This window comes from Euphorbia lathyris, chromosome 1, assembly GCF_963576675.1.
Source record: "Euphorbia lathyris chromosome 1, ddEupLath1.1, whole genome shotgun sequence".
Classification (NCBI taxonomy): domain Eukaryota; kingdom Viridiplantae; phylum Streptophyta; class Magnoliopsida; order Malpighiales; family Euphorbiaceae; genus Euphorbia; species Euphorbia lathyris.
Window position 1 is genome coordinate 39,919,793 of NC_088910.1, and position 72,089 is coordinate 39,991,881.

The 72,089-nt window shown below is 33.9% G+C and overlaps 2 protein-coding genes across 2 annotated transcripts in view; one reads left to right on the forward strand and one right to left on the reverse strand.

Annotated features, from left to right (window-relative positions):
• Nucleotides 1–3,286: 3,286 nt before the first annotated feature.
• LOC136229236 (callose synthase 10) lies at nucleotides 3,287–48,928 on the forward strand. The gene is made up of 51 exons (XM_066017890.1): nucleotides 3,287–3,750; nucleotides 5,317–5,414; nucleotides 5,585–5,751; nucleotides 6,544–6,667; nucleotides 7,104–7,199; nucleotides 7,426–7,551; nucleotides 8,220–8,309; nucleotides 11,394–11,491; nucleotides 11,589–11,706; nucleotides 13,697–13,825; nucleotides 15,301–15,377; nucleotides 15,465–15,543; nucleotides 16,830–16,922; nucleotides 17,026–17,128; nucleotides 17,236–17,359; nucleotides 17,452–17,638; nucleotides 17,745–17,797; nucleotides 19,845–19,905; nucleotides 20,019–20,100; nucleotides 25,684–25,733; nucleotides 26,019–26,105; nucleotides 26,241–26,326; nucleotides 26,859–26,895; nucleotides 27,827–27,924; nucleotides 28,016–28,097; nucleotides 28,181–28,341; nucleotides 28,497–28,617; nucleotides 30,071–30,165; nucleotides 30,258–30,348; nucleotides 30,437–30,597; nucleotides 30,715–30,824; nucleotides 32,019–32,153; nucleotides 32,305–32,373; nucleotides 32,453–32,624; nucleotides 39,417–39,534; nucleotides 40,180–40,299; nucleotides 41,389–41,504; nucleotides 41,592–41,675; nucleotides 42,667–42,779; nucleotides 44,314–44,366; nucleotides 44,445–44,621; nucleotides 44,733–44,780; nucleotides 45,525–45,683; nucleotides 45,838–45,951; nucleotides 46,056–46,144; nucleotides 46,298–46,456; nucleotides 46,579–46,681; nucleotides 47,432–47,551; nucleotides 47,929–47,979; nucleotides 48,069–48,272; nucleotides 48,495–48,928. The coding sequence occupies exons 1-51, from the start codon at nucleotides 3,543–3,545 to the stop codon at nucleotides 48,729–48,731; spliced, it is 5,733 nt and encodes a 1,910-aa protein (XP_065873962.1). The 5' UTR covers nucleotides 3,287–3,542; the 3' UTR covers nucleotides 48,732–48,928.
• An 18,992-nt stretch (nucleotides 48,929–67,920) lies between these two features.
• The window catches only part of LOC136229245 (zinc finger CCCH domain-containing protein 43), a 6,587-nt gene continuing 2,418 nt past the window's right edge, over nucleotides 67,921–72,089 (reverse strand). The window contains exons 4-6 of the mRNA XM_066017903.1: nucleotides 71,837–72,089; nucleotides 68,766–69,026; nucleotides 67,921–68,350 (exon numbers count right to left, since the gene is read on the reverse strand). The exon at nucleotides 71,837–72,089 is cut by the window's right edge and continues 23 nt beyond it. Coding sequence (XP_065873975.1) covers nucleotides 68,138–68,350; nucleotides 68,766–69,026; nucleotides 71,837–72,089 — 727 coding nt within the window. The 3' untranslated portion in view covers nucleotides 67,921–68,137. The remainder of the gene's footprint in view (nucleotides 68,351–68,765; nucleotides 69,027–71,836) is intronic.

The following is a 72,089-nucleotide window of genomic DNA, read 5'->3' on the forward strand; positions in this document are numbered from 1 at the left end:
CGATGAGTACTAAAACCGAGTACTCAGCACCACTCTCCCAATCTTTACAATTGATACAGATTTGTTCTTTCTAGATGAAGAACACTTTAGATGAATACAAAATCAATCTAGACTTTTACACAGAAATAGGATTTTGGTGTAAGTATTTGCTTTTTCTTGTTTGTATATGCTTGTATGTATGCTTTTCTCTTTTGTACTTCGGCAAATGATCCAAGTGATGAACTTGTCCTTTTATAGTGAACTCTGAGGCTTCAACCATTTGAATTCGAATGTATCCGTTGAATTCAAACGGTCTTCTTGCGTCATTCACTGATCATCATACAGTTTTGCAGGCCAATCCTGTCGTCTAAATTTAGTAGGCGCTAGGCTTGTCTTTTTCCGCCAGGTTCGTCTTTTAGCCAAAGGCCAGTTGACCCATGCGTCTCGAAACTGTCTCCTTGCGTAATTCCAAAGCTTCTGTATTGGCGCAGAACTTTGTCGGATCTTGTCTTTTAGCTAATGGATCATTGACGCTGTCCTGATGAACACTCAGCTTGACTTAAATAGATGTTGCCTTCGATCTTTCTCTCTAGCGAGGCTGAGTCACGTTCTACTCAGCTTCTTCGATCAGCTTCGTCTTCAAGCGTTTGTTCTGAAGAAGACTTTTCTTCTATGATGCTGAGTTGTGTTCTACTCAGCTTCTGTGGCTCATGCTGACTTCATTCTGTCTTACTTTTTATTTCTGTTCTCATTTATAATTATACTCAACATTGAACAAACACATTAGTACAATTAAATCAAAGCACTTAAATTTAATTATCTTAATCATGAGATTAACTTAAATAATTTTATCAAATCAAAATCATATGGAAAGGTGTTTCAACAAGAAATACCACTTTTATGGAGTTAAAGGGGTAAATAGGACATTCGATGAGTTTGATGGGTAAAATGACCAATTTGGACAAGTTAAGGGGTTGAGAAATACCACTTTTATGGAGTTAAAAGGGTAAATAGAACATTCAACGAGTTGAGGAAGGTAAAATGACCAATTTAAACAAGTTAAGGGGGCCAGGGGGAGCATTAGGCCTAAATATTATGTTGATATGTTTCTTTATTGGCCTACATATAGGCTTAAGGTTTATGGTTTAAACACATGTATTTTCAGAGTTTGAGTCTGTGTTTTTGTGATTATTGTTTGTCCATGTCTCTGATACCCTTTTGAATATCTATATTACAGTTACTACAATTAACTACATGTCTCCAAGGTTTCTTTATAGCTAAAAACTGCTCCAAATATGCTCATTCTTCAATTGCGATTTATCTCATTTCTGTCAATTTCATAATTTCCATTAGTCCATGCATTTCTCACACGCGTTAATCCATTTAAATTAATTAAATATAATTAATTAATTAATATAATAAATCAAAAAATAAATTAATTAACTTAACTAAATTATATAATTTTAGCCCTCATTGGTAGGTAATCTGTAAATTCCACTGTAAACCCCCATCGGGGTTTGTAGTTTGCCCTGACATTGGGGGTGGGTAGACCTACCCTTACCTAAACTTTTCTTAATCGAAAAAACTAAATTATATAATTATGTCATAAAACTAATTAATTATAAAATCCACCCAATTAAATTATAGATGTAACAAAGATTAAAAATTCATTCATAAATACTGACTAGGTTTGTTGATTCCTATAATCCTATTTAAAATAAGATTACCTAAACTGCTAATATAGTATCCTAAGCGTTCAACTTATCATATCCTAAATAGAGAGATATCCAATCAAACTTGAAATAGATTTAGACTTTACTTTTGTATTAATCTTATTGATTTCTAGATTTATTTGAGCGTCAAGGTGTCTACTATGTTTTATAGGTTCCTCTGAATTAAGGACATTTCGCTTGAGATTATATATAATTGGTTTCGTGCGTACATCTTTCATCTTGAGATTATATATACTTAGATTCGTGCATCCCGTCTCAAGACATCCATTCTTTATTCGTAGATTTATCTTACATTATTTCTACAATATTATTATCTATCATCAATAACATTTAATACAATAGCAAATCCAACATTGATGAATGAGGATCTATATAATTCTTAATATATGCGAGAAATTCTTTATTAGCTTACAACATTATTTAGTCATTGATTTATTAAAATATTTGTGTTTGCCTTTCTTGATATTGACTTATTGATCTATAAAAAAAAGTCGTGTTTGCATTTTGACCTATTATTATGTGACATTGATCCTTGACATATAACAATAAATCACAATCAATACAATTTAGATGAAAATTAGGGTGTATATAAGCAAATTCGTTAAATGTTTGCGTTTGATAATTGCTAATTATAACATAAATATAATAATATTTCAGTAATTTGCTTAGTTGCCTCAATTTTTATATAGTATTTTATACCTGTAAAACCACTTGTTTTTCTGCTTCTACAATCTTGAAAAATCTTAGTTTTTTTTCCATCCGATTATAATTAACGGGTCTCCTTATCTTAATTGGATCAATTATAATTAATTGCTATATATTAGAGATAAATATACTTTATACGTTTAAGATAATCTCACAAAATAATAAATCAAGATGTGAACGTATATTTTTAATGGAGCAAGTTACAAATAATGCTTTAACTTTCTTTCTTCGGTGTACTTTTTGAATGAGTAAAGTTTTTTTTTAATTTTAAAAAAATAAAAAATGTTTCCAAGGAAGAACTAGGCGACGACGCTGCTTACCATGAACAATGATTTCTTAGATTTTTTTTCCAGAATGCACTGAATTTCAACATCCATTTGCTTACGGTGCAAGTGTTTATATGACGATGTTTTCGTAATGGAAGTGTCTTACACATATTTTTTCAATCCACAATCTAAAGTTCGAAGTTAAAAGAAAAAAGGTTTAACTACTATTTGACATTTGAACTATTTACATTTTTGTTATTTTTGTTTAGAGATTTGTTTTTATTTTTTTTATCTAATTAATTATTTTGACATAAGAAACTTTATGTGCCAAGTAAACTTTAGGACGTGCAACGTGTCAAATTCATGTGTCTAAATATCATCACACAATAAAGAAATAACAGTTTTATTAAGTTTTCGTTCAAATTCAAAGAAATTTCACTAATTAGAATAGTTGAGTAATCAAATATGACCGAATAATAGATCTGAACCGACTAATAAAAATTTGAATAGTTGAAGGGTAAATAACAGTTTAAGCCAAAGACAAGTCCAAGTAGTTAAATCGGCTCTAATGAAAGAGCATACAGATATACACCCATCAGTTTGATTGAAGGACATAAAAGAAAAATCACATTTCTTCCTTCCTCTTCTCTTTCCCGCTATATCCGCGTTTCTTCTAATTCTTCCCGGTCCTCATTTTGAAATCCTTTATTCATAAAGAAAAAGATCACTTTGTCATATCCAATTATAGATCCACCTTACCTTTTGCTTAGTCGTCCTTCCAACTCCGGCTGATTCAACAACTAGATACCTTCGCATGATTAATCTAGGGTTTTGACTGCTCTGATTTGGTGTTAGTATTATGTCTAGGTCTTATGATAACTGGGAGAGGTTGGTCCGTGCCACCTTGACGAGGGAGCAGCTTAGAGCTGCTGGTCAAAGCCATGAGAGAACCACCAGTGGCATTGCTGGAGCTGTTCCACCCTCACTCGTCCGTACAACCAACATTGATGCCATCTTGCAGGCTGCCGATGAGATCCAAGATGAAGACCCCATCGTTGCAAGGATTTGTGAGTGCTTTTGTTATCTTTTTCCTTCCCTGGGTTTTCCGACTTGACTTGTTATTTGGCAAATTTGAGTTATTTTGGCATTACTTGGTAAACAGCACTGTCCACTGTTAATTTAAGCGCTAAGTTATCACTTGTAGTTTATTGTTTCTACGAAATCATACAAGAGTTGGGCATTTTAGTTACTGTTATCCTCATCCAATTCGGTGCAACTTTCGACAAAAACAATTTCTCTATTTCTTCATTGTGAAATTAGTTATTCTTGAACCCAAATGGTAGTATCTCACTCTCTTTTACATGTCACTACTTTGGTGAACTACTTCACTGATAATGAAGATAACGGATTAATTGGTTAATAATCTCAAAACAAGGACCAAAAAGTGCCATCAAAACTGTATCCAGATAACAATAACTAGGGGTGATTGGCATTTACCTTCCTTTTTATGCATAGTTCACTTATCAACCAAATGGTATGCTTTTCTTATCAAATTGTTGTGTGTAATCAAGAGACACACGTTGCTAGGGGGTTCTGTGTTTTAAGAGTTCCTGAAATGAGAAGGCATAAAATACTAATTGTGCTCATTATATTTGGGAGACTGTTGGTGCATATGGACACATTTTTGGCACTGATATGGATTTGGGGATAGCCAGATGATTGGTGGGGGAAATTGACAAGAAAGGAAGCACAATTGTTTTTCTATCTGTTTAAGAAAAATAGGCATTTGGGAAGTTTTGTATGTTTTCCATAGTTGAGAAGCATATGAAACAGGAGGAAACAAACAGTCACGTGGATGCATTTTTAGAATCTTGTACATGAATTATTGATATCTAGGATCTTGTGTCAGATGAATGCCTCATAGTGAGAAGTGTAAATGAGTGCATTTTGAAACTAGGACTTGACAACTTTATGAATTCAGGACACAAGAAAGAACATTCTTTTTGTTTTCTCTGAGATGTTCCATATTTTTGATGGAAATCAGCACATGTTACTCTCATACAGTTCAAGTTTGCATGATATTATGAGCTTGCAACAAGATAGTCTACATGTTATTGTACGTGATGAGGCTTTGTGCTGTATAAACTTAAATAGGCTTGTTATGTTAGCATTCAGAAAAACTTCATCAGATGTGGAAGTGTGGAAATAAGTTGATCAGGATGCATTTACTTTTAAATGCTATATTTTGAAGGTTGTGTTTTTATGTAAAAAAAGATATTAATGTTGTAGCGATTGATATTCTTCTTAGATTCATTAAACAAGTGATCTCAAATTTCCATTTATAATTGTCTTTGGCCTTTGAGAGTAGGATATTTTATATGGAGGCAACATGGTTGAAGTTGGTTTCTTGCAGGACTTCTTGATTTTGGTGTTATTCTATGTCTTTTTCCAATATTATTTTTTTCTACCAGAACACTGTATCCATGCTCGTGATCTTCTTATGAAGATGAACGAGTACTAGTAAATTTGCACATTTGTTTACTGGAATATATGTGGGCCAAACATGATAATGCTTCTTTTCTTAGTCAAAGCCTGTTGAACTTTTTGTATGAATTCCATTGTTTCATGTTCAGTGTGTGAGCAGGCATATTCCATGGCACAAAACTTGGACCCAAACAGTGATGGTCGTGGTGTTCTCCAATTCAAGACTGGTTTGATGTCTGTAATTAAGGTATTTTGGGCTTTCAATTTCTAATAGTGCATATGAACTGGACGTTCTTCATGATACTTGGCATATTGTGTAAATTAACACGACTCAATCAGCATTTATTTTCAAATTTGATTTTTTTTTTTTTTTTGCTATGGCCTTTTGAGTTTTGATGCGTTCATTGGTTTCTACAGCAAAAACTTGCCAAAAGGGAAGGCACTCAAATAGATCGCAGTCGTGACATTGAACACCTGTGGGAATTTTACCAACGGTACAAGAGACGACATAGGGTGGATGATATCCAAAGAGAAGAACAGAAGTTGCGGGAATCTGGAACTTTCACTACTGCTAATCTTGGAGAGTATGGCCAATTTTTTTTTTTTTGTTTTGGTTTTCAATTGTGTCAAGACAATATCCTTTCTATCTGTTGTTAGGGAATGAAAACTTCAAACACTTTCTCTATGCATTTAATGCGTGTAACAGACCATGTAATACACTAGAATACATGGGATACCATGTAGATTAAGAGTCATTGATATATAATACTTGGGAACAATACACAGATATATATACAAGTAGTAGCTCCTGATATTACTCCTACAGTCAAGGAGACATACTGACCCTACTAGCAGCCTAAGCATGCCCCAACAGCCCGGCAGCAGCCTTAGACATGTTATTCATTAATTACATTGACTTATACTCTAACAATTAAATTGACTTATACTCTAGCAATGCGCACTGCAACAATGAAAGCTTATTGAACTCAGTTTTTTCTTTGTGCTAATGAGAATTGTTGGTCAATTAAAAATGCTTCCCTGGACAGTTTCTTTAAGACCCTTGCTGATTCCTTAAATCTTATGCATACCATCTGTGATTGATCCCTTTACACCATCAACAAAATCAGGTCCAGGCTTTTTCATCATTAACGATCTGCAAAGTCTTCAACAGAATAGTTTTCTTCCTTTTTGTATTGCATGTCATACTCATCTGTTTCCAATCAATATTAGACAAAGTAAAATTTGAATGCTTCAGTATTCTTTTTTATGTGGCTATTATATGTACGAATTACACTAGAGGTAACGAAATTTTTATTAGCTTGAAGTATTTAATTGTGTGCATCAGTTATAAAGGTAAATGAACCTTTTTTTTATAGGTTGGAACGAAGATCTCGTGAGATGAAAAAAATATTTGCCAATTTGAAGGCCTTGGTGGAGGTTATGGAAGCACTTAGCAAAGATGCAGATCCTGATGGTGTTGGAAGGAATATTTTGGTTGAGGTAGTTATCCTGCCTACTGTGGATATGAAAATTTAAACTTTAAGTGGTTTGCACTTGTTACAACAGAAGACTCTGTAGCTCTCTTTTATTTTATTTTAGCTCTCTTTTATTTTATACATCAATTACTTCTACGTTATTTTTATGTATTTTAGAGTTAGCAATGTATAGGCAGCAGAACTAAATTGTTAACATGTGCTTATCCATCTGATCATTTTCTATAAATTTGATAAATTACTAGTTGATTACTGTTAATGACAAGTTTGTTTCTTTGCTGAACCGATGTATATAGTTTTTGTATCTTTTATTGGTGATGCTGCAGTTTCCTCTCAAGCCCGACGAAAGCAAAAATAAAATTACGTGTCTTGCTTATTACTCTTCGCTAATTACAAGGTCCCATGTACTGATTTATATAAATTTTTTATCTGTAATTTTCCAGTTGCGAAGAATTAAAAAGGTTGGTGAACTGACTTCATACAATATTGTTCCTTTGGAAGCACCATCAATAACCAATGCAATTGGAGTTTTCCCTGAAGTAAGTTGGTTATTAACATATCACAACCTTTTGTTTTTGATGTCTTCGGGTGGTGGGGTTATTTACCTTTTTTGCTGATGCTGGCCTCAATTTCATATCCTTTTGTCTTTCAATTTATTATATAGGATAATTTGCTTTTAATGATTTATTTATTGAGTAGGTTTAGTTCCACTTTTGAAAGAAACGCATTATATTTGCCTAAATTGTGCTTTTGCAATTTTTCCAGGTTCGAGGTGCAATATCTGCCATTGGATATACTGAGCACTTCCCAAGACTTCCTGCTGATTTGGACATTTCTGGAGATCGGAATGCAGACATGTTTGATCTTCTGGAATATGTGTTTGGATTTCAGGTACATATAAATTTCTAGTTCTTATAATGCTTTCAGATAGGTTAATGTTGTAGGTGGAGGATACTGTTAGTGATTTTTTTTTTTTTTTTTGTCTCAACTAGATTGCACTCCCATGTTTATTTATTGCCCTGTGGCTTCCATATTTTTAAATTCTATGTCCCTCTCCTGTAATGGAAAATAATTCACTGCTGTCAGCTAATTCTTATTCTTCAATACCATTTGTTGCTAAAATGTTGCATATTGATATTCTTGCTTGGCAGGGTGCATTATAAAGGTTGAACTTGCCCTGCAATTTTTAAATCACTTTTGATGCTTTATGCTTTATGATGTTATATAGTGTATACGATATTTTAATTCTTGCTCTTTTTGGTAAAATATATGCATGATTGTGTAGGTGAACATATTGTAAATAAGATATGGAAGAAGAATTAAAGTAATTTTTCTGAATACTCTTCGCTAAATTGTTATCAAAAGGTGTTTTGCACCGAGTGATTAGATTGTTTTATGAAGTTTGAGATTTTATATTGCACATAAATATACCTAGCACTTACTGTAAATGCAAATAGGTTCCTAGCTTCCTATAACCATTCTTCAAATGGTACTTATCTTCATTTGCATGTTTTTTGGATGGTTATTTTTCTAGTTAATGTTTTGTTTTTGCTGTGCAGAAAGACAACATAAGGAATCAACGGGAAAATGTTATTCTTACAATAGCAAATACACAATCCCAACTGGGGATTCCAGCTCAAGCCGATCCAGTGAGTGCTTTGAATGATCAAAATTGATAGTGTACTTTTTCATTTTGTCTAAGTCAATGCATTTTTGAATCATTATATTGTAGGAGGAAGTGATATATATGTTTTTGTTATGTGCAGCAGCCAATAGTATTATTAATATGTGAATCATGTGTCCTATGTCCTTTGCTTATGTGTCAATATGTTATGCATGCCGCTAGTGTATGTTTATACTATAACTAACTGCTTGACCCTCTTGGCAACTGTATTATGGCAGTTACTGCTGGCAACTGCTTCACGGCAGTTTAAATGGCTTGTGTACTATTTTTATATAAAAAGAATAAATGAAAGAAGACAAGCAGTATTTTCCAGCAACAAGTTTTAAAAATGATAGAAGGGTTCTCTCTAACGAGCCTTAACTTCAAGAGATCAAAGGGTTCTCTCTAAATGAGCCATTAACAAACTAACCAGAAAAATTATACCCTTCTCATAACTAGATCCTAGAACCATAACTGTTGTGCGGAATTAACGAAAGATAAATAAATAAAGAATCGAAAAACACAGATTTACGTGGTTCACCAACGTTGTGTTGGCTAGTCCACGAGCAGAAGGAGAATCGTATTATTAGGAGGCAAAAACAGATTATAAATTAGGTTTACATAATGGCGTATTTATAATACCCAATCTAACCTAATCCGACTTGGAACCCACGACCTAATTCGACTAGGAACCCACGACCTAATCTACTAGGAACCCACGATGTCCCCAGGATTCCGAATCCAAGTAGAAAACCGAAACACAATACTACTCCGAATAGGAAACAAGATATACCGTCGAACATTACGACCTAATCCTGTCGTAGTGTGTTATACTGATTCAAGGCATTACGACAATAACAGTTATCCTCTTCCAGCTTGATGTATTATTTTCAGTTGGTCTCTTATTATTGCTAGTAAACTAAACCCCCTCATAGTTGACAATCCTTAATTACCTTTGTTTATGACAGCTTTCTATTAGATATTGTTACATTAGACAGAAATACCTTTTGCTATGCATTCATCACGTTAGACAAAGCTGCATCATCTAGGCAACCATTTGGACACGAAATGGCTATAATTTAGCATTCAGGGCTACTAGTAGTATGTGGGGTTATGTGAGCGGCTATGTTGCACAAAAAAAAAAAAAACACTATGATTTTGAAGAGTTCCCACGTTTCTGAAACTGAAACTCTCGAAAACTTGTACTTTACAGTCTTTGGTCACGCTTTTGTAATGTAAGAAAGTTGGTAACTTGTTTAAAGGGCGGCCCGGTCGCATTACGCGTCCCCGCTGAGCGAGGGTCCGGGGAGGGGTCCCACCACAAGGGTGTATTGGGGGCAAGCCTTCCCTTGCCAATTTAATTGGCAAGAGGCCGCTCCTAAGACTCGAACCCGTGACCTCAGGTCACACGGCAACAACGTTTTTACCGTTGCGCCAAGGCTCGCCCTCAAAGTTGGTAACTTGTTTATTAAAACAAAATGCATTTCCAGAATCCAGACTAACACATTAATCGATCTCTTAATAATTTCATCACGCCCCAATCACATCACATTAGATGCCTATTTTTTTTTTTTTGTTTCCAAATCATTTTCTTCAAGCTTTCAAAATGAAAACCCCATTTTTTTTTTATGAAAAAACCCTTAAAACTCTTATGCAACTAGTAATTTCCAGTTTATATATAAGAAAAATTTGATGCATCATTGTTTTATAAAAATTTATAAATACATCCTCATCTTTGTTTACATTTTTCTCTCTCTCCCTTGTTTCCGTTTCCTATATCTTTTTTAAATATCATTTCCTGGTATCTGTTTCAGTTTCCATTTCTGTGCAATATAGGTGAGCAGCATAAGAGGTAAGAACTTGTATTGGTGACCGAATCCAAGTGACTTGGGCTATTTGTGTTACATGTTTTGGCTATGTGAATGTTAAATTTCTCTAGCTTGCTGTTTGATATTAAGTGCAAAGTTTCGTATAGAAAATCTTGAAAATTAGAACAAAGGTTATGTTTTAATTTTGTCAATATCACCTGTAAAATCAAAAAGAATGAATGATTCAAAATTGAACAAAAATTCTCAAAAAAGCCCATTTGTTGGAAAGTGTTTCAATATAGTCTTCCTAGTATCCTTTTATTTATTGAAAAAATAAAATGAACTTCAGTTCAATCCAACCATTGTCTTGAAATGTACATACTATCGGATTTAATATCATTTTATATCACTGTGTCCATCTCTTTTTGGGCATGCTTAGGAAATTGGATACATGGCCGCTTCGCCTCTAACAGGCTTGGAAGCTCATCTACTCATAATGTTTGAAAAAATGAGGAAAAATTAATTGATGTTATTTTTGTTGTAATTTCTGTGTTCTTATGGTTATTATTTTGTTTGTGTTTATCATTGTTTTTCTAGTTTTTGTTTATGCAACTTTTTTGCCTGTTATTTTTCTTATTAAATTTTTTATTTTGCTGTACTTACTTCTTGTTATTATTGTTTGCTTCAATATGCGTTTTCTTTTTTCTCAGGGTCTGAACTTGTGTTAGAAGTTCACATGTAGAATATTTGTGGTGTTAAGTGATCTTTGATTTGCATAAGTCTATTTTACTGCTTTGTATGTTGACCTCTTTGTTAAACTCTTTCTTTTCTTTTGTACTTATTTTCTTTTGTTCTATTTATGCATTCTTTTCACTTTACTTTTTAGTGCTTATTTTCTGCCACCTTCTGTGTTATACTGTGATTGCTACATTCTAAGCTCATCATATTCTTTTGACAATGTTTAGTAATTGTTCTACTGTCTGAAAAGGAGAAGCTGCTTATTTTTTATGATTTTATTGTTATTTCCCTTTTCTGGAAACTTCAGTTAAGCAATTAAATATGGACATATGAACTAACGGATTTAAATGTAATTATATTATTTGCTTGTCATACGTATGTGTTGATATTGCTTACTTTGGATATCATTTTTGTTAGTTCATTCTGCATGTCTATAGCTCAAATTAAAGTGGTTAGTCAGAATCTTTTGATGTGGAATTAATTTATTGTCTTACTTCTTTGTTTCCTGTTTTTTTCATGTACAGAAAATCGATGAGAAGACCATCAATGAGGTTTTCTTAAAGGTGTTGGATAACTATATTAAATGGTGCAAATATTTGCGTATACGCGTTATATGGAACAGGTCACTTCTATAACCTGCTGTGTCATTGGAAATCTGTTTTTTGTTCTTTGTATTTATTTTTCAGGACTCATTTTAAGTTGAAATCTTTATTCTTCAGTATTCAAGCTATTAATAGGGACAGGAAGCTTTTTCTGGTTGCATTATATTTTCTAATATGGGGTGAAGCTGCAAATATCCGTTTTCTCCCTGAATGCATTTGTTATATATTTCACCACGTAAGCCATCTTATCTTCAAGGTGTTTGGAGTTTCTAGTATTGTTTGTTATCTTGCTTGTTGAAGTGTAATAGAGCATCCTTACCCTTCTAGCTATAATTGTTATGTTGTGTTCTCTTCACTGAAAAGAAGATGCTTAGTTGCTGCCTTGATACTACTCTTCTGAACCATTAGTAATGTCATTGGTTTATGTAGACTATGCTTAATGAATGACTATCACACTTATGGGGTGTTTGGTTTGGCTACTGGGGGAAGCTGGTGGTTGTAACTGACCTAAAGAATTTCTTTAACTTCAAGAAACAATTGTTAATAGTTGTTTCTATTCTAATAGTTGCTTTTTCGAAAAGCTCAAAATTGGAGCTCTTTCTTGTTGACTGGTAGCTGATCGAGCTTTATTTTTTTATTTAGACAATACTACCATTTTCGACATTATATCCCTTACTCTATATTTTTTGTATTTGTTTATAATTGTCGGATATTAATATGAAATCAACCTTTAATTATCAACTTAAGCTTTTAGTTCAATTGGTTCCATGACATGGTATCAGAGTCTCTTTGACCAAGTGATCAAGGGTTCGATCCTTGGCAACCTCATTTGTTGATTAAAATTCAGGACATGGTAATATGGGCTTGTGTTCGCGTGCGGGGGTGTGTCATATCATATTTTTAATATGAAGTGGACCTTTAACAATCACCTTAAGCTTTCCACGGCAATAATAAAATATTATGTTTACATATGAATTAATAATTTATAATAAAATAAAAACAAGAATGATTAAGCTAGTATAATATTTTTAATAGAATATATATATATATGTGTGTGTGTATGTGTGTGTGTGTGTAGTTTCTTATAGAATATATTTTACTTTTACATTTTAAATGCCATATTTAGAGAAAAAATATAATGTATAAAAATATGTAGGTAACAGTAAAACTCACTTACGATTGTATCACTTTCTATTTATTTATTTATTGCATGTTTACATGTTATATAGGATATCACAATATATCATAAAGGGTACTAAAATATATCATTAAATAGAACAAATAAATTTGAAAAGAAACTATGACCTTAATTGTCATTTGGCAGATAAACATCTAATAAATTTTAGTAAGCACCAAGTACTTTTTTTTAGCAGCTGCCTGCTATCAACAGCAACTTCCAACTATAGCTATATTTTACAGCTGAACCGAACAAGCCCTTGCTGTACATTTCATGCAATTTTATATTGTTGAATCTTGGGTCTTGATCAACAAAACTGAAACTTCAGCATTTAGAGTGATATGTCTACGTAATTATGATACCAAATGCCTTAGGTGCTTAGATATGATTGAATCGTAAGTAATTAAACAAATGTGAATATTTGAATGGAGAAAATATGAATGTTCGATAATGACTGCATTTGCAATGTCAGTAATTCAGATGAAGCTATAGCTGCTCTTGGTAGTGGAAAGTGATGGGTAATGATAGTGGTGTGGTGTTGAGGAGTGATGATGGAGTTAGCAAAATTTGCGATGATAATTTAGCAGTTGTTTATTATAGTTTATGAGATGATTCATTTTCTTTACAATATTAAATTTTTAGTTTTCTTTATTGTTATTCTAATAATATGCACAGATATTAATACATAAACCTTAAAGAAGAATCTTGTAATGATTCTTTGTAACATTTGATATATATTTTTCATTTCTTGTTGTTCTTTATTCATATGCGAATTTGTTTCAAGGAGTCCCAAATTAGAATATTTTGTGCAATATATGTTATAAAGGAAGTTTTCAAATTCTGAGTAAAGAAAAGTGAAGTGGTGACAATTAATAATTCACATAACTTGGGCTAGGACTGAAACTCATATTTAAGTCAGTAGCTATGAGATTAAAATCATGCTGCACTTGGGCTTTATCTTTAGTTTGCCTCCTCTTGGTTTAGCCTGACCTGTTTGATATACTGCTTTTTAGTGATTAACAGGAAAATTTTAATTAACGATTTTCAGATGGCAAAGGAGCTGGATGCAATATTGGACCATGGAGAAGCTAATCATGCTGCCAGTTGTATAACTGATGGTGGTTCAGTGTCCTTCCTTGAGCAAGTTATCTTTCCAATATATGAAATAATGGCATTAGTAAGCAATCTTATCTTTATTTCAGATTTCCAAGTACATGAACTTTAGGTTTCCTTTTTTCTTCTTAACTTGATGTTTACTGAGCAGATCTATGTAGTGTGTCCATGGAAGTAGGGAAGGTCCTCTTTGAATTTTGGCTTTATTCTTGTCACATAATCAAATCTTCTTCATCCGAAATTCTAATAAAGAGGACGTAAGCCACAATAGTGCTCGTATTTGTGTAATGATGCATCAAATCTACTGAACTAAGAACTGCCTATCTAATCAAGATAAATCAATTTCAAATGAGGAATAAGGAATATTATTTGCAGCTGAATTCCATTGCAATGGAAAATTTTCAGCTGACTTTTGGTTTTAGCCTTGGCTCATAATAAAATTTTATGCATCCGAAATTCTAATAAAGAGGACGTAAGCAATAATAATGCTCGTAAAAAATTAATATAGGGCGAGGGGTTTGTGTTTCTTTTAATGAACTAGAGAACATGGATTGAGATTATCACATGTTTAGATTATCTTCAAAACTGGTTCTCCCTGATCATATGGTCCCTGACTGTACTGTTCTGGTCTCTCATTTTACAGAAAAGAGCAATAAGGATTTTGAATGAGGAAAACAATAAAATTATTCCATTTCATCCTGTTTGAGAACAGCGAAATGTTCAAGGAAAATGAAATGAATCATTCCTTACAAGAATTTCGTGCTAATTTGGGGAAGAATAGATGGATAAACTTTGAATTACTAAGTTTACGGAAAACCATATCTTTGCTCTTAAAGAGACTGAGTTGGTTGTGTACTAATAAAAGAGGTCATTTAATTATGGACTTAGGGTGCTTAAAAAAATTTGGTGATATTTGCATGAAAGGATTTTGCAATTTCGAACTTTAAGGATTTTGCATAAAGGCAGCAGCCATTGCTTGGGCTGTTGGAAGAAGAAGGTGCACTTTTATCCTGCATCCAGTGTGCACTGCTGTCACAAAGCATCTTTCTCCTTGAACTCTTATTTTTTTTATTGTGTTGTTCTTCCCATAAAGGTTTATCAATTATTTGGTTTAGGGAGTTGACTAGTGGAAAATATAGTTGCACAGTTAGAAATTTTTGGTATTGTGAGTACATGCTCCGTGTTTGAAGGATATGGATCTTTGTGGCAGTTGACTGGATTTGGCAGAAATAAGATTTACTTGCCTTTATAATAACCCATTCTTCATGCATGTTTTTCCTTTATGTTCAATGTTGAGATTGTGTGCACCTTTGGTTGTGGCATCTCTTTTTTATATATATATATAGCATTTTTACCTTTAGAAGTTATTCAGTATACAGCTATTAATGCTGCTAGTATGGGTCTATTTTGGTGATTTTGCTAATTAAAAATTGCCATCTAGTTAAATATTGAGTGAACTTCTTTCTTTTTCACTGTTTTTCTATCTCCAGCATGGATAGGTGAGTTATCTTAGTTTAATTTTTGTTGATATCCATCCAGGAAGCGGCAAGAAACAATAATGGAAAAGCTGCACATTCAGAATGGAGGAACTATGACGACTTCAATGAATTCTTTTGGTGTGTTTCTTTTTAGAGAGTTTCATTATAGCCTAACTACATGTACACTTTGCATTATCATTTCTTCATATTTGCATTGCAATGTAGGTCACCTGCATGCTTCGACTTGAGCTGGCCTATGAGGAAGGATTCTGCATTCTTTTTCAAACCTAAAAAACGGAAAAGGGTATGTTGTTTTAATATTTTTTACTGCCTTGGCATGTTAAATTTGTTATGAAGGACTTGATACTCAATTCTTGTTCTTTAATATTCAAACAAGGGCATCGATGTGGAAATTTTTATTTTACATTGGCATGCCATTTATTGTACACACAGTGATGTTTAGGGCAATATTTGCTTGCACTATCTATGTTATTTTCTCGTTTTTTTTTTTTTTGCTTTTGAACTGTTATTGGACCCATCCCATACTTTTTTGATGGTTTTATACCATGAGTATAAAAAATAATTATCTACTTAGCATCTTATGGCGTTCCTAAATCTACATGTTGATCTGCGATTCCACTGTATACCGTTTCTTGACAGCCATAGATTTGAATCATGACCATAGCTGTGATCATGGTCATGGTCTTGTTTTAGAGAAATGGTCTATCTCTATGTAAGTTTCTCCTTTGTTTAAGATGTCTAATTACACAAAAAAACTTATAGAATTTGAGAATTTATGCATCGAATAAATACATTGGATCAATGATTATTAGCCTTCAGTATCACTCAACTATAAGATCCTTCTTTACTTGATTTTCACCTTTATTACTATGTGAAATGAATTATTACTTTCATGCTCACCTTATAGTCACCTTTGTCACTGTATCACCTTTGAGATGTTGGCATGAAGTTTTGAGACTTGTGTCAAACTCTTTCGTGCCCATTTATGGTCATTATGGCTGTATAGTCGAATAATGTATTAATATCAGTTGGTATCGAAAAGAAATTCCTGTTATTAGCATATGCATTAGTAATGGCCCACCAAAATACATTTATTTACCGTGTTCTGTTAATAATTTTAATCCATGCTGCTAGTGGAAGAATCAACGTTGGATGTACTTGCTAGTAGCTTTGTATTTGTAAGACAAAATTGATTTAACTAAACAATGAGGACTGGTTTATCTTTTAGAATATTTATTGCATAGGTTGTGTGGAGATGATGCATTTCTTCTGTTATAACTTGTAGCTGCTGTGATATTGCTATCTAGGATTCTACAAATCAGATAGTTGTTACTTGATCCTCATTAATGCATATGTTTAGAGTTTTTGTTTGAAATAGTTTTGTTTAAGATAAATTTCTTATCTACCAGTTCTCCTATTATTATTGGATTGTTGATGTGATTATATCAGCTGGAAATTTTCTTTGAAATGGAAAGTTGGTTTTCCTGCTGGAAAATAATTAATATATCTTCAATGGTCTCGTGTTTTTTTGCTAATTATGTATTTCTTTTTACTTTTCTTAATTGACAGACTGGTAAAAGCACTTTTGTTGAGCACCGTACATTTTTCCATCTTTATCGAAGTTTTCATCGACTATGGATCTTTTTGGCTTTGATGTTCCAGGTTAAATTTTTTCCTTCTAAAGTTCAGTTTTTAAAGCTTTTTTAATGGGGTTGTGTGCTCTTTATCTTTGTATCTGATGTGCGTCTTTCATTATTGACTGCAGGCTTTGACTATCATTGCCTTCCACCATGGGAACATCAATTTGAATACTTTCAAAGTACTACTTAGTATTGGACCATCGTTTGCTGTCCTGAATTTTATAGAAAGTACATATTCTATGAATTGTTCTTGAATTATGTTTGGTTGAATCTGATTTTTCCCATTTGAGGACTCATTTTGTTTTTTGTTCATTTGTCAATTGTTTGTTACGTAGGTTTTTTAGATGTCGTGCTTATGTTTGGGGCTTACTCTACCGCCAGAGGCATGGCTATCTCAAGGATTGTCATTAGGTTTTTCTGGTGGGGTTTGAGCTCAGTGTTTGTTACTTATGTCTATGTGTAAGTATCCGTGATTGTTTTTGCTACAATGATTTTAAATGGAGTATTCTGTTATCTTTTTAATGAATAAAAAACTTGTTATTTTATTTCAGGAAGGTTCTGGATGAACGATATCAACAGAACTCAAATTCCAACTATTTTCGAATATATATACTTGTGCTAGGTGTTTATGCCGGTTTGCGCCTTGTCCTCGGATTGTTACTTAAATTTCCCGCTTGCCATGCTCTATCTGATATGTCCGATCAGTCGTTCTTTCAATTTTTTAAGTGGATTTATCAGGTAAATTGTTTCACTATTTCACTTACAATGTAACTTTCTTTGTTGGGATTTAAATGCTATAGTTTGTATTTCAAGTGATTTTTTTCACTTTTATCTATAATTTCAGGAAAGATATTTTGTTGGACGTGGGCTTTATGAGAAAATGAGTGATTATTGCAGGTTCGTTTTGATGATACACTGTAGAATACCTTTGATAGCAAGATACTTAAATCGTCCTTCAAGTTTTATTTTGAATGCAAGTCCAAAGAGTTTAATCTTTTGTTTTCTCTTAGGATTATCAGCTTTCATAGCAAGATATTCCAATCGTCGTTCAAGTTTTATCTTGAATGCAAGTTCTTAGAGTTTATTCTTTTGTTTTTTTCTGAGGATTATCATCAATATTCTGTTCATCTTAAATATTTTGTTTGTACCATTGCTGTCTTGACCCTAAATTGTTGCAACCTTTTATTATTCCAATAAATCAAATCAATTTTCCACTGAAACAACAACAACAACAACAACAACAAAGCCTTAGTCCCGAAATGATTCGGGGTCGGCTAACATGAACCATCATGTAAAACCGTGAAATCAAGTCGTGTCAGCGACACAAATTCGCTCCCTCCACTCCGTCCTATCCACTACCATATTTTCCTCAATTCCCAGTAAACTCATATCACTCTCGATCACCCTCCTCCAAGTTTGCTTAGGTCTTCCCCTACCCCTCACCACTACATTCCTTTGCCACTCTTCGGTTCTCCTAACCGGCGCATCAAGCGCTCTACGTCTCACATGGCCAAACCACCTTAGTCGGTTTTCTCTCATTTTATTCTCAATAGATGTGACCCCTACTTTTGTCCTAATTATTTCATTACTCACCCGATCCTTTCTCGTATGACCACACATCCATCTCAACATACGCATCTCCGCCATCGACATCTTATGGATGTGGCAGTGTTTCACTGTCCAACACTCCGTACCATATAACAATGCTGGTCTAATTGCCGCCCGGTAGAATTTTCCCTTCAATCTATTAGGCATGCCGGGGTCACAAAGAAAACCCGTAGCACTCTTCCACTTCGACCAACCAGCTTTAATCCTATGCGCAACATCTCCATCTACTTCTCCATCCGTTTGGATAATAGATCCTAAATACCGGAAGCAATCTGAGGCCTGAACAACTCTCCCATCTAGGGTGATTGTCCCTGCCTCCCTACTCCTATGACCGCTAAACTTACACTCCAAATATTCTGTCTTACTTCGGCTCAACTTAAAGCCTCTACATTCTAGAGTTTGTCTCCATAGTTCCAACTTCCTCTCCACTCATTCTTTCGTCTCATCAACCAACACAATATCATCTGCAAACAGCATGCACCATGGTATACCATCTTGAAGTGAACTTGTTAGTTCATCCATAACGATGGCAAAAAGAAATGGGCTTAGTGCGGAACCTTGATGCACTCCAATCGTAATAGGAAACTCTTCAGTCTTCCCAACACTGGTACGTACACTCGTGCATGCTCCCTCATACATGTCCTTTATGATGTCAATATATTTCCGCGAAATGCCTTTCCTTATCAAGGCCCACCAAAGTACTTCCCTTGGTACCTTATCATATGCTTTCTCCAAGTCAATGAAAACCATATGCAAGTCTTTCTTCTTATTTCGATAGTGCTCCATTAATTGTCTCATTAGATGGATGGCTTCCATAGTTGATCTTCCCGGCATAAAGCCACACTTTTAGAGTTCTTTGTTGTCCAACTGGTGAGTATCTGAATTGTGTTCTATGGAGATACATTTAGGTTGTATATCAATTTTGTAGATTAATAGTTAGTTTCTCTATCTGCTTTTGGATTCATGAATGATTGTTTCTTGACTAATATTCCATATGAGTGGAGACAGCTCCTGCATTACTTCCTAGTTCATACTTGATATGCCCAACTGTTCTTTGTTGTGTTCTAGAATATTTAGCTTGAACAAAGGGCCTTTTTAATTTTTGCTTCTCAAAAAGTGTGCTTCATTGAGGTGGTGTCATGATTTTGTACCTATCAACATTAACTATGTAAACATAGGTCAATTCTGATTGAACTTAATTATGAGCAGTAACTATTAAAACCATGACTGACTTCTAAAGATGTTTCTTCTTATTTAGGGGTTCATGATTTAGTTGAATGTGCTGATGTTATATACTTGATATGATTTATTCGAAATTTGCTGTTTGCAACTGCAGATATGTCATATTTTGGTTGGTGATCCTTGCCTGCAAATTTACATTTGCTTACTTTCTTCAGGTAAGCTAATGAATCTGACTTATGAATTTGATTGCTATAGTGCTAGAGTTCCATGTATATTGTCTCAAGTTGACACTTCTGAAAAAGTTTGTAACACATAACCTACACTGCAGATTAGGCCCCTTGTTCAACCCACAAATATTATCACTGGGCTGGGATCTGTGCAGTACTCATGGCATGACTTTATATCCAAGAGTAGGGTTTATCTTGTGATCTTGTTATTTTTACTTATTTCTCGGTGCGTAATCGTATTTATGAACTGTTTTTCTTCGTGTATTGCCTTACTTGCATGAACATTGGGATGCAAGAGGCCCCATTTTTGGCAAGTGTTAACTAATGCGGTTTGGCAAATTTTGGATAATCGGTGAGCTTAGATAGGAAATTTGGAAAAACGAGATTATTGCTATTTGTTTTTTTATTTAAATAGTAGTGCTTAATAATCAGCGGGGACGCGTAGTGCACCGGGCCGCCCTTTAGTAGTGCTTAATAAACTTATATACAAATCCTTATATTTGGTAATGAAGAGAAGGCTTTTAGCAAGTTTTGAAAATTAACAGAGGATGAGGTGGGTGGGAAGAGAACTATTTCAATATGCTTTTAGCAAGTTTTGAAAATTAACAGAGGATGAGGTGGGAAGAGAACTATTTCAATATGGGATATGCGAGACTAGGAAGACATGTTTTCATCGTCCAAAATGGCACCATTTGCTATTTGGATTATAGGCCTTCAGCCAATTCTAGAACTAGAACCATTTTTCTAGATCAAAAGGTTGCATGAGATCCTTGTGTTAAAAACATATACAGGTTTAATAGTTTCCTCTCTAATTCTTGATTTGGAAAATTTGAATTTGATGCATGTTCGACAATGAATTTAGAACTTTGTCAGAATGGCCAGAAGGTTGGAGATTGTTCAAAAACTTAATTTGTTCTGGGGTTTTGAAATAGGAGTTGGCTTGGCTATTAAATCACATGCTATATTATATCAAAGCTTAGGATAATCAAAGAAATTTCTCCAATGTTTTATCATGCTTTCAGTTTTATCCCTAAGTACAATTCTACTACAATGTTGATGATTATCAACCTTCCACAATGGTTACCAATTGGGATATGTACATGTGTCTCCCAATTATAGGAACCTACTTGTAAAGAGAGATGAAGTAAATATGCAGACTATTTAGGGATCAGTTACTATCTTACTAATTATGGTAGTTATATTACTATTCCTCCTTAATCTTAAGCATGTTGTCCATTGTGAAAACTTTGTTACTCAGCTACACAAAGTCATCCTTTTGTGCCTTAGAGAATGTGTCAGTGATCCGATCTCTTGAGGGTGTAAATGGGCTTCCGATCTCTCATTGTGGTTGCATTTCTCATGAAGTGTTCAATTTTAATTTAAAAACAGTGGCTAGGCTTAGAGTTTAACCTGCTGTATCTAGTACCCTGTTAGGAGGTAAATAAGTAGATACACGTCCCATTTATGCTGGGTTGTCCTTGTAAAAGAAAGATAAAATAGGGATCAATTACAATCCCACTAGTTAAGATAAAGGTTAGAATCTGATTTTTTTAACAGGCCATTAATTTACTAATTGCTTATCCATCTGTCAGTATGTCATTGGTTGATGTATAAATTGATGTCTAAACAAAAAAAATATATATAACTGTTGTATTTTGAAGTTTCTATAAATGTTTTGTTTCTATTATTGTAAATATAATACATTGTAGTTGTAAATATATATTGTATTTTTCTAGTATTATACACTGTTAATCCCTAACTTTTGTTCTATTCAACAATTGGCGCAACGGTAAAAACGTTGTTGCCGTGTGACCAGAGGTCACGGGTTCGAGTCATAGGAGCGGCCTCTTGCCAATTAAATTGGCAAGGGAAGGCTTGCCCCCAATACACCCTTGTGGTGGGACCCCTCCCCGGACCCTCGCTCAGCGGGGACGCGTAATGCGACCGGGCCGCCTTTTTTTTTTTTTTATAGAGGGACTAAACGGTTTAATACTAAAAATGTTTGAAGAACTAAACTGTTGAATAGAACAAAAGTTAAGGGCTAAACAATGTATTATTAAAATACAACTAAATAATGTGTTAGGTAAAAATGTAGGAACTAATAAATTATTACCCTATATATAACTGATAAAGAATGGCCTAGCCCATTATTAGGACTGTTCTGGAAGGGTGAATTGTCTTGGATAGGGGTATTTGTGGTATAAGTCTTTAGTATATAAGAACATCTCCAAGAGACTCTTAGTGTACTCTCTAAAACTAATATAAATAATTGACTCTTAGTGATTTAAGAGTGACTAAGACATATCATCTCCAACAATACTCCTCGTATTGGCTCCTTATTTATTATTTTATTATTAAAATTATTAATTGTTGTTATACTTACCAATAGTGAGAGGAGAGAGACTTTTCAATAATAAATTATTAATAAAAAATGAATTAAGGAGGCACTAAGAGGTGGAGAGAGACTCTCTATTAATAGAGAGGATGGAGAGGCTCTTAGTGATTTGAGGAGACACTAAGAGGCTATTGGAGCTGATTTTTAACTTTCCCTCCTCAAATTTTAACTTAAGAGTCAAACTAAGAGGCTGTTGGAGATGCTCTAAGTTGATGTTATATAGAAGGGAAAAGGGGATCAAGATTTTAGGTTGTTGATTGGCTGCTATTGCATTGGCTCTACTTAGTAGAGAGGAAGATTTTTCCTGTGTGGATTAGAGTCGAGTTTCTAACATTGGTCCGACCTGCCGGATGTCTAAAACCACCGGTGATATGGATCTACGGATCCAAGAAAAGTTTGATGCCACAGATGCAAGATTAGAAGGAGTTGAAAGGCGTCTTGCTGATATAGTAAATCAATTTACCAACTTGACTCAGACCATGGAAGCGATGCAATGGTCCATGGACGAATTTCGAGCTCAGTTTGATAGCAGGTTCAGTAAACAAGAGAAAGAGCTAGAGATGGAAGACGATTTTGTTACATGAGGAAGAGCTGTAAGGGTGGAAGCAATAGGGGCAACATTGGTGATGAAGTTCAAATAGGTGCACCTTGAAATAGTTGATGCTATGGGCTCTGATTCTAAGGATGAGGAAGATGATGGTGATGGGATGAAGAAAAACATTGCCGATACATTTGAAATTGTTTCTGCTGCCGCTGCGTAATATGAGTTTACAATGAGACCTACTGCAACAAAAGGGATATTTTCCGCGTTCACAACTAATTCAATTCCAATTTCTTTTTACACGAGTCAAAAATTTCAGACCCAAAAAAATTGTCGGTATTCTCAACCCTTGGAAACTAAAAGCGGCTCCATCAACATTTCTTATGATCGTTCATATCATATTGATGCTCCCATCAAAAGAAGTGGTCGATATGAGGAGGCGCATGTGGGAATAAAATTTCAAGTGGTGGAAAATATCCTTTTTGTCGCAGTAGGTTGCCTTCTTCCTGTTGTAAACTCATATTCATCAATAGCAACAATTTCTTACCCACTTCACCTTGTTGTATTAATGGCTCTGTTAAATGTATGGACGATGGATGATGGATGAACACGAATCAACATCGACAATGTTTTTCTTCATCCCATCATCAGAATCAGAGCCCATAGCATCAACTATTTCAAGGTGCATCCTTGGGGCAGAAGTGGTGTACTGACCCATTTGAACTTCATCTCCAATGCTCTTCCCCATATAATAAAATCGTCTTCCATCTCCAGCTCTTTCTCTTGTTTATTGAACCAGCTATCGAACTGAGCTCGAGATTCGTCTATGGACTGTTGCATCGCTTCCATGGTCTGAGTCAAGTTGGTAAGTTGATTTCCTATATAAGGAAGACGCCTTTCAACTCCTTCTAATCTTGCATCCGTGGCATCAAACTTTTCTTGGATCTGTGGATCCATATCACAGGTGGTTTTAGACATCCGATAGGTCGACCGATGTTAGAAACTCAACTCTAATCCCAACAGGAGAAATTTCTCTCTACTAAGTAGAGCCACTACAATAGCAGCCAACCTACAAACTAAAATCTTGATCCCTTTTTTCTTCTATAAGACTAACTCATATACTAAAGACTTATACCACAAATACCCCTATCCAATACAATTCACCCTTCCAGAACATTTCTAATAATGGGCCATTCTCAATCATTACCCACCCCTTCAAAACAGTCAAGCAAACTGTTTGTTGAGTGCAGATCCATCTCTCCGAAAAAAACATATTCCAATCTTGTAGTCTTCCATGCAATCAACCAGTGATCAATGTATTGTGTGGTAATTTGATCAATCCAACAATTGTTTGAAACCATAGTAGAACCCTTGGAGCCATCATAATCACCAACTTTGACTGCTTCTATTTGAAGCCTCGCTTCTCCAGAAGTCACATTTTCATGAGGCATTCATACGTCCCTGATTGAACCCTCAACCAGTCCTTCCATATTTACTTGTGAACTATGTATGCTGTCATCTCCAAAAACTTTTTCATTGAAGCATTTTCGTACAAGCTTGACAGTGAACCCCCCTTCTGGTGACAAGGCTTGCCGAGGTTTATGCTGAATCCCTGCTGCTCAAAGTAGAAGATTAAAAGAAATTCTCTCTTTGGGTCTATTTTGGAAATTTTCTCTTTGGGTCCATGCTGAACTTTCCCCATTGTTTTTGTGGGTTTAACTGTCTGACCCGCATCCAGAGAAAAATTAGAGACAAGGGTCCAAAAAGATAAAGTGGGGCAGTTCAAATAAATTAAAACACATGCCTTTATAAAAAAAGAGGCATGTAGTTAGTGGTCCCTTCCTTATACCACACATCACACCCTTGGTAAGTGAGATTAAAACACCTGTCTTTATCATTATCAATCCGACTTGATGCCAGCATGCCTAATTTTCTTTTTCAAAAAAGGTTAAGCCCATTGTGGGTTGCCTCATGAAAATCTGTTAGTAACCATAGATCAACTACAGGTTATCATTGTTATTGTTGTCAAATGTTAGGGTTTACATGTCATCAAAATTTCATTTTACAGTTTAAATTGAAAATGAAGTGGAACTTTGTGTTGTCGGTTTGGGCATTATTGTTTTTTGGTTTGATAGCTTAAATGATGAGGATGATAAGAAGGGGGTTTATTGTGAAGGGATAGGGGATGACAGAGATCAATATAAAAACTATCACTGGACCTTACTATCAACTTAAACTTTTGCTTCAATTGGTTCCATGATATGGTATCAGAGACCAAGTGGTCAAGGGTCGAGTCATGACAACCTCATTTATGGATTAAATTTCAACCCTACATTGGGTGGCTCTGTGTTCTGCATGCTTCAAGCCCATGGGTCATTCACGTGTGGGTGTGTGTCAGAGATTAATATAAAGCTATTATTGGACTTCAACTATCAGCTTATACTTTTGGCTCAATTGATTCCATGATAGGGGCCAAAGGTCTTCTCTCTCATGTCTTTTGTTGTAGGTTCCATATTGTGTCTTAGTGAAGCTATTCTTTTTTCTTTGCATGTAATGTCGTTATCCAATTTGAACTCCCAAGCCAGTAATGGAGGCTTTTGGCTAGGATCTCAAATTTCTGCAACTCATGATGTATGATTTTTTAGTTGAATGCTAATGAATAGTAAATATTTGTCTTTAGCTCTGTGTCGTTATTCTAATACATGATTTCTGTATCCACCTTTCCTTGTATATACTTCTGCTATTTATATAGGGTTTTTCTTTGCTTGGTGATATTTTGTGAAAGTTTGGTGTCCTCTACTGGTTTATTATTATTATATTTTTTTTTCAGACAATAATCATGCCTTGACGATAGCTAGCTTGTGGGCTCCTGTTCTTGCTGTAAGTACCTTTTGTCTTGCGTTTCTATTCTTAGTTTCAACACCTGGAAACAAACTTGCATTGGGTTTCTTAGTGGAAATGTGTGCAAATTACAATCCATCTGCTTTTAATTTGTTTTCCAATCTGATTCTGAAAATTAAAATAAAGGATACTGGGTTGGAACACTTGGGTGAGACACTTCTGATAATTATAACCTTGTACCAGCTATCTGAATAACTGTTATGTTAGCATTCTGACTTCATAATTTCTTTGTTACCCACTTGTGATATGTTTTTCTTGTTGCAGATATATATCATGGACATTCACATATTTTACACTGTCCTGTCGGCAATTGTGGGTGGTATTATGGGCGCACGATCTCGTCTAGGCGAGGTACAATGTATAACGATTTTGCAAATTCTAATCTAAGAGATGCTACTATTGTTTTTCTCTTGTTTGACTTAATGCTTCTTATCGCTGTCTGACTTCACATTTCCCCTTCTATGCAATTACTTATGCTCATCAAAGATACGCACACTTGAAATGGTGCATAAACGTTTTGAGAGCTTCCCAGAGGCATTTTCCAAGAATCTTGTCTCTCCTCAAGCAAAAAGGTACCCACTATTCTGCTTTCTTTGATTCTTGTATGATGTATCCGAATGTATTAATTTGTATTCAATTTAATTTATATGTATGGTCAATATCTCATCAAATAACAAATTAGATGTGCTGACTGACTTCTAAATGCATCGGTTGATCTCTTGCATCTTGTATGCTTTTTGGCTCATTGCTAGTCTATACCATTGGTGGCATTCAACTTGGGACTGTTTCTAAAATTTAGTAAGCATTGTTTTGGGAATAATGCTGATATTGTGCACCAAATGGATAGTGTACTATCGTAAATTAATCTAATTTGCTATAGGAATAGCTTCATTTTCTTTGAAATGACATTTTCTTATATCTTGCGGACTAGTACTAATTTTCAAATAGTTTGGAACCTGCAATGCTAAATTGATCATTCATTTGGTGTATTCTTCTGTACATTATTTCTTGATATCTGACTCAAATGAAATCTCAATTTGTTTTTTCTATTATCTTACTTATTCTCTTTCTCTTTCATAACTTCTCCTCATTGTACTCTAACAGGATGACTTTCAGTAGACAAGCGCCACAAGCGCCAGAAGTAAGCAATATATTTCATTCATTCCTTGTGACTTATTTAAGTGTTTCTGAAAGTATTTTGTCTAAAGAGATTCTGATAAAATAATAGATGCTTTAGTGGCAAAGTTGTTTGCTTCTTGAATTGATATATTTTGATCAAATACGAAAAAATTCGTGTAGTTATTTGTTTTTCATAGCTTCTCATTTTAGTAAAAATTAACATGGAAAATCCTTTTCTTGGTTTGTTATACAACGTTCCTACTACATTACACATTTTCATCAAGAATGTTAATATGAATTGAATTTACCATTAGGTTGACGAGTGAACTCTATTTGGAAAAGGTGGTACGGTTTTGGAATATTTGTAGCACCCGGTTTCTTATAAATGTTATCTACCAATTTTCAAGGAATTCACTATTAATTCCAAAATTTGTTCCTTGGAGTAAAAAAATTAATTAAGATTTCAATTCCTAGAATTCAATTACATGGTGTGCAAGTTCAATTGCTAATATAAGACTATTATTGTGTAAACTTTTCTTGCATGTGCATTTTAGAAATAAAAGCTAAATAACATTGATTTTTCATCCATTTGAAGCATAAATTTCTGGAATTCAAATAAATTTCATTTTTATGTTTGTGATGCCAGTCTGCCAGATATATAAAGTTTGTTATAAATGGATTCTGCATGCTATTCATTTTTAAATGAACTTTATATTTCGAATTCATTTGTTCCAAGTGATGCCAAAGGCTAATGGAGGTTATTGGGATCGGACCTGAACTAGATTGTGTTAATTTAACTTAGCATGTTTCTGATTTATTTATAGTAGATAATTTTTGTTGTTGCAATAGTTCTGCTTCTTTATGCTTGGGTGTAGTTACTTGAACTGGAAGGTTTATCTTGTAGTCATGAAAGATCTAAATCCATGTTATAATAATGTGTCTCATTTGTGCAGGAATCTCAAGATTTAAACAAAGAGTATGCGGCACTCTTTGCTCCTTTCTGGAATGAGATAATCAAAAGTTTGCGTGAGGAAGATTATATTAGTAATAGGTAACTTCAAGATACATGCTGGCCATGGTTCTGTTTTCCGATTCTTCCATTCTTTACTTAAAATGTCACTTTGTGAATGTTATGATTTCAGGGAGATGGACCTACTTTCTGTTCCTAGCAATACAGGAAGTCTTAGATTAGTTCAATGGCCTCTCTTTCTTCTTAGTAGCAAGGTACAACTTATTATTTCTAAACATTTTTTTTTTTTTGGATTAGTGGCTCTTAGTAGATGATTTTTGTTTATAAACTTGTCCAGATATTGTTGGCGATTGATCTGGCTTTGGATTGCAAAGATACTCAGTTAGATCTTTGGAACAGAATATGTAGGGATGAGTACATGGCATATGCGGTTCAAGAATGTTTTTACAGTGTTGAAAAAATTTTGCACTCTCTGGTTGATGGTGAAGGAAGACTCTGGTATGAATTTATGTTTAGCAATTGTGTGGCCTAGAATGTTTTCTTTCTTGTGTAGTAAAATTCTTTTAGGTGGATTTTTATGTATCATGTTCTTTACGTTGTAAATTTCTTATTTATTTCTATAATTTTGCATTATTCTTTTTTTTCCATGATAGGGTTGAAAGAATCTTTCGTGAGATCAACCACAGTATATCAGAGGGTTCACTTCTTGTTACTTTATCACTAAAGAAGCTTCCTTTTGTGGTGCAAAAGTTTACTGCACTAACTGGGCTCTTGGTATGTCTTTTTGTATTTGTTTTTATATAAATGAATGGTTTCAATGTTAACATTGCTTGACGTAAGTTTCCTAACTGTCCATGAGCTTCCTTCTGCATGCTCTAATTAGTTGGACATTTTGTGAAGTTGTGGGGGGGGGGGGGGGGGTGTTGGGGTTTTGTTTTATTTTTCGTATCTAAGCTGTGTAAATCTGGTGGTTTAGCACTATTGGAAAGAGAATTGTACTCTGTAGTTTATATCATGTCAATGTAGACGGATGGTATTATGGGTGTTGCTGGATTTTTCTAACCTTACAAACTTTAGGTTCCGCTTTGGTACAGAAAGAATTACACAAACCAGAGGGTGTCTGTTTTTGCTTCCCCAAATTTATAAATGACAATTATTCTTATTATCTTTATTCATTATATGACCATGATGAAGTTATTCTGTTTTCTTAGGTGCGATCTTATCTAGTGTCCTATAGTGATATTTTAGCTGCTAAATACATGTCATAAAAAATTCAATGAGACCTGAATTTTAGAAGTGGTACAAAAGCTGGAACTTGTGAATTTAGTAGCTTCTTTACATTTAAATTGGTAGTTTTTTATTTGTTTTTGAACTCTTGAGCTTATAAAAATAAAACCTTTAGAGAAATGCTAAAAGGCACCTGTACAATGTTTGAAGGTGCTTGACAAGTATTAAGTTAATAGTTTTCTGATAGGATATGCTCACAGCTTAGGGGGTCATTAGGCTTTTGAGGACAAGTTCATGGTGGAATCCAAATCTTCAGTCCTAATTTTAGTTGCTGCACATGTTAATTACAGACCGAGGAAAGAAAATTTTACATGAAAACAACATAAAGTAGATCTTGAAAAATTGTAATCTTTTGATCCATGATTGTGCTCTACTTATGCATATGTTGTTTGAGTTGAATTGCATGATTCTTTGCACAAAGGCATACATATTAGTGATTGTCAATGTGTTTGATTTAGAAGAACGTAGAATTTTCAAATTTTTTTTATATTTCTGTCAATTGGTATATGTGTTTCTCTTTCCTGTCTAGTTAATATATCTAAATCTCAGTAATGTTTGCCGTATTTTTTATTATTTTTGTAATGACCATTGTATTCACTATTTATCTTTCCATCTATCCCTAGTTGTTCTCTTTCCTGTGTCATTTATGTTCGTTTGTTTTGTCCTATAGTCAAGAGAAGGATTTTTTGATGAGACTAATTATTTAGAAATCCTAAATTTTGGTTTTCATTAATGATTCTAACTAGTGACGCTTGTTCTTTTGTTTACACTTGCTGTAAATCTGTGTCGACTGTATGTATTATTGAACTGAACATCATGTGGCCGTGCTAGATTAATTGATGTATTCTTTAGATGTTGTATATGACAATAAACTGGTCACTATTTCGAGATTCTATTTTAGTAGTGGCTCTGAATCTGTATGATCAATGGCTTGTGACAGATACGGGGCAATCCTGATTTAGCTAAAGGTGCTGCAAATGCCTTGTATCAGCTCTATGAGGTTGTGACACATGACTTGCTGTCATCTGACCTTAGGTATTTTTGTTTTCCAATTATTGCTTAAAAATCATACTTGAAACACTTTCTATTTACAGAATTTTAGTTCTATTTCTACGTCGATAATGCAGAGAGCAACTTGATACATGGAATATTTTAGCTAGAGCAAGGAACGAAGGACGCCTTTTCTCTACTATTGAGTGGCCGACGGATCCAGAAATTGTAAATACTTTTTGAAGTAGTTTTTTCCTTGGTGGCTTGTTCTGATGTTTGTATTTACATGTATAGTTTTATCCTTCTGTTGTCACAGAAAGAGCAGGTGAAGAGGTTACACCTTCTTCTTACTGTTAAGGACACTGCTTCAAATATTCCAAAGAATCTCGAAGCTAGAAGAAGATTACAATTTTTCACAAATTCACTATTTATGGATATGCCTTCTGCAAAGCCAGTGTCTGAAAGTTTACCTTTCTGGTACATATGATTTGATGCGCCACCGATAGGCTACTTTACCTCATGTTTGATTTATTTCTATGTTTCTATTTGATGCTTGTGTGTTGCATTAATTTGTGATTTGTTTTGCTTGTCTAGTGTCTTCACTCCATACTACAGTGAGACTGTACTTTATAGTTACTCTGAACTGCGAGATGAAAATGAGGATGGAATATCAACTCTTTTTTACCTTCAGAAAATTTTCCCAGGTATATCTAATCTATATCGTCTTATATTTTAATCTACCTAGTGAAGTTTCAGCAGCATATCTTATGAGAATTAAGGAAAGATAATGGACGGTAACATGGGAGGGAACTTCAAAAATATTCTGGGAGTTGAAATGAGAAGGAAGCAGCTCTCCAGCTATATCAACTTTTGAATTATTTTGGCAACAAAATGATGAAAAACAGTCAGCCTGCCTAGCCGTGGCCAATCTAGATCATGCATCTTACTAACTGAGATATTTGTATTTATGTTAGTTTTTTAAATGTCATAGGCTCTTCCGATCTCTCTCGTTTTCTCCAACAAGTTTATGAGCTCATTAGCTATGAGAGCTTAAACATTTAAGCATACCTTGTTTATCTGAACGCTTGGTTCATCTCAAGGAAAGTTATATGCTAAAGAATATAAAAGTTTGTGGTTTGCAGTATATATTTCGTTGAATTAAAACCATTGTTCTGTTTCTCTTCTATTGTATAGAGCTGGCATCTGGTTATTGCGTCCTAGTGTTTGTATGATCGCCACTTTGCTGGTTTTGTTTCTTGGGTGTGGATCACTGTTATTAGAATCTTTTGATTTGCTATTTGAATCGTACGATTCAATTTAGCTTTATTTCAAGCCGAATCTATAGGGCGAATCCAAATTACAACAGAATCTTACAATTCGCGATTCAAATCATACGATTCGATTCAGCTCTATTTTGAGCCGGATCTTCATCACCTTTCATCAAAACTTCAACAACACTAACTACTAAATTCACTCTACTCTAGTCCGATTGTTATTTATCAAATAATCAACTCAAACTAGTTCCATTCCATCATTATCAAGTTGACAACAAGGCAAAAAAACAGTGTCAGAAACTCAACTCTCCATCTCCACTCAGTTATTAAACACACTCTGATTTGTGAATTAGTTTTATTAGGATTGCATTTGCATTAGATTTGAATTTTAAGTACTTGGTTGATATGATTGCTTTTTGGACATTAAAATTGCATTTCAGACTAATATTTGGTAATATTTTGAGTTCGACATGATAAATATTTTATTTTTTTTATAATATTATGAATTTTAACCGAATCTTACGATTCACGAGTCACGATTCATGAGTCAAATCTCAATTTGACAACTACGGTGGGGATTTTGTCGTTTATCTCATGTTAATTGCTGTTTACTTTCTGTTCTAGATGAATGGGAGAATTTTTTGGAAAGGATTGGTAGAGGAGAGACCACTGAGGATGTGGATTTTCAAAAAAACTCAAATGATACATTGGAGCTTCGTTTTTGGGCATCTTATCGAGGGCAGACTCTTGCTCGGACTGGTTAGATTTCGTTGATATAAATGTCTCATAATTGTTTCATTTTGAGATCCTAATGTTTCATCCTACTGTATGTCAATGCTTAAATGGTAATGCTACCTTTGGATAGTTTTTTTTTTTACTTACAAAAAGTTTTGTTTTCTTGCGGGGATAGTACGAGGTATGATGTATTATAGAAGAGCTTTGATGTTGCAGAGTTTCCTTGAGAGAAGATCATTGGGGGGTATGCAATTTTGACTCACCCATAATGTTTTATTATATTTGAATACAGAGTGTTCACATTGTTCGATTGTTATTTGTAGTGGACGATTATTCTCAAACAGGTCTCTTCACCACCCAAGGGTTTGAATTATCCCGTGAAGCAAGGGCACAAGCTGACTTGAAATTCACTTATGTCATTTCATGCCAAATTTATGGGCAACAAAAGCAACGGAAGGATAAAGAGGCTGCGGATATTGCTTTATTGTTGCAGCGGTATAAATCTCTCTTTTTGTTCTCTATTTTTTAGATTCATATATTGGAAATAGATTAATATCCTATTGATGATAATGCTTTTAATGTTTGACCACCTCATCTGGGTTGATTAAGATTAGCATGAGTTGGCTGTTCATTACATCTGGTTTGTCGAAAATTTGTAATTCTGGCATGAGAAAAAATTTCAATTGAGCGTAGCTAAATAAAAGTGGCTATCTAAATTATTTGCAGCGACCTTTCTCATGCTTGGATGGCAAGCTCAGCTCTTTAACTTCTCTTCTAATCAGTTCCTGGGGCTGAATATCTTAGGGAAATTACTTGTATGTATTAGAGCAGAATGCGTTTTCCCTATTCTCCCTCTGGTTGTGGCCAAGTTTTACTGCATGTCCCATCCTTTGAAAAGTAGAGCATTAGTGTTCGTAAATCAGGTTTGGAGATTGTAATGAATTGTTTTCGGCCTTGGTCCCAGCGCCCATGAAACTGGTGTATAAATTTCTAAATAAAGGACACTATCTCTGCTTTGAAATAACAATGTAGCTCCAACTCAAACTTTTGATTTGAATTGGCAGAATTAAAAAAAAAAAATTAGAGAACTGCATGTATTTTGGCAAGGTTGTGTATTGGTGAAGAGATTGTTAGATTAACTCTCATTTAACCGTTTAAACATCGGACCAAACCTAGGTTTTGTTTCAACAAACTGTGGTTCTGTCGTTTGTTCAAGTCATATACTCTATACTAGATATTGAAGGGTTCCGGTGTAACCTTGGCTTTTATTCTTGTTGATACAGCGGGCGCGCGGTTGCGAGTTTAATCAAAAACCTGACGGAAAGAAATAATAAACACTAGATCGAAATCTAGAAAACACTTGGACAAAACCAAGAAAAATCTGAGAAGAACTCTCGTTTTAGTTTTTTTAATCAAATCTGTCCAATCTAATACAATACTAGGCTTATTTATAGGCTAAGATAGTCCTAAGCCTTAAAGGAAAAGGAAAACAATTAAATTTAAAACTAAAAAAGTAAAGAAATCCAAATCTGTTTTGGAATGCAATTTGCGGCAGCTAGAACTAATGTCCTTATTGCATAAGGATTCCAATTCTAGGTGGGATTTAATTATGTGGGCCCTCATCATTCACCTCCACTTTCGAAGAACTCGACCTCGAGTTTAAATCCGGATAGTCCAACCCACAATCAGGAACATAGAGAGACAAATCCGCCACATTAAAAGTATTAGAAATTTTCCCTAGCCATTGTGGCATCTCGATCTTGTAGGCATTTGCATTAATCCGCTCTAAGACTTTGAAAGGACCGTATTTCTTCAGTTGAAGTTTGGAACTCGCGGCATGTGCCAACCTCTCTTTCCTCAAATAAACCATGACTTCGTCACCCGGTTCGAACACTTGAAGTTTTCGATGCTTATCAACTTGTTCCTTCACCTTCGCATTCCTCTTTTCAAGCCTCTTTTTCACATCTTCATGGACTGCTTGGACCTCTTGAGCTAACTTTTCAGCAGAAGAACTAAACCCAATAGATTTGGGTATCTTCACAAGATCTAAAGTATGATTTGGTACCTTCGTGTACACCACAGAAAAAGGACTTCTCCCGGTAGCGCTATGAACAACACTATTATATGCAAACTCAGCTTGAGCAATTGCAAAATCCCAAGTTTTAGGCTTATCTTGACATATCCCTCTTAGAAGATTGCCCAATGTTCGATTCACTACTTCTGTCTGCCCATCAGTTTGAGGATGTGCTGTGCTGCTAAACTTCAGAGATGAATCAAATAAACTCCAAAAGAGTCTTCCAGAAATGACTCAAGAACTTGGTATCCCTATCCGACACAATAGATTTTGGAACCCCATGTAGTCTAACAACTTCTTGAAAAAACAGCTTCGCAATAGATGATGCATCTGCAGTTTTCTTGCAAGGAAGAAAATGTGCCATTTTAGAAAATCTATCAACTACTACGAAAACAGAATCCATGCCTCTTTGCGTACGGGGTAAACCCAAAACAAAGTCCATGGATAGATCTTCCCATATCGTACTTGGTACTGGTAACGGCATGTATAGCCCAGTATTCTTCACTCCACCCTTAGAAGTTTGGCAGACATAACACTTCATGACTATATTGTTAACATCTCGTCTCAACTTTGGCCAATAATAACGACTCTTTACAGCATCAATAGTCTTATCTCTTCCAAAATGACCAGAAAGACCTCCTCCATGTAAGTCTCTAATGACTTTCTCACGAATAGAAGTACTAGGCAGGCATAATTGATTCCCCTTCATTAGAAACCCATCATGTATATGAAAATCATCACATGGTTGCTTTGTCACACACAACTCCCATATGGCTTTAAAATCTTTATCATTTGCATACAACTCTTTCATAGAATCAAAAGAATCAATTTCAATAGCAAGAGTTTTAATGAGATGTACCCGACGACTTAAAGCATCAGCTACACGATTTTGTTGACCAGACTTGTGAATAAGTTTGAAAGGAAACTTATCAACAAAGGCTGCCCATCTGGCGTGCATAGCATTCCTCAATTGCTTCTGGCTACTTAAATATTTTAGAGCTTGATGATCAGTGTACAATACGAACTCCTTTCCAATCAAATAATGTTCCCAAGTCTTCAAGGCACGAACGACAACATAAAACTCTTTATCATACGTTGCCCACTTCATTCTCGATTCACTCAGTTTTTCACTAAAGAAAGCAATAGGTTGCTTCCCTTGTGATAATACAGCACCAATGCCTATTCCACTTGCATCACAGTCCACCTCAAATAGTTTATCAAAGTCAGGAAGAGCTAAAACAGGAGCAGTACACAATTTCTCCTTAACTAAAGCAAAACTCTGCTCTTCTTTTTCACCCCAAACAAAACCCCTTCCTTTCTTGAGGCATTCGGTTAATGGAGCTACAATAGTACTAAAGTGTCTAATGAATCTTCTGTAGAATGTAGCTAAGCCATGAAAGCTACGGATGTCTCCTACAGACTTTGGTGTTGGCCAATCCCGAATGGCTTTCACCTTTTCTTCATCAACTTTAATCCCATCTTTCCCAACAACATATCCTAGAAATAATAATTCTTCTAACATAAATGAGCATTTCTTCAAATTTGCATATAATTTATTTTCCCTTAATGCATTAAACACCAATTTTAAATGTTCAATATGCTCTTCATTGGATTTGCTATGAACTAAAATGTCATCAAAGTACACCACAACAAATTTTCCAATGAAAGGACGTAATACCTGGTTCATGAGACGCATGAAAGTGCTCGGAGCATTAGTTAACCCAAACGGCATTACTAACCATTCATATAAGCCATCCCTTGTCTTAAACGCGGTCTTCCATTCATGTCCAGGTTTAATTCGAATCTGATAGTAACCACTGCGCAGATCTAGTTTGGAGAAGATTATCGATCCACTCAATTGGTCTAACATATCGTCAAGCCTTGGAATGGGAAATTTGTAGCCAATTGTGATTTTGTTAATTGCACGACTATCAATGCACATTCTCCAACTTCTATCCTTCTTAGGTGTTAGCAAGGCAGGTACAGCACATGGACTTATACTTTCTCGAATGTGTCCCTTGTTAAGTAAATCTTCCACTTGTGCTCTTAAAATTTCTTGTTCTTTAGGACTCATCCTATAGTGTGGCAGATTAGGCAAACTAGCACCTGGAACAAAATCAATTTGGTGTTGAATGTTCCTCATAGGAGGCAATTCTTTAGGTAAATCATCAGGAATAACATCTGCAAATTCTTTCAAAATGTTCCGCACCTCCACTGGTAATTGGACTTGAGGATCGCCTTTAATTTCTTCGCCTTTCATAACCAACAGATACATAACTTGTGTTTCCCTGCTTTCACTCAAGAACTCTTTTCCGCCAACAAGCATAACTTGTTTGTCTGGAACTGTCTCCTGCTGCATAGTTGTCCTCTTAACTTGTGGCATTAGCGTATATCTTGCGCCATCCTTAAGAAATTGGTAAGTATTTTTCCTACCAGCATGTAAGGCATCTAAGTCAAATTGCCAAGGCCTTCCAAGCAAAACATGACAAGTATCCATATCAATAACATCACAATAAATATTATCAGAATATTTGCCAAGGGTTATGGGAACTGAACACCTTTGAGTTACTCGAATTGTACCGACATCTTTTATCCATCCGATGTTGTAAGGTTCAGGATGTGGCTCAGGGGTCAATCCGAACTTACAAACTGCTTTCCGGCTGATGATATTCTCTTGGCTGCCACCATCAATAATTAAACTGCAAAGTTTTCCTTGAACCCTACATGTGGTTTGAAACAATTGATGCCTCTGTTCCTGATTATGCTTTTTGGTGAGCATTAAGTGTTGAATAACACCTACTTGATATTCCTCCTCAAAAACACAATCATCTTCATCCTCACTTTCGTCAGCTGTACAAACGAAATCGTTTCCATCTTCATTTTGCTCTACCATATTTATTGTTCGCCTCTTTGGACACTCATGAGAGTGGTGCCCAGTTTCGTTGCACTTGAAACACTTACCAGATCGTGGTCTTGCATAGGGATCGTTATTAGTCTTAGGAGGTAGGTTGTTTCCTTTAGCTCGATGTTGCGGCTCATCACGTGTGTCTTTACCGGTTTTCTGGGTTGGTTTTGCTCCACTTGATCCCGCCACATATTTGCCCTTGTCAATTGTTCTTTGTTGATTGTTCGCAAAATTCTCGCCTCCATATCTTCGATAGGTTTCCCTTGGCCTCTCTTTCAATAATTGTTCAGCTTTTAGTGCCAAATCCCGAGCATCTTGAACTTTAATGATCATCTGAACCCCAATCCTTTCGCGAATATTTGGGTTTAAACCTCCTAAATAATGAGAAGTTTGTTGGCTTTCCGTCTCCGACAAATTAGCTCTAGCAGATAATCTATAAAATTCAGCAGTATATTCATGTACGCTTCTTTTACCCTGAACACAATTTTGGTAAGCCTCAAAAATATATTGTTCATAGTCAGGAGGTAAGAATCGTCTTTTTAGTAATTGCTTCATCTGGTACCAAAGGGAGATAGGTTCTTGACCACCCCTCCTTCGACGTTCATTCAGCTGATCCCACCATACTGCAGCTCCCCTTTTTAGCCTATATGCGACTAATTTAACTTTTCTATATTCAGGAACCTCAGCATAATCAAAGAAGCGTTCAACTTCATGAATCCAATCAAGAAACCCTTCGACATCTAAATCCCCATTGAAACTAGGTAGTTCCAGTTTAATCTTGTATTCGTCCCCTCTATCGTTCCTCCTATTATTATTTCTACGTCTCGGATAAAAAACATCTTCATCATCAAAAATATCAAAATCATCGTCAAGTTCAGGCTCTACTTCGATATTTCGTCGAACCCTAGGACGTCGATTGTGATTATTGGGAGGATTAGCTTCCCCTTCAACATTCTCCACTTGTCTTTCGGGTTGTCTGTTGATAGTTAGTTGCTCGATTTGTGTTTGCATCGCTTGCATTGCTTCACGCATCTCTTGCACGAAACTATTGAATTGTGCCATTGGAACTTGCTCACCGGTGTTGTTAGGTTGGACCATATTCTCAGCTCGTAGAAGTTTGGAGGACGACGAGGCTCTGATACCAACTGATACAGCGGGCGCGCGGGTGCGAGTTTAATCAAAAACCCGACGGAAAGAAATAATAAACACTAGATCGAAATCTAGAAAACACTTGGACAAAACCAAGAAAAATCTGAGAAGAACTCTCGTTTTAGTTTTTTTAATCAAATCTGTCCAATCTAATACAATACTAGGCTTATTTATAGGCTAAGATAGTCCTAAGCCTTAAAGGAAAAGGAAAACAATTAAATTTAAAACTAAAAAAATAAAGAAATCCAAATCTGTTTTGGAATGCAATTTGCGGCAGCTAGAACTAATGTCCTTATTGCATAAGGATTCCAATTCTAGGTGGGATTTAATTATGTGGGCCCTCATCACTTGTCAATACCTTAGGGTCTTTAAAACATGGCTATGAAAGGCACACTACGGCCCAAGGGGGTCATGGAGACTTGGTGCACGGCGCACTGAAGGAACAAAATCATGTAGAACCACCTTTAGTTATAATATTTAAAATATAAGAAATTGTGAACTTTAAAATCAAAATTCAATAACTACGAAATCATGTCAATATTCTTAATCATAAATTCTAACATGCAATAAACCCTATATTCTAAAGTTCGAATGTTCAAGTAAATAGTAAATCTTAAGTTGACTAATAGCTACTTCATATCAAAAGTCTCCAACTTCAAGTTCTGCCCTTGTTTGCTTCTTTTTCTCTGGTATTTTACTGTTGTTGTGTGCTTCTTCTTCCCTTTGTTTCTCATCATGCATCTTTCACGCCTTGGTGTCGTCAGAGCAACATCGCCCACCTTAGAGGGTGCTAAGGCGCTCGGCCTTGAGCCTTGTGCGCCAGGGCATCGCCATTAACAACTATGTTTGAAAAAATAATTTGAGATGCTATTGAAAGATATATAATCACTAAAACTGACACAACTACAGTATTGAACTTTGAAGGATGAAAAACAAAAATGATAAGGTGTGTCCAAGTATAAGTTTTTGATTTTTGCGTTCAGCCCTAATACAAGAAAAAACTGTAGTTATTAATTGAAGTGTATATATCTTGTGTAAATATGAGTATCATATTCCTTTTGAGTAGTTTGTTATTAGGACATGCTATTTAAGATGTGATTTTATGAGTAAATTGTTCAAGGTTTGCATGTATGGGTATTCATTTAGCTTCTACTTTTAGGAATGAGGCTCTTCGAGTTGCATTCATACATGTGGAGGAGAGTGGTACTGCTGATGGAAAGGTTTCTAAGGAATTCTTTTCAAAGCTTGTTAAAGCTGATGTTCACGGAAAAGATCAGGTAGACTATTTTGAAGCTCCAATTTCTTGTCAAGATTTTGATTATCTGCAAAAAGTGTTCTTATTGTTAATTGTATTTCTTATTATATCGTATATATCATGCATGCATCATTGCTCATGTTGTTGATTGTCATTTTCCCTGAAAAACTGTAGTGATGCGTTAAATAAAAATATTGGCAATGGACCATGCAATGATGTGATAATGTTGCAAGTTGCTTTGAGTACTGGATTCTTGAAGCGTGTTCTGGGTCAAAATTAATGTGAATTGCAAAACAAGTTTTTATCACAAAGTTTATAGTGAAGTCTTTCGGCCCAGATTTTGTAAAAGAACAATATCCTGGGAAGAAAAACCTAGACTACATAATTGAGAAGGAAGTTAAGAAAAACTATACGACATAATAGGACCTAAGGGTGTAAAATTCCTGGGTCAACATCTGCCTCACTTAATCATTTCGCAGGTTTATTTGATCAGCAAATTTGCATGATATATTACTCATTATTGTTGAGAATCCTTTGTCATGGATATCCTTCTTAAAATTGGACTTTGCGTTTTCTGTAAAAAAAAATTTTCCTGCAGGTGTTATATTTTGCTGTTTCAGCATAAGGATGTTTCACCATATTTTTATTGACTTTTCATTTTACTTAGGAAATATATTCAATTAAACTTCCTGGAGATCCAAAGCTTGGAGAAGGGAAGCCTGAGAACCAAAATCATGCTATAGTTTTTACTCGTGGGGAAGCTATTCAGACCATTGATATGAATCAGGTTAAGTAAATGCTTTCTCCCTTTTTCAAGTTCAATAGATATGATGTCCTATCTATGTTGCTCCTGGCAGTGGTTTTATTCTTTGCAGCATTTAATGTAATGTTTGATTGATTTGCGCTTTTTTCTATTGCTGATGAATGGTGGTGACTGTTTTTGATGCTTCATGGATTTTCAGTATGTGCTTCTCTAGCCTGGCTTTGATGTTTTGATTCTCACAGTCAAATGGATTGTATTCCTCTATTTGATTGCACCATAAAACTTCCTTCAGTTCTGGCATTTGTGTGATGGAAGTTATGCATATGTAATATGGGATCATCACAGACTGTAGGGAGTTTTATGAGGTGTAGATTTTGTAGTGATTTGAAATTTTATTATGATCATTAGATTTCATTTGGATAGTCATCTTCAGTGTTACTATATTCATCATTAGATTATTTTGGGTTAATGTTCGTGACTAGGAATCTTTTGTAAGCTTTCGAGCTTCAGCTGGTTGGTGATGTTTTGGAATCCAGAATACCTAGTGTGGGGTCTTCTGCACTTCCTGTTCTGTTTAAGCTTAATGAATGATTGTCTCTATATATACTTATACTTTCCCTAGGTTCAGGAATTTTCTTTAGGAAGCCTTTTGTTTCTCATCTTCTACTGTTTTGCTCTTTTATTTTGGTTGTTATTAACAATTCCAGAAGCTTAGGGTTCCCTTATCACTTTATCAGAAATTCCATTATGCTTCATGGATGTCGTGATGATATTCCAGTGATATATATTAGTGCAGAGGGTTTCTTCAGTACCACGTGCGGCTGATGGAGCGTGTTGGATAGTTTGGGATTTGAATCTCAGTTAGAAGTTCCTTACATGTTTTTTATTTTGTTCTTTAGCTGATAGTTTTTCTCTTGAAAAGGTTGTTTGCAAATTCTTCTTGTGCAATTTTCACTGGCTTAGCACAAGTAATTGTTTTCTTGTTGAGTATACTTATCTTTGGGTATCTGCTCCCCTTGATTTACCTTTTTATCTTTTGTTTTTTTGAAGATTTGGGACCTAGCATCTGCTAGGAATTATATTGTGCAATCTGATAAATTTTCCTTTTTATAGGATAACTACCTTGAAGAGGCAATGAAGATGAGGAATCTTCTTGAGGAATTTCGAGCTAAACATGGAATTCGACCACCCACGATTCTTGGTGTTAGAGAGCATGTCTTTACTGGAAGGTTGGTACACACTCTCATAGAGTTATATTTTCTTTAGTTTGCCTTTGGTGGTTTTCTTACACATTGTTTTTGAATGTGTTCATGCAGTGTCTCGTCTTTAGCCTGGTTCATGTCCAATCAAGAGACTAGTTTTGTAACATTGGCACAACGTGTGTTAGCAAGCCCTCTCAAGTGAGTAGATTGGCCCAATCTGTTCCCTCTCTTATATGCACATGTGTGTAATGTGGTGATTAGATAAGGTGCCATTAGTGCAATTGGGGGAAAATCTATCTTACTAAGCACAAGAGAATGCCATACACATTAAACTACGTAAACTTATTAAGTTATTATTATTCTGGTCTAAACTGCAAATAAGATGGTTTTGTTGCTCTGTATCTGTACAAAATCCTTTCAATATTGACTTAAAATTCTTTGAAATTCCCAAATATGGCAAATGGGGGTTTGCGCATAAATCCAGAATATGGCCTTTTTTCTCAAACAAAGTTGATTTCATGGTTTTGAGATTGTTTCTGATGTTTTCCCTTGTGCTTGCTCAAAATTCCGATCCATACATTTCTATTATTTATATATGCAGGTATGTGCATAGCTAATAAATTTAATGTTGGGTTTCAATGTTGGGGTTACGAAGAGAGTTTGCTGGTTTCCATAGAAAAGGCTATAATTTTGTATGCACACAGGAAGCCTCAAACTTCACTTGCTTTTCTAACTGAGTCCTTAGTGTTTTTCTTATTGGAATGAGCTATGTTTGTTTGTAGTAGATCTTCAAGTGGCCACCTTTATTTCTCAAATGCATATTACTGAAACATATTGGGGACCATAAGACACAATGAATCTTTACTAAAACAGTTGTGCTTCTATGAGTATAATTCATGCTAATCTGTTTGTGGTTTTGAGAGGCTTCGGCGGTTCTTTTGAGGCAAAGGTTAGCGGTGATAAAATGATATGATTAAGGTTCCATTATGTATTTTTGGTTTCAGTCAGATTTTTATTCTTTTATTCTTTTTTATTAGTTGCTTAAGAATTCTCCTGCATTTCTGTTCATTTAAATCCATGCCTGTCTCTTCTATTGTGTTGTTTTTATCTTATAACCTTGTTTTGAAATTTTTTAAATAAATATTTAAGTGCCCCCTTTTTCTGATCCCTTGTAAAATATGTCTTGCAGAGTTCGAATGCACTATGGCCATCCAGATGTTTTTGATCGAATATTTCATATAACTCGAGGTGGAATTAGCAAACCTTCACGTGTAATTAATATTAGTGAAGATATTTTCGCAGGTAACTGAAGCGATAATGCAATTTTCTTTTCTCATACCTTTGTTCTGTAGTTCATCCTTTAGAAGTATTCAGGTGTTTTCCTGTGTAAGTCTTGAAAATGATGACCATGCATATGAAGCATGTATAAAATTGTACTAGTAATTGAAGCATTATGTTGTTGAAAGATAAGCTTGCTTGTGAGGTATCAGTATCCTTTTATATTGCTCTTGAAGTGATAGAGCGGTTTTTTCGTTGCATTCAACATTTTGCTTTCCAATACCAAGGAGGTAATATGGATATCACTTAATGTGAAAACTGTAAAAGCAACGTTGTGCTTTCGAATCAAATTAGTTCAATTGCTTGTATAATAATCCAACATATTAACTTTTTCAGGGTTACCTGTATGCTAAATATTTTAATATTGAATGCTTCAATTATTCAAAATCCTGCCAAACTTATAAAATTCTTTCAGTTTCAAATACAAAAGATACAAGTGGCAATTGGTCAAAAATACTTCTCAAAAAGATTACTAGAAAATAATAGATTGGAAAAAGAAACAAAGGGAACAAGAAAAAGGACCACCCTTCCCCTCCCATGCTCAATTCTCTCTTCACCTATTTGGAGGCATGCGATGCGAGAGAGAAAAAAGTGAGATAATATCTATTGCAGAATGGAGAAATGCAGAACCATAAAAGTCGAGCAGTTCTTTGTTTTTGTTTAAGGCAGTGAGCTTAGGTGGGGAGAGAAAGGGCTGAATTTTGGGTGTGGATTAATGGAGGGTTGGGAGTAAAGAAAGGGGGATGATTTTAAGTATACGTTTCAAGGTTTATGATTTTAAATTTTTGATGTTTTTAATCTTTTTATTTTTTTTTTTTATATTGTCAAAATTCCTGAGTTGTAACGGAATTGCAAGCTTGAAATGGAAGTGTTGCAATTATTAGCATACAATGTTTTGAAATACAGGGTATGCATCGTGAATGTCTGTGTATATAAAATTTCATCTAGTTCTTTAACCGAGTTTTTCTTTGAGAAAGCAAAGAAGGATTATAATTGAACTACAAGTTGCTGGTCTTAACTCTTGGAGAGCTACAAGGCTCACCATTTGATACACTAAGAAACTTCACCGTGCTTTCATACTTTAGACATCTATGATGAGTAGTGAGAACTTTAGGGGCACACAAATTTTTTTTATAAGAACTGCTTTGCCTGCATAATTTATTTCAACTGCTTTTCCATTTCTTTATTTTGCTGTTCATGTAAGCTCCTTTGTTGCATCTCGCATACTCTGTGGATAAAGCAAAAGTGCATTATAAACTTGCATTATTTATATTGACTGTAAGAATTGAAGATTATTTTAATCCTAAATATGTGCTTTTCGAGCTTTTGATGGACAGATATGTTAAAAACTTGTTAATTTTCCACATTCGTTTTCTTCTCTTCACTTTCATTTAGGGGTTAGTCGAGCAGCGGTTTAGTAGAGTGATGGAAGATGGGGTTTTAGTTGCATGTTTGAATTCGTTTTGTGTTTGGTAATTACTAAATTAAAATGTTGCAGGGTTCAACTCCACATTAAGGCAAGGAAATATTACTCATCATGAATACATTCAGGTTTGTCTTGCAGGCTGATCTGTGCCTCTTTTATCTACAGGTTCATATTTCTTCTTTCTTATGCCTCGCTTTCTATAGGTTGGAAAGGGAAGAGATGTTGGGTTGAACCAGATAGCCCTCTTTGAAGGGAAAGTTGCTGGAGGAAATGGAGAGCAAGTCCTAAGCAGGGACGTATATAGGCTTGGACAACTTTTTGATTTCTTTAGAATGCTCTCTTTCTATTTCACTACCGTCGGATACTATGTTTGCACAATGGTATGGTATCTTGATGTAAACTGTTCCGTTTGTCACTTGTAAGAATTAGATGTTATTCAGGGCGTTTGTCTTACAAGCATTAAATGTCTAATGAAAGTTTCTATAATGCAGATGACGGTCCTTACAGTGTACATATTTCTGTACGGGAGGGTTTACCTGGTAATGAAACGATCTTTATTTATCAACTTCTTATTTTGACACCCTATCTCAGTTGGATTTTTCTTTGATTAAGTTCATTTTTTAGTTTGATCACCGCTTATATGTACTAGGATTATGATCATAATTTGTGGGGTGATGGAAATCTTGGATTTTTTTTTTGACCATACTTAAAAATGTACTAAGCTCTGTACCTCCTCTTCCTCTTCAATTCTTCTGTATAATGACATTTGGAAAAAGGGAGGATTGGCTGCAATTTTTTTATTTTATTTTTTGACATATTTGTCTGTTGAAATACATAGCACTGGAAATTGTACGAAGGCTACTGTTTACAATATCTTAATTTGGGTTGTGTTGTATGTGCAAATGTCTCATTAACATGTCTCAGACAAGACCCCACATGGACGGGGCATGCAACCATTATGTTGAATTTGTTTTCATTGCATTTTCAAATGTCTCACACCACACACTCCAGTTATAGTTTGGATGTCACGTTGTTTGAAATCGAACTGTTTATAATAGAGTTGTCTTCAGAAACTGAATACCTGATGGAAATACTGTTTTCATCCTTTTGGCTCCAGCCTTTCCCATATGTATTTTCTGTTTGCTACGGATGAATTTTTACCTATTTGCATCATTAGATTTCCTGTCCAGACAGATTTAGTTTGACTCAGTGTTTTGGAGTATTCTAAGCCTGTTCTTTTGGTAGGGATGAAATTTTTATCAGCATCTTGCTTGCATTTACAGGCTTTCTCTGGACTTGATGGTGCAATTGGGAAGCAAGCGAAGCTGTTGGGTAACACAGCTTTAGATGCTGTTCTGAATGCACAATTCCTGGTTCAGATTGGAATTTTTACTGCAGTCCCAATGATAATGGGATTTATACTTGAGCAGGGATTGCTGAAGGTACTTTGTTATTCTTGATACTTCCTTCCTTGGGTTATTATTTCTATACAGCATGTAAGCCTTTTTCTTGCATCAAGTGCTGCCATTGCCTAAATTTAACATACGTTCCCTAATAGTACTGTATTGTGAATGTAATAATTTGTTCATATTACAGGCTGTGTTTAGCTTTATTACAATGCAACTTCAGTTGTGTTCAGTCTTCTTCACATTTTCTTTGGGAACTAGAACTCATTATTTTGGACGTACTATCCTACATGGAGGTGCAAAGGTATGTCACTTATCCTTATCTTTTCCCTCTTCCTTCCGCATTTTAAAAAACTTGTGCTTTGTTTATTTTGGAAAATGATCTTTGTGGAAAATTTGTACTAACAGTACCGGGCAACTGGTAGAGGCTTTGTAGTCCGTCATATCAAGTTTGCTGAAAATTACAGGCTTTACTCAAGGAGTCATTTTGTTAAAGCGTAAGTGATGTCTACATAATGAATTACTGTTGATTGTGTTTTCTAATATTAGTTGCTGCCTTGTCTTATTTCTTTGGTTATATGTATTTCTGTTTTTGAAGATTGAATTTATTGATAGACAAGGTCTTAATTCCTTTATAACTTTCTTGTCAGGCTTGAGGTAGCACTGCTTCTCATAGTTTACATCGCATATGGGTACACAGATAGTGCTGCAACGTCGTTTTTCTTGTTGACTCTTAGCAGCTGGTTTCTTGTCATCTCATGGCTTTTTGCTCCGTACATATTTAATCCCTCGGGTTTTGAATGGCAGAAGTAAGCTTTTTTTTTTTGTTATTGTTTTTTTCAAGCGTTTGGCTTGAAGTAGTTGTAATTAAAACTTCTGCTGTTGTGAGAATGAACGATCTGCTGAGCATGATTTTATCGCCATTTAACAGGACAGTAGAAGATTTTGATAATTGGACCAGCTGGCTTCTGTATAGAGGCGGCGTGGGGGTGAAAGGAGATGATAGCTGGGAATCATGGTGGAATGAGGAACAGGTGATCTTTTTAATGTAATATCAAAATAATTCCTTTTCTTCGTTTGACAAAAGCCACACCGATGTGAGTGCTAGAAATCAATTATTCAATGAGGTGATTCTTGGCAGTTGTTTTGCTGTGCCTGTGATAAAGAAGATTACATGTTTTTTGAGCTTGATCTTCCCTGGAAACTTTGATTTTGAACAGTTTCCACCTTTCAGAAACTTGTGTTTCCACAGAAGCAGACTGTCGCATTAGCCGATGTCTTAATGAGGTCATCATGCAAGGATCACATTGCATTAAATCCCATGTTTTCTTTTCTAAAATCATCTCTTTCAAAATGAAAAAGGTCTCCTTTTCCTCTTATATAGCTTGTATGTGATATTTTTCATTTTACTCTAAATTTTTTACTAATACATCGTTATAATTTTTAAAATCCATAAATATACTCCTGTAATTTTTTTATTTACATGTTTTCCCACATTTGCATTTCTTATATTTTTACAAATATAGTTTCCTGCAGTCTGTTTCAGTTTCAGTTTTCTGTTTCCAGGCAGCATAGTTGTCTTCTCTTGGTGGCTCATTGCCATTTTCTTTCTTCTATAAATTGTGTTTTTCTTAGTTGTTACAGAGTCATTCATCATGCTAACTTGTTGAAGGTTTAATTCCAAAAGAATGCAAGACAATATCTTCTGGGCTGGATTTTGCTCCCCTTAGTGTTTGTTCCATTTCATTTGTTTATGGGATTTTTTTGGTGACACTCTTTTTCAGACGCATATTCAAACTTTACGAGGCCGTGTGTTGGAAACAATATTAAGCTTACGTTTCTTCATGTTTCAATATGGCATCGTATACAAACTCCATCTAACAGGAAAGGATACATCTCTTGCGGTAATCTCCTTGTTCTTTGCTCAGCTTATATTTCCGGCCATTTTCTTAATACTGCTAGTATAATAATGGGAACTTGTCTTGCTTTTAATACTTAGTAAGTTTGAATTAGTTTCTTTTATGTTTTGGGACTTATTCAGCGGAAAGCGTAGTTTGATTTACTCATCTTCAATTAAATTACAATAAGTTATAATAATTTACTATAACGAAAATAAAAGAACCAAAAAACAAAAGTTAGTTTACTGATAAGTTATCATCACTGCATATGTTGATGGAGTTTGGTCATGGACATCATATACTAAATAAGTTCAGTTAATACTTTTTTGTCATTTACATTTCAATTGTACTGATTTTTTGTTTCTTGATATTTATTTCTCCAGCTTTATGGCTTCTCCTGGGTCGTATTGGTTGCCATTCTCATGATATTCAAGGTTAGTATTAGTTGTATCCGAGAACAGCTCTTTTCTCCACATTCTTATGTTTTTTGATATTCATCTTATGCTTTATTTTTTCCTTGTAGATTTTTACTTATAGCCCCAAAAGGTCGAGCAACATCTTTGAGAAATTCATCAACTTGCAACTATTCATGCGATTCATGCAAGGAATCGCATCGATAGGACTCGTAGCAGCAGTTTGCCTTGTTGTTGCCTTCACTGACCTGACAATTTCAGACCTTTTCGCAAGCTTACTGGCGTTCATTCCTACTGGATGGGCTATTTTATCTGTGAGTTGACGCTTTCAGTTCTTCAAATTGTGATGCATAAAAATTTTGATTTATAAAATTGGTAGTAGCAGAGACACATGTGCATTATTACTATCTATCTTGTAGAACTGCGGTTGCTTAAAGCATCTGATTGTAGCGGATAACATAACTTCTTTTTCTTTTTTTTTCCGCCCTATGTTTTTTCGTTTCTAATGTTTTTTTCTATTATTATTGTGGTAACAGTTGGCTATCCCTTGGAAAAGGTTTGTTTGGAGTTTAGGGTTGTGGGATTCGGTACGAGAGTTTGCGAGAATGTATGATGCTGGGATGGGTATGATCATTTTTGGTCCTATTGCAATCTTGTCGTGGTTTCCTTTCGTCTCCACTTTTCAGTCTCGCCTTCTGTTCAACCAAGCATTTAGCCGTGGGCTGGAGATTTCCATTATTCTTGCTGGAAACAAAGCTAATGTTGATATGTGATTTTTTATATTTGAGAGAAAGATTTTGCCTGCCTGTAGATGATGATTTTTGTATAGAAAAATGCAGTTTGATTTGAATCTGACTTCATACGATAAGCTAGTCATCAGTAGCATTTTTGTACATGTATTTAGATGTTTCTCTTCCTTGTTTTCCAAACGTATACTTCTTCTTCCTATCACTAGACCGATTTATCATTATATAGTCTCGCAGTTTTAGTATGATACCAATTAAACATTTCATAATTTTTCATGCGATTAGAGCCAGGAGGGAGTACAAAAAGCCTTCCTGCATATGCTCAAATGTAAAAGGCTCAATTTTTATTGTTATTATATAATATCTAACTAAATTATTTTTATTATTTATTATGTTAAAAATTAAGTGAATGTTAATTTATCTTAAAAAATATCTAAATCTTAAAGGTTCCAATTTATTATTATTATTATTATTATATCTAATTAAATTACTTTTATTATATTTATTACGCTAAAAATCATGTTAAATATTTTGGTTTTCTATTTTGTTGAAACATTATTATTATATAAAAGTATTAATTTTTTTAATAAATAAGGTGTAATTTTTTCATTTAGCATTGTGTTTTAAAAATGTTTAAGACGACATTGAATTTGGATTGCTATAAAAGAAATATCGAACACAAATCTAAGACCGGTTATTAACTTGTATGACTTGTTTTGTACAAGTTGACAGAGCATCTCCAACCTTCACCAAATGAGGGTTGGAAATGCCAAAATAGTGGTGGTTGGCTTCTCCAATCACCACCAAATTTCTATGTCTTGGCATAGAAATGAAAGATAATTTTGGTTGATTTTGATTTCCACCAAAATTTATTTTGGTGGAAATCAATATTTTAATATATATATGTATTTATTATTTTAATTTAATTATATATATTTATTATTTAAATTTAAATTATTTCATAAATAAATATTTTTTAAATATTTTTTCTTTTTATGTTTTATAGTTAAATATATTATTAATTATTTAAAATTAAATAACATTGTTTTCTTATTTTTAATTAATTTTTGAATTAATTTTTTTATTATAGATTATTAATGATAATAATAATATACGTAAAAAATAATAAAATATTAATAAAAGTGTTATGTAAAATGGAATAAAGTGGAGAATGTTATTTTTAGTGTAATAAATGGTGTAGTGGGTTGGAGAAAAAATAAGATTTGATGTTTAGAAAATAGAAAATGGAAATGGAATGTTATTTTTAGCGTAATGGGTTGGAGATGGCCATGCTTAAAGCATTATTTAGTCCTTGCCCTATGAATGATGTCAGTGTTTCCAGTTTATGTGTGATTTGGTAACATTTATTTCTGAACTAATTTGGAGAGAAATATCAAATAGAACGAAATTGAATTTTTGACTGGACATTGTGAAATTACAAAATAGGTGATAAATAAAAGATGTGCAGTAATTTGCATACGAATAAAATCTGCTGCCACTTGTTTTGTAATTTTTGGTTTCATTGATATATAAATCCATGAAAAGATCTGTATATTTCAAAACAGAATAATAACAAGAAGTGTAAGGATCATTAATTTAATAAATTAGGCTCATTTTTTGCTTTTTGTTTTTCTGATATGGAAATTGGGTGTTATTATTTTCTTTATATAGGATTCTTTATGATCAACAAAATCAGGAAGTAAGTTAGTGGTTTTCAAACTATAAAACCAGAGATGGCAAATGGTTTTCATGTAGCCACTCAGAGAGGGGCAGAATTACACAAAAATTGGTGATTGTGTTGTGAGAGATCATAATAATATAATAGGGACACCGATCAATAAAGATCATAAGTCGGCTAGGACTTATGATCATATTGTTATGAATAATTATAATTAGTATAAGTTGGCTAGGACTTATGATCATGTTGTGAGAGATCATATTGTTATGAATAATTATAATTAGTAGTTAATAATTATTACCATAAAAAAAAAAGTAGTTAATAATTATTTAATGGATGTCCACCATATTAAATGAATGTCTATCCAATTAAATGGATATCCACCAACAACTAAACATGTATTAAATATACACATGTTATGCTTAAAAATAAGTGTAATTAGCACCATTCATTTTGTAAGTCTACTACTATAAATACGCTTATATCCCCATTTGTAATACACATCAAGATTAAGCTTTCATACTATTATAATCTTTCTCTTAATCTAAGTTCTTCATTATAATATGTTAATTTCCATATATATATTTACACCTATTTATTAATCTACATATAAGTGTGTTATAATCACATTATAATTCGGTAATTTTATAACACGTTATCAACACGAGTTTGCTCAATTGATTAATTTGAAATTTTCTTCCAATTAATCTCAAGTAAGTGCTATTAATTTTATTTGTTAGGGTAAATTCCAAAAAAAAAACCCATGTGGTTTGATGTTGTTCCAAATAAACCCTTGTGGTTTGGTTTTACAAAAAAAAAAGGACCGTGGTTTCGCCGTTACCCGAAAAACGGAAATTGACTTAACACCGTTAAAAATGCTGACGTGGCAAGGGGCAGAGTTGGAAATTCGATTTTTTTTTTAATTTTTTTTTCTTTTCCTTTTTCTTTTCCTCTTCCTTCTCTCCTTCTTCTTCTTCTTCTTCTTCTTCTTCTTCTTCTTCTTCTTCTTCTTCTTCTTCTTCTTCTTCTTCTTCTTCTTAAATTTCTGAAATTTTATTTTTTTTAATTTTTCTTTTTCTTTTTTCTTTTTCTTTCTCTTTCCCTTCTTCTTCCTTCTCTCCTCCTCCTTCTTCTTCTTCTTCCTTCTTCTTCCTTTTTCTTCTTCCTCCTTCTTCTTCTTCTTTTTTTCTATTCTTTTTTTTTTAAATTCCCTTACTCGAAGAAATTTGGAATTTTCCCGAAATCTGGAATTTCCAGATTTCAAGAAAATTCCAGATTTCCGACGGAAATCTGGATATTTACCTTTACAACCTCCTCTCCTCTTGTCTCTCTCTCTCCCCACAAAAATGTTCATCTTCTTCCTCATAATATTTCTCTGTCTAGGGTTCTTCTTCTTCTTCACACTCTCCACTACTCCCACTAAACTCTTCTCTTCCAATGGACCTTCTTCTTATCCAATTCTCGGCTGCTTACCTTCTTTTTACAAAAATCGCTTCCGTCTCTTAGATTGGTACACCGATCTCTTATCCTTTTCCCCAACCCTAACTATCGTCGTCCACCGCCTCGGAGCTCGTCGGATCATTTAGTTCATGATGAAAAGAATGTTCAATTTGGGGGAAGAGAAGAAATTGAAAGAAGCGATTCAATTAGTTCATAGCTCAGTTATGGAGATCGTCCAGAAAAGGAAAACCGAGCTTGAAAATGCTGTAAATGTTTATGATTATGAATATAAAGGCGATGATCTTTTATCTAGATTGTTATTAGCCGGACATGATGAAAAAGTAATCAGAGATATGGAAAAGAAAAAGAAAAAGAAAAATTAAAAAAAATTAAATTTCAGAAATTTAAGAAGAAGAAGAAGAAGAAGAAGAAGAAGAAGAAGAAGAAGAAGAAGAAGAAGAAGAAGAAGAAGAGAGAAGGAAGAAGGAGGAGGAGAGAATGAAGAAGAAGGGAGAAGGGAAAGAAAAAGAAAAAGAAAAAGAAAAAGGAAAAGAAAAAGAAAAAAAAAGGAAAAGAAAAAGAAAAAAAAATTAAAAAAAAAAAATCAAATTTCCAACTCTGCCCCTTGCCACGTCAGCATTTTTAACGGTGTTAAGTCAATTTCCGTTTTTCGGGTAACGGCGAAGCCACGGTCCTTTTTTTTTTGTAAAACCAAACCACAAGGGTTTATTTGGAACAACATCAAACCACAGGGGTTTTTTTTGGAATTTACCCTATTTGTTACATATTATAATTTTGTGTTCTAACACAATTGTTTGTATCATATTTTAGATATGTCAAATCTTACAAATGTTGAATTTATGGTACTTGACATTTCTGGGAATAATTATCTTACGTGGGTGCTGGATGCGGAAATCCATTTGGAGGCCAAGGGTCTCGAAATTACTATCAAAGAATAAAATGATGACGATCTGCAGAATCGTGCAAAAGCGATGATTTTTCTACGTCATCATCTTGACGAAGGGCTAAAGTCAGAATATCTGACTGTAAAAGATCCATCTGTCCTGTGAAAAAATTTAAAGGAAAGGTATGAGCACCAAAAGTTGGTCATGTTACCAAAAGCTCGTTATGCCAGGTCAGCATTAAGGTTGCAAGATTTTAAATCAATATCAGAATATAATTCTGCACTTTTTAGAATCACATCTAAATTAATATTGAGTGGAGATGTTGTTACAAATTAACTTATGTTAGAAAAAAACTTTCTCTACTTTTCATGCATCTAATGTGCTCCTGCAGCAGCAATATATAGAGAAAGGCTTCAAAAAATATTCTGATTAATTTCTTTCCTACTTGTAGCGGAACAAAATCACGAGCTCTTAATGAAAAATCATGAGTCTCGTCTTACTGAATCGACCGCATTCCCAGAAGTGAATGCAACGTCATACGACAAAACATTTGGTTTTACTTTATCAAGCATCAATGAAGAAGCAAGACACAAATATTGAAACTAATTGTGTTTTTTATAAAAATGCCCCAATGAATATATCTCATTTGGACATGACAGATTTCCTCCTTTTTGCACCCACCGCACCCATTGAAGAAGAAAATTAATATCATGTATTTTATTTATAATTTTATTTTATGTAATTTTCATTTTGAATAAATAATAATAATAATATGTCTTTGTTTTCTTCAATAAAGAAGATGAATACTTCCCCAGTATTAATTAACTTCAAGATAAGAAATTTGCTAAGTTTCAAAGATATTCGCAGAAATGGATATCATATTGAGACTGTAAGTGAAGGAAAACAAGAATGTCTTTATATTACGAATATAATTTCGGGGAAGAAATGTATGTTGGAAATATTTAATACGTTATCCTCTGGTTTATATTTCACATTCATTAATGTGATTGAAGCAAATCTTATAGTAAACCAGAAGTTTACAGATTTAAATACTTATAAGATTTGGCATAGTAAACTGGGTCCTCCTGGTTCTATAATGTTGAGAAAAATTATAGAAACTGCACATGGGCATCCATTGAAGAGCTAGAAGATTCTTCAAAACAATGAATATTTTTGTGCTACTTGTTCGTAAGGCAAATTAATTATAAGGCCCTCGAAGGGTTAGATTGGAATTAAATCACCGGCATTTTTAGAACGCCTTCAAGGCGATATATGTGGACCAATTCATCTACAATGTGGATCATTTAGGTACTTTATGGTTCTAATTGATGCTTCTACTCGATGGTCACATGTATGTTTATTATCATCACGCAATATAGCATTTGTGAGATGACTTGCTCAAATCATTAGATTAAGAGCACAGTTTTCTGATTATCCAATTAAGACAATTCGTCTTGATAATGTCGGTGAATTCACATCCCAAACATTTAATGATTATTGTATGTCACTTGGGATAAATGTTGAACATCCTGTAGCTTATGTTCATACACAAAATGGTCTAGCAGAATCATTTATTAAACATCTGCAATTAATCGCTAGACCATTACTCATGCGAACTAATCTTCCTACATCTGTATGGGGATATGCAATTTTACATGCAGCATCACTTATATCTATTAGACCGACAAGCTATCATGAGTATTCCCCGTTAGAATTAGCTTTTGGTCATGAGCCCAATATTTCTCGTCTAAGAATTTTTGAATGTGCAGTATATGTTCCTATTGCTCCACCACATCGTACTAAGATGGATCCTCAAAGGAGATTAAGAAGTTATGTTGGATATGAATTTTCCTCAATAATTAAATATCTTGAGCCATTAACGGGAGATATGTTTACTGCACGTTTTGCAGATTGTGATTTTGATGAATCCACATTCCCTAAATTAGGGGGAGAAAATAAAATTGTGAAAAAGACAATAACATGGAAAATTTCATCACTCTCTCACATGGATCCTAAAACAAAGGATTGTGAACAAGAAGTTCAGAAAATAATTCATCTTTAAAATTTATCAAATCAGTTGCCAGATGCACTTGCTGATCCAAAACGAGTAACAAAATCGCATATACCAGCAGTTAATGCACCAATTCGTATTGAAATTCCTGAAGAAAAACATGATTACCATTCTCAAGCACGCCTGAAGCGTGGACGACCTATTGGTTCAAAGGATAAAAATCCTAGAAAAATAAAATCGGTCAATGATAAAAAAAAATGAAACTATTGAAGATGTAAATACTAACATAAACACACTTGCTGAAGAAGTGCCAACACCTGAAGTTGCACAAATACTTGAAGTTGTACAAACACCTAAAGTTGTTACAAATGGAGAGATTTTAATAAATTATGTTAGTTCTGGAAAGAAATGTTATTCATTGATAAGAAAAATAAAAAACGTGAACGGTGATTGGATTGATGATAAAATAGAATCCTTGGTCGCGAACCGTCTAAGGTATGAAGTTACTTTCCAAAGGTCAATCCCTTTCCTGATGCCTGCGTAGAAGTACAGTTGCTTTTTAGGTAAGGAAGATTGCCATTAGTTAGAAAGGAAAATGAATCTCATCTGTCCCCACTTCCCCTTCTTGTTCTGTGCTCATGGGATATTTGATCTTTCTTTGAAAGCTGTGCCTAGCCTTTCTGCCTTCCTTCCCGCAAAGTAAAACATAAGCAAAACATAAAATAAAGCAGTCTCGGCTAGAAACTTTTTTTTAATAGAAAAATAGACTAGGTTGTACAAAAAATTGGTTTTGCATTAATTCAAAACCGAGGCCATAAAGGTCCGTTGAGCGCCTTGAGGCTATGTCATAATAGATCCGAACACTTGCCCAGCCCTGGGCCGGGGTCAGCATAGAATGAAGGGGACGGCCCTAACTAATGTTGTGTTGGCTTTGCCAACTTCTTGGGTTGCGGGCGGAGAAAGAGCGGACGTGGGGACTCGGGTCGGGGCGCAACCTAACTAAGAGAGCCATTCTATTTAGGGCGAGACAGAATGGGCGGGCACGAGCGGTCTGGTGTCCGAGCCAATTGGTCAGCTTGCTAATTGCTCATACGAGGAAAGCTAAAAAACCTTTACAACAGAGGGCTGTGCCTGCGAGCCTAGCTATCTCTCTGGGAAGATACAACTGATGACCACTTACTTAACTTAGTTCATTCCTTATCGGGAGAAAACTCGGGAACCTTTTAAAAGTGAAAATCGAGTTCATAAAATGAGTTTTTGTGAAATCAACGAGGATGTCTTCTACCTATTTATCTGCCGAAGAAGGCAGTAGCTTTCTCTTTCTGGTTGAGTTGAGCGAGGTGAAAATCTCATGTACGGTTCTGTAGAGTGGCAGTAAGGATGACTTATATCTGTCAACTTTTCCACTATCACCCCCAAAAAACCAAACTCTACCTTACGACTTCTGAAAAGTAGGATTATCCTTTACATTTTACATTCTTTACATTAGGTTTAGTAAAAAGTCAACCGGTAAGAAAAGAAAGTCTATTTCCTATCCTATTCTTAAACTCAAACTGAGACTGACCAACTTTCATATGTTAAATATTACCTTTAAGTAAGTGAAACTTACAGAAAAGTCTAATACTAGGTAGGGTAGTTAGAAACCTAATACCTAATGTATTTCCCTATAAAATTCTGTATGTAGAGGAGGAGTGTTCTGCAGAGGCTAGCATGGCCAAATCCCCCAATTCTGGGCAGAGTTTGGTTGCTGTTCACTCAGGGACTGCTCCTAAACATGCTTTTCTTTCCTTGAGTGGAAATAATAACCTAGTTAAAGTGCCTGTTATGAGTGATTGCTCCACAGCCTACAGCCGGAAATAAACCGAAGCCTGGACCTGTTACAAGGAGATCTAGCAAACTAGATGGGTCACAACCACTTTCGATAATGATGCTGAAGAATGAAAAGAAAGATAAAAAGCAAGGGCGGAGTCAGGACTGTGCACTTCTTCGTAAGCGTCTGAGACGAATCCGGGCTAGCCAGGGTTACCTCTAAATCATTAATTGGAAGCTGTTCAAGAGGTTCGCTATCTATATCTATGGGCGCTCAAAATAGACTATGTGGCAATGAACATTATAAATAAAAATATGGATCATGAACCACAATCTGTTCAAGAATATCAAAGTAGAGATGATTGGCAAAAACGGAAAGATGCAATCCAAGCAGAATTGAATTCTCTCAACAAACGCGAGGTTTTTGGATCAGTAGTCCAAACACCGGAAGGTGTTAAAACCATAGGATACAAATGGGTATTTGTTAGAAAGAGAAATGAGAAAAATGAAGTTACGAGATATAAAGCAAGACTTGTTGTACAAGGTTTTTCCCAAAGACCTAGGATTGATTATGAGGAGACATATTCTCCTGTTGTGGATGCAATAACTTTTCAATATCTCATTAGCTTGGCAGTACAAGAAAGATTGAGAATGCGCTTAATGGATGTAGTTACAGCTTATCTATATGGCTCACTTGATAATGATATCTACATGAAAATCCCTGAAGGATTTAAATTGCAAGAAAAATGTGAAAAATGAGAACTTTATTCGATAAAGTTACAGAGGTCTTTGTATGGACTGAAACAATCTAGGCACATGTGGTATAATCGTCTTAGTGAATATTTGTTGAAAGAGGGTTATAAGAATGATAAAATTTGTCCATATGTTTTCATAAAGAGATTGCGAACTGGATTTTCCATCATATCTATTTATGTAGATGATTTGAATATTATTGGAACTCCTAAAGAGATTTCAAAAGCAGTGGATTATTTGAAAAAGGGATTTGAGATGAAAGATCTTGAAAAGATAAAATTTTGTCTTGGCTTACAAATTGATCATCTAGAAAATGGAATTTTTATTCACCAATCCATTTACACAAAAAGATCCTTAAAAGATTTTACATGGACAAAGCACATCCATTGAGTAGTCCAGTGGTTGTTCGATCACTTGATGTAATTAAAGATCCTTTCCGACCTCGGGAAGATAAGGAAGAGATTCTTGGTCCTGAAGTACCATATCTTAGTGCAATAGATGCACTAATGTATCTTGCTCACAATACGAGGCCCGATATTGCTTTTTCTGTCAATTTGTTATCTAGATACAGCTCTGCACCTACACGAAGGCATTGGAATGGAATTAAGCCTATATTCCACTATCTTCAAGGAACTATTGGTTTGTGTTTATTTTATGCATATGAATCTAAACCTAAATTAGTAGGCTATGCGGATGCGGGTTACTTATTTAATCCACACAAAGCTCGATCACAAACAGGCTATTTATTCACATATGGAAGTACAACTATATCTTGATGCTCTACGAAGCAAACTATTAGAGCTACTTCTTCAAATCATATTGAGTTAATAGCTATTCATGAAGTAAGCCGAGAATGTGTTTGGCTAAGATCATTAACCAAGCATATACGAGAGTCATGTGGTAGATCATCAGATGAAGGAACACCGACTACAATATATGAAGATAATGCAGCTTGCATTGCTCAACTGAAGGAATGCTATATTAAAAGAGACAAAATAAAGCACATTTCACCAAATTTTTTCTTTACTCACGATCTTCAAAAGAATGGTGAATCAGTATTTAGCAAATTCGATCAAGTGCCAACCTCGCAGATTTGTTCTCAAAGGCATAATCTTCTACAACTTTTAAGAAGTTGGTTTACGGTATTAGAATGTGTCGTCTCAAAGCTCTTCAGTAATACTGCAAATAGGGGGAGTAATCATTGTACTCTTTTTCCCTTAACCAATGATTTTGTCACACTGGGTTTTATTTTAATGAGACAGTGCCCTGTTCGCATGGATGGACATTCAAGGGGGAGTGTTATGAATAATTATAATTAGTAGTTAATAATTATTTAATGGATGACCACCATGTTAAATGAATGTCTATCCAATTAAATGGATGTCCACCAACAACTAAACATGTATTAAATATACACATGTTATGCTTAAAGATAAGTGTAATTAGTACCATTCATTTTGTAAGTTTACTACTATAAATAGTCTTATCTCCCCATTTGTAATATATATCAAGATTAAACTTTTATGCTATTATAATCTTTCTCTCTTCATTATAATATATTAGTTTCCATATATATATGGGGTTTTGAAAATCCAAAAATGCTTGAGAGAATTTGAGAGGTTGTGGTTTTTTGAGTTCAAATTATGAGAAGGGCAAAATTGTCAAAAGGGAGCGGTGATAAGTATTTTAAGGGTGGTAAATAGCAGTTCACTTTATTAATCTACATATAAGTGTGGTTATAATCATATTATAATTCGGTAATTTTATAACAGATATAATATTTATCCCAATTTTTTTTGGGATAAGGTTTTCCTATTGATTTTGGAGAATTGTAAATTTATTATTCCAATGGATAAGATGATATAAATTTATATTTAAATTTTTTGAACAAGATTATTTTTACCATTGTATCAAATCTCCTATACAGTGACGTTGGTTTGATTGGGGTTTGAAAAAACCACACAAACTCTTAGGTGTCATTTGATTCATGGAATGAATGGAATAGAATAGCTATTCCAAATGAATGGAATAGCAAAGAATGGAATAGATATTCCTTAGGAATGACTATTCCTATATTTGATTGGTGGAATAAGAATGGAATAAATAATTTTTTTTATCCAAAAGACAATATTGCCTTCAAATGTAATTTTTTATTTCTTTTAAAATTTTAATTGTTACTATAAATTATTCAAATATTTAATATATATTATTTTAATATATATATATATATATATATATATATATATATATAACAGAAAAATGGGAAACATGAAACATTGAAAAAACGTTAAAACGTGAAAAAACGCAAAAAAAATGTGAAAATTGTTAAAAACATGAAAACGTGCAAATACGAGGGAAAATCCGAAAATCACGATAAGTAAAAAATGTTAAAAAAAGAAAAATATGAAAAAAGTGAAAAAATGCGAAAATCACGAAAAATAAAAAAATGTTAAAAACATGAAAATATGAAAAAAGCGGAAAACACAAACGTGAAAAAAGCGAAAAACACGAAAACGTGGAAAAACGTTAAAAACACAAAAATGTGAAAAATATTTTAAATGTTAAAAAAACGAAAAATGTGAAAAAATACGTTTATAACGTTTGTTCACATTTTCGTATTTTTCGTGTTTTGTCATGTTTTCATGTTATTTACGTTATTGTGTTTTTTCGGTTTTTACCCTTTTTCGTGTTTTGTGTTTTCTCACGTTATCGTGTTTTTTTACGTTGTTCGTATTTTCATGTTTATCGCGTTTTTCATGTTTTTTTCGTGTTTTCGTGTTTTTTCAAGTTTTTGTATTTTTTTATTTAGTGTTTTTTCATGTTTTTTTATTTTTTGCGGTTTTGTGTTTTTTTCATTTTCATATTTATTGCGTTTTTCACGTTTTGTCACATTTGTATTGTCATTTTTTAACATTTTTGTATTTTTACGTTTTTCACGTTTTTGCGTTTTTTCTTTTTTTTCGTATTTTTGGGTTTTTGTGTTTTTGGATTTGTTCACATTTTCGTGCTATTCACGTTTTTTCATGTTTTTCATGTTTTCGTATTTTTTTTGCGTTTTCTCACTTTTTTGTTTTTGTTTTTGCATTTTCACGTTTATCGTGTTTTCATGTTTTTTTCATGTTTTTGTTTTTCATTTTTCGTGTTTTTGACGTTTTTGTATTTTGTCATTGTTCATGGTTTTTTTCGATTTTTTCATGTTTTTGTGTTTTTTTTTTTTTTGCGTTTTCTCACCGTTACTTTTCTTTTTTTGCGTTTATCACATTTTTGTGTTATGTTTTTTTACGTTTTTGTATTTTTTTCGTGTTATTCACGTTTTTGCGTTTTTTATATTTTTGTGTTTTTATGTTTGCTCATATTTTCGTGTTTTTTTTTTGCATTTTCTCACCTTTTCGGTTTTTTAGTTTTTCTCATTTTCATGTTTATCGCGTTTTTCACGTTTTTGTATTTGTCGTGTTATTCACATTTTTGCATTTTTTTGTTTTGCGTTTTTCGCGTTTGTTCATGTTTTTCGCATTTTTTATTTTGTGTTTTTTATTTTTTTAGCATTTTCTTATTCATATTTTTTGCATTTATAACGTTTTTCCCAATTTTTCACATTTTTTTAGGATATAAATTATGGATTTGCAAAAAAAAATTAGGATTTAAGAAATTGGCTAGAGTGTAATTTTGGAAATAAATGATGATATTGATTAGGAATATCCTATTCCTAGGTTAAATCAAGGAATCCTTATTCCTTAATTTATGGAATATACATTCCAAGGAATAGGTATTCCGTATAAAAAAGTTGAATCAAATGTTGGAATAGTAATACTTAAGGAATGGCTATTCTATTCTCTCCCTATTCCATGAATCAAACGGGCCCCTTAAAGGTTTGATATTTTTTGAAACATCTTCTTTCGTGAAATAGAATTCAAATGTGGCAGTCGTCAGTTTTTGTTTTGTATTCTCTTTTCGCTAGATTTTTCCATCAAGAGACCAAGTAACCAGATACTTCTTTCTTTTATTATCAAAGAATTGGGCGTCGTTCTATTTCATTGGCTTGATACCAGTTTACCGGTTGTCTGTGGTTTTAACAAGTCAACATCATTGACTCCAAATATATATAACCGGACTATAGAAATAGATGGTTTCCGATCGAACCAATTGAACCGGCTAATTTGGTCTGGTTCGATTTTTACAACATTGATAAAGATGATAAGTGGGGTAGGACTATTAACTTAGCTGTAATAATTGTTTGTGATAAGGTTAAAATTTGCCCCTATACAAATTATTTCTAAATATTTTCAAGTAAGGTCAATTTTATCCCTGCATAAATAATAATTGAATAGATTTATTTGATTGTAGGGCTGGCCCTGGGCATAGACCCGGGGTGCGACCGCTTAGGGTCCAAGGCTAAAAAGGTCCAAAAAGTTTAATTTTATTGAATATATATATATATATATATATATATATATATATATATATATATTTGTTATAAATTTAGTTATAATATCTATTAGGTCTAAAAATTGATCAAATAATATGATATTTTAGATTTAAAATAGATTCAAATTTATATTTTTAGATTTTTTAGTATAATTTTTTTATTAAAGGTATGTTATCACCTGTGACGCCTAAAATATCAGGACCGGCCCTGTTTAACTGTTATATGTTTTGAATAAAAATAATGAGTTTCTTTTTTTTACCGTTATAGATAGTGGTATAATTTAAGAAATTGTATACCTAGGGATCATTTTGATTTGGCTGTTCAATAAGTTGATATGAAGTCATTTTTTATGAATTACTTATACAATTAACTAATTCTTTAAAAGGTTTTTTTTTTTTCTTCTTCTAGGATTTTGAGTAAGCTACACATGACTTCATTTAGTTTTAGCGAATTTCAATCACTTTAGGATCTTGGAGAAACTAGATTAGATCGAATATCCGAGTAAAAAGATCCAGAATTTGACCGAACTGTTGACTTTTTTCAAAGAACTGGACCGTTGACTTTTTTATCAAAGAACTGGACCGAATTGAGACAAAATTATCCAGAAATGGACCGATAACCGAATTGGATTGGACTGGACCGAACTGAATTGATATAACTGAAGATTTATCATATTAAATTTGTATTTTATATGAAGTTTTATTTTTTCCTATTTAGTAAAGTGTTGTATTTTCTATTTTTATTTAAGGTAGGTTGTATTTCCTATTCTTATTTAAGGTAGGTTAGAATTATCATGGTGATTTAAGATATGTTATATTTTCTATTCTTATTTAAGGTATGTTAGAATTATTAGGACGATGATTTGTTAGGTCAACTGGTACTTGTCTTGTCCCGTTTTCTATTTAAGAGAATCAGTTGGTACTAATTGAATATGCAATTGGTTAATGAAATCTTTCCTTTTTTTCTTCTTCTATATTCTTTTCTCTATTCTCATTTTTTTTTTCTTCCTATTCTAAAATTCTAGTTTATGAGAATCCTAGTTCACTAGAATTCTAGTTCTGACATCATCTCATCAATTTCCTTTTTAAAGTGAAATCTAATTGTTTACAATTTAAATTTCAAATATTGTTTCTCCTACTATTTCTTTTGGTATTCTTTTCTATGTTCTCTCTATTCTCATTCTTTTTTCTTCATATTCTAAAATTCTAGCTCACCAGAATCCTAGTTCTGATATCATCTCCTACATTTCATTTCTAAAGTGAAATCTAATTGTTTGCAATTTCAATTTCAGGTATTGTTTCTCCTACTATTTCTTTTGGTTGTTGGTTAAATCCTAAAATTTATGTATATATGCTAATCAAAATAGATCAATTAATTTGATAGTGTTCGACTTTAGTCAAATTTTGATTTCTGTTATTGAATTTTAACTCGTTAGAATCTGGTCAAGTTTTTTCTATTGTACTTTAATTTGTTGTTGTTTAGCTTAAGTTGTGCATTTCTTAAGATTTGTGTGTGTTAAGATATTAAAATTGTTAATCTTGAAACTAAGTTACCCATTTTTCTTTAGCAATTCGGTTCACCAATTACTTTATTTAGGTTGAAATCTATATATAATATAAAACAGTAACGATGGAGCTGGGGTGTCACTTCCTCCTTTTTTATATCATTAATTGTAATTATTAATTATATTTTTGTTAATATTTATATATTAAGATGAATCCGTGCATCGCATGGGTCAAAAACTAGTTAATATTTGGTATTGTAAACACATGTTATTTATTTTTTATTAAGAATTTTATATATTTATTATCTTGTAAATTATGTTTTTAATTTATTTTTGATAAAAGTATAGGTATTTTTATTATTTAACTCATCAAATAACTGTACTGAATTGGACCGGAATCGAATCCCCGAATCTCCGAATTGGACCGGACCGAAATTTTCAATCCAATCCTGGAGATTCATTTTTAGGAATCTCCGAAGTCCAATCCAATTCTGGAGATCCTTGAATCCCCGAACTGTGCCCAGTCCTATAATGATGCACATTGATATGCGTTTTCATTAAAACTAGATAATTTAGATAATGATATTCCTATTGATAAATTATGTATTGATGATGTAGCATTGGAGTTGTTAGACAAACAATTACGTCTGTCTTAAAAATGTTAGATGTGATTAACCAAAAAACAAAACGAACACAGAAAAACATATGGACAATAAAACTAGAAATTAAAAGGAAAGAGTTAGGCAAATCTGAGACATGTATTAGCAGTTTCATTAAGACAGATATCATCGCTATTGACGATCGTCTCCCAGGATACAACCGATTTTGCAAACGAACTCAAACCATGTGTAGACTCGTTATCACCGAAGTAGGAAAACAAAAACATTATTAACAGACAAAGAGCATAAATATTCATAGAATATTTTTATCAACAATTTCTTCAACAACATATGAATTTGACAATCCATTCTATATAAATAGAACTCGAAAGGATATGTCTTTTCATGAACGAATACGACTATACACGGATAGACACGGCTGTTCACGTATGAACACGACTGTTCACGAAGGACACGACTGTTCATAAAAGGAGATGTTTATTGGTATTTAAATTAATATATAATTTTATTCAAAAAATTTCAATACATGCACGGCGGGACTTACATACGTCAGAAAAAGTCAACAAAATTTGATGAAGTATTGATTCCTATCCATACCCGAAGATGTTATTGGATTTTAGGCAAGTTTGCACTATGGAAATGATGATTTATATATATAATTCTATGGATATGACAACGTGAATATGCATTATCCAAAAGCTGTGAAGATGTGTTTCATAATTTTGCTAATATATATTGAGGTTTTTCCATCTTCTTCGAAGACTGTTTAGATGTGTTGACATTTGAAGCATATGTGAGGTAAATGTTATCAAGATCCATTTGAAGTTATACTTATAGGAGGTCTTTCTCAGTGCGTGTGTATATATATATCTTTATATGTTTTATTGTCTCTTTTTTCTTTTTCAATGAGTGCGGAGTTTTGTGATGACATTTTCTGAATATTTTGTTGAGCGGAGAGATATTCTAAAGTTTATTCATTGAAAGATTCATATGACAAGGTTTAAAACTCTTTTATATCGCTATGAGAATGTCAAGCTTGTTAAAAAGTATGATAACGAGGATGAATATGTTAAATCATTTTTTGGTCCTAGTGATTTTATTGATGATTGTGTTTGTATGTATTCTATTTTTTGGGGATAAGGTGCAAAAATGCCCCTAACGTTTAAAGTCATGAGCAATTTTACCCTTAACGTTTAAAATTGTGCAATTTTACCCCTAATGTTGATAACCCCCTAACGTTGGCAAGTTTGATCAATTTCAGATATTATAATTTAATAATAGAATTGAAGATTAATATTTTTAAATTTTGCGAAGTATTTGAATTTTTTTTATCCAAGTTGTACAAAATACAATATTTTTATTTTTATTTTTTTCACGTTTAATCACATGCTTATGATCTGTTACTAATAAGTGATAAAGTGATGCACATGTAAACTATAGATGACAATATTCATGACCAGAAAGATAATCCGATGAATTATTTCTCAAATTGACTCAACTTGTTAAAGTTATGGGTAAAATTGCTCTTGGTTGTGAATGTTAGGGGTAAAATTGTACCATTTTAAACGTTATGGGTAAAATTGTTCATGGTTGTAATCGTAAGGGGTATTTTTTCACCTTAACCTTTTTTTTTTTATATAAAGTAATGATGTAAAATTTGAGAACAATATTGTATTGTAAAATAAAGGTATTTATAATAATTAATGTAAACCTCTATAAATTAATAATATTAAGACCATGAAATTTTATTAATTTATAGAGATATTAATTTATCGAGTATAAAATTAATGATCTGGCCCAAGTTGGGACCAAAAGAAATTATTATTTTAAAGAGGTTATTAATTTATCGAGATTAATTTATGAAGGTTTTATTGTATTTGGCTTGAACTGCATTTAAACATGTTTGAAGTCACTTTCAATGAATTTCGATCACTTTCAATCACTTTTTGTCACTTGCAATTGAGTTGAAAGTGGGTTCAACATTTTATTTAATTTTATAGAATACTTTTCAATAGTTATAGTTGAATTTTAGTGTGTTTGGGGAAATTGTAGTCACTTTAGCATGATGTGAAAGTTTTTGAAAGTCATGGTTAACTTTTGTTAAGCTCGTTTTGACTTAGTATGATTCACTTTCATTCATGTCAAGTGAAAGTGTGTGCAGTTCATGTGTAACCGCAGTTAAAGTTGTGCTTACTAAATTCTTATTTATAGAACATTAAATTCTTGTTTCTTCTCTTGAATATCTTTTTAGGTGTTGTTCATGAAGTTTTGGTGTGTTCATGAACATTTTGAAAGTCATACGAAACTTTTTGACCGTTGTTTTAGTGTTTCTTTATTGTTTCAGTCATTTTGATTTGAGTTTCGGTTCATTTCTTCAAATGAAACTAATTTCATAAACTTTTATTTTATTTCATAAGATGTGAATTTGATTTAAATTTTTGTCATTTTGCATTGTAACCATATCAACCTTTTTAAAACATTTTTCAATGTTTATGTATGTTTTTAATCAGTTTGATATTATTGTTAGTGGATTTCATTCAAATGCCACTAACTTCTTCCACTTTTAATGGATTTCAGAATAGGTGAAATTACTCGCGACATCATCTTTTTTGAAATTTATTCAAAACTGTATTAGACATTGATTTTTCATGTTTGATCAATTGTTTGAGTACCTTGAAATGAGTTATTGGTGATTTCATTCAATTTCATCTACCTTTGTTGAATTTCTAAAATGTTAAGTTCCAAACTTTCATTGATGTTTTAGTTGTTTTAATTTATTTGATTATTAAAGTTATTCTGGTATTAATTATTTTAAAATGTTTTGACATGAATTTTACAAGATTTTTTATTATTGCTTAGATGAGATCTACTGAAATAAATAACTTTTTGTTTTGTTATTAATTGGATGTTTTCGTTCCTGTAACTTGTTTTGTTAATTGATTGCAAATTGTGTTTGATTGTTTTTATGAAATTTTTGGATATGCAGTTCCTTAAAATGAAAATTCTCATGATGTGCAGTTGAATTCGTTTTTTTAATTGGAGGTATTCCTGTCTTGTGATGGATGAAAATTGCGAGTAGTCCTATTGTTTTTGTCTTCTTGTTTGAGAATATTTTGAACGGAATTTTTTTGTGTGAAAATTGTATTGAATCTCTGTATCCGAAATTGAAACATATTGAAAAAGATAAATTGTTATCAGAATACAAATATCAAAGTCGGAATGGAAGATCGACTTCCAATTGTTGTTTTTACGTTTTCTATCAAGAGTTTGTAGAGAGCTAGAATTATGTTATAGAAGAAATATAAGATAGATTTCCTTATTAAGCATAGTCTTTACCTCGATATTTTAGGAAAATTGAAAAATGATATTTTGACAATGATGTTTATTTTATTTTATGGTATTTAAAATATTTTTTATTTGTTTGGTATAATAGAAATAAGTAAGGGAATAAAACTTTCCCGCTAGTTTTCACAAGTGTTTTGATAGGCAATGGCTTATCTTACATTTTCATTTCAGGTAATTCAAAAGATATTGTCTTGAAAATTCAAGGCTTCGTATGATTTTCAAAGAAAAGCCATCGCAGACTGCTAGAAAATTGCGGAGTTTTTGGGAATTTCCATCCCCATCGACCCGTTAGACACAATAGAATTCTTACCTGCTGACAACCCTGGAAAGAAACATAAATGACATTGACTAGGTTCAAAACTTATAATTTAGGGGTATTTGTTTACCTATTTTACATCTCCTGTTTGCATTTTCGCTTTAAAAGACAGAATTTTAGATGTTTGGTTAGACACCTCATGTTTGTCTTTTACAGCTGAAAAGTAGCTTTTTACAAAAGTAGAGAATCTCTACTTTTAAGAAAAACAGCATTTTCCAAAAGCAAACAACAAACAGAAACAACAACCAACAAACAGGAACAACAAGTAGACAAACGGACCCTTGATTAAAAAAGCACTGAGATACGAACACAAGATTTCTTCCGAAATCAAGTTGCATACTTTATTTTCGATCCATTGCTCCATTAGCTTTATCATACCATACATCTTGGAAATAATTTGGTAAACTAATTAAATCTGGTAATGAACATAAAATAAATAGAAAATTTACATATCCTCACTCCACTTTGGATTGTTTTTGTAACACAACACATGGTAAATAAACATTTAATGCCACTGTTTGAAAAGATTGTGGCAGTTGAACCAGACAAGGATAAATAAAACATCCCATGTTAAAGTTCTGTGTATTCTTCATCCTAAGAAGCTAGGTTGACTCATGCAAAAATCCCTACACAGACTGCTGAATCGCAGTATCATTTCCGTTTCCTGTGTCAGCCATTCTAGCCTCTTGTTCCGCCATAGACTCACCGAAGTGAATATCCTCATCGTCTGCAGACCCTATCGATAAAGTTGGCTGTTGTATTACTGGGTGATCAAATTTACAAGCAGGGCCATACTTGCAGATACCATAGCGGCTGTAGTACGAGCAAATGCTTTTACCCTGAATGTGACAGCCAAATACTCGGTGAAGATAGAGAAATCTGATGATTCAAAATTCAGTTAAGGCTTACAACAGAAGAATATAAATTACAAATTATATAACCTGCCAAAGGTCGGACATTACATGAAGCATTACTTATTTGTATACATTACATATTTAAATAAGTATGCTACTCAAAAGATTCACATGCCTTGAATCAATCAAATTCATATTCTGAAACATTGTTTAATAAGTTCCTTGATAGAACGAAGCATCAAAATAGAAATAGAGAAGCACTTATTTTGGAGCACATCATCAGTTGAAATTCCAGTGATTGGAAAAATTTCAACGAATGCAAAGAGGAGTATTTATAATAATTATTTTGGAAGTCAACGAATCATTGAAAACAAGCATTCGATAAGCAAGTTAAACTTACTGGTCTCAAAGGTAGGCCCTTGTCACTTAGGATGCAAGGAGGTGATCTTGAGTTATGATTCTTTGGATGATGATATTTGCAGTTAGACCTATACTTACAGTCCCCAGTTTTCATATAAAAACTGCACTCTGGTTGACCAGGTCGTTCTGGGAATTCCTCAAATGGCATCCGCTGCTGTGCATACGCATTGGTATCAGTTGCAGGACTTCTGAGAAACTGTGGAGGCGGATGCATACTCCTTTCTGGTGGATAAACAGGAGCCTTGAAAAGCCACAAAAGAATAGAATTTGTGGGAACGCAATTTTGATTATAAATCAACAAAGTAAGCTCTAAATTGATCTAAATTTCAAAATATAAGGTCTTCTGTCATGTAATTACTTAACCATCATCAACAAAATAAAATCAAAAGATAAAGTGCCTTGTACTTAGAAGACTATATGCGAATGTTAAAAGTTGGGAGAACTCATAAGATTAGAAATGCCGATACATCACTATTTTGTTCCCATGACTTTCCACAATCAAACTCTTGATAGAGTTAAACTTTTAAGTAGTTACTGCATCTATTATATCAAGCATAATGCAGAAAAGCAGTAACCATACCATATTATTATGATGAAGTGCAAATGCGCGAGCAAGTAAAAGAAAACCCATTGATCTTGGTTTGTAAACAAAACAAAAGAAGCAAATCTTAAAACATGAAAAGAAATTACATCAGGTCAAAAGAAAATTTCTTTGATACTTGAGTGAGAAGAACTTTGATGGAATTATTCAATTTCTCATATCCTGGATTTTCATTGTCTGATGATTATACTCTAATCACCATAGTATCTATTCTTTTAAGATTTAACTGAAAAATCGGAGGGAAAAAATCATGAACAAACAACTGCTTGAAACTCCATTTATATGCAAAAGAAGAACGACATGCTCAAAATAGTGCATTAGACATCTTAAATACTAATTACTACTTAAATCAGCAAAATAAAATACATTTAAATAAGTTCCCTTTTGATCATTTCTTCACATGTACCCACAGTAGCATTTAAATCATGCCCTTTGATTTCACCTGTTTCAGCCTGTGCTTTATAAATACCTTCAGCACAAAATAAGTAACGGCCTATCCAAGCGTTTATCGTGGGCACGATAATTGGTACACCAGAGGTGCGTCCTTCCTGGTCTGCTTAGGCATCATCTGACGACTTCGTCTTTTCACTCTCCTGCCTTTTCTCTTTTAGGGGCTTCCTAGGAAGAATCAAGGTAAAGATATTACTTCAAATCAAATAGAGCTAGTAGTGGGGTTCGGAAAAACCAGGAAAGCTTTAGCTTGTCTATCTAGCTGCTCACCCAGACAGACTATTTGGTCAGTTTCACTTGAGTTAGGCGCTTTCGCTTCTTCGCTTTCCGATACGATATTTGAAAGCCAAAAATCGAGTTTGTTGAGGTGTCTACACAGGAATAAAGACCTCTTATATATTCTGTTGAGAGTATGGATTGCAATCCTTGAACTGCCATAAAACTAAAAAAGTTCTTGGACAACAAAGAAGACAACGTGTCAAAAGGATATTCTTAGGGGATTTCTTACAAAGAGACTCTACTTACTATTCCTAAACTGAAACTTCGTGATCATAGTCTACTTCCTCTCCCACATTCACTGCTATGCCACACATGAACACGTTGCTCTTGTCAGGGTTAGTAGAAAGTCCAGAGACTAAATACCTTAAGGCACTGAGCAAGACAGGAGACAGAGTGGATTTCACCATTACAGAAAATAAATAAGGGGATCAACAGCGAAGAAATAGATTGGAATGGAGGTAGGCAACACATTTACCCGTTCAGCAGCGAGAGAAAGCAGAAGGACAGGCAGGCTGTTGTCAAGTTATCAGCAGTGAGATGGGTTTTTATTTTAAGTCGATCAATTGTGGGCGGGGTGTGTGAAAAGAAGGAATTTGGTTAAGGAATGCTGCTCGAAAGGCACCATCAGGAAGAGGGACAAGTGAGAAAGAAGAGCTTTTTTGCGTATAATGCTGATCACACACTTTCCTTCTCATTGGGGAAATAAACAATATTATTATAGGATATTTAAGAAGTGATAAGTGGGGTAAATTGATCGTTCATCGATGTGGTATAGTAGAGCAGCGCCCTTACTAACTTTTCAGACTACTTTCTCTGAGGTGGGAAGAGTATCGAGAGGACAAGTGAACAGAGGGCTGAGATCACCACAGATCATCAGAAGGTTATAAGACAGGTTAGATGAAACTCAAAGTACAGTCAGAGAGCCATACTTGGGGCACCCACCAACCAGGGGATAAGAAATGGGGAATCGGGCTTCAAGCAGCTAATCTGTAGCACCTGAACTCCTGACTTCTGAGCTTGCTTGGGTGAGTGGTGGGATGATAAATAGACTGGACTGGCTTAGAAGAAAATGCATCTCCTTTTAGTCGAGCTAGGTCCTGGATCGCCTTCTCCTATGAGCTTTTCTAATCTAGTTGATCTCGAGATGGCTGAGTCCGACTCACATTGTACTGAAGGGGCAAGTGGGTATTTTTATAGGAATCCCAATCTGGGAAGAAAAGCTATTCTTCTTAGCAGTTGAAGAAGTGAATAACCCCGAGAATACTAAGAAGACTTGAAAGTCCCCCCTAACCCTTAGGTACATAAGCTCATCCAACAGCTTAGTCTGTGCATTCATGTGCGCACTTATTCGCCATTCAATTCTCAGTCTTTCATCCTTGCTCGCTATTGGTTTTAAAGCCCTTCCAAAGTGATTTAGCGTGCTCGGTTCCTTCGGACGGAATTTCGTCATCAGAGAAAAACACATATCTAGATGCCGCAATAAGAGATCTCATTTTCCCGAAAGAATCCCACGCTTTCTAAAAAAAAAATCTTTATTCTTCATGAAAAAGACTGGGGCTGGAACGAGTATAAGGTCTGTCCCCATGCGCATATCATCTTACAACAAGATTGTTGGTTTCAGAAGTATGTTGACCACTTTGCTTCAGAAGATGGCCTTTCTAAACCGGAAAATGGAATTCTAATAATAATAGACAACAACAAGGGAAAGGAAGATAACAGACCTGATATCCATTCCATTCTGGACTTTGTGAAGGAACCCCTTGTGTTGGTGGAAACATAATTGGCATAAAAGGAGGAGTCTCATTTTGTCCTCTTGGCGAAGACCAAGATGCAACATTTGATTGTGATGAACTCTTAAAAGAAGGAGAGCTACCATTACTGAATGCTGAAGGTGGATCACTTCCTCCAACAGCAGTAGGATCTGGATGATTGAACCGGCAATTAGCTCCATATTTGCAGGAGCCGTTACGCATA

What these genes read in the sequence shown, in the direction of transcription:
- LOC136229236 (XM_066017890.1), top strand. Translation starts at nt 3,543, where the DNA reads ATGTCTAGGTCTTATGATAACTGGGAGAGGTTGGTCCGTGCCACCTTG. An exon ending in TCTTTCTTCTTAGTAGCAAG is followed by an intron (nt 28,098 to 28,180) that starts GTACAACTTATT and finishes AAACTTGTCCAG; the next exon opens with ATATTGTTGGCGATTGATCT. An exon ending in TCCTACATGGAGGTGCAAAG is followed by an intron (nt 45,952 to 46,055) that starts GTATGTCACTTA and finishes TTGTACTAACAG; the next exon opens with TACCGGGCAACTGGTAGAGG.